Source organism: Nomascus leucogenys, chromosome 6, assembly GCF_006542625.1.
Source record: "Nomascus leucogenys isolate Asia chromosome 6, Asia_NLE_v1, whole genome shotgun sequence".
In the NCBI taxonomy this organism is placed as follows: Eukaryota; Metazoa; Chordata; class Mammalia; order Primates; family Hylobatidae; genus Nomascus; species Nomascus leucogenys.
The window spans coordinates 60,850,369-60,920,689 of NC_044386.1; the positions used below are offsets into that span (position 1 = coordinate 60,850,369).

Below are 70,321 nucleotides of genomic sequence, written 5' to 3' on the forward strand. Positions count from 1 at the left end.
GGAGGTGAACTGGAAACTTGGAAACGACTTCCCTATCCAAGCAGGGACTGGAAGCCTGGATCTGCAAGGTATCAACCCGGCCCTCGGGAGGGGAGGGGCAATGCTCAGGGCACGTGACTCCACAGTTTCCCGGCAACCAGAGCCCCGCCCACCGCTCGCCTCTTGCTGCTCCTCACTTCTTCACCACCCTGAGCTCCTCTCGACCAATCGACGCACAGAACATCGTCGGGTGGGAAGGTAGTTGGAGGACTCCTGGGCTCCGTCACTAGGGGACTCCGCCCCTCCCGATTTCCTCCGGGCTGCAGGCGACAGAGCTGAGCCAAGCGTTTACTGGGCAGCTGTAGCGGTAAGTGAGGAGGGGCTGGGGTGCCCAGCTTTTTGGATCTCCCACTCTGGCCCGGACCCGGAATACCACACAGAGGCCTTGGGACCTGATTCATCCCGTCCAGACAGCCTAGAGACCTGAGCGACTGAGGCCTGGGATCTGGACGCCGGAATTTCCTTCGCGGTTCTGGACGCCCTGCCCTGGGGTAAGGGGCCATGCGGGGCTCTGGTGTGAGCAAAGTTTTGGTTTTGGGTGGCTTCAGACGAATTCGGGTTGGGGGTTCACTGTAGCGCTAGACATCAGTTCACCCAGGACCGCCGTCGCATATCTGTCCCTTTTACTTCCGGCCTTTACGCTGGCTGGGCTCTGTCTCCTGGCATTATTCAGACCTTGCCTCAGGCAGCCTTCCTGATTTGTAAGTCCCCTCTTGAAAGAAGGTGTCAGCCTATCTTATATGCCTAGATAGTGATAAAAGCCTCCAGGCTCTTTGCGTAGCTTTTCCTACCTGCCCGTGCTTGGGCTGCTTTCGTTATATTTTCCAAACCGGCAGGATGGTATTTGATAAAAACATGGATTCTGGAGCAGCACAGATCTGGTTTCCAGTCAAGGATTCCCCACATATCAGTAATGTGCCCTGGAGCAAGTTACCCTTCTGAACTTGTTTTTTCATCTGTAAAATGGTGAAAATATCTACCTTTCAGTGTTTGTATTAAAATAAGAACATGAGACATATGGCTGAACTGCATGCGCTGAGCACATAGCCCTTGCATTGTGACAGTACTCTCCGACAGACACTTTTTACCAAGCAGGATCTTCATGTATATGGAACTGTGGAAGACCTTTAGTCTGTGTTCTGTTGAAAACATAATTTAGGGGCCGGGCGCGGTGGCTCACGCCTGTAATCCCAGCACTTTGGGAGGCCGAGGCGGGCGGATCACGAGGTCAGGAAATCGAGACCACCCTGGCTAACACGGTGAAACCCCGTCTTTACTAAAAAATACAAAAAATTAGCCGGGCGTGGTGGCGAGCGCCTGTAGTCCCAGCTACTCGGGAGGCTGAGGCAGGAGAATGGCGTGAACCTGGGAGGCGGAGGTTGCAGTGAGCCGAGTTAGCGCCACGGCACTCCAGCCTGGGCGACAGAGCGAGAGACTCCGTCTCAAAAAATAAATAAATAAATAAAAGGAAAAAGAAAAAAAAAACAGAATTTAATTGACTGGAGATAGAACTGTTGCATTTTGGAGATCTTTGGAGAAAAGTGCAGGCTGGTTGTCCACCCTGGAAATGCCCTAGAGATTTGTGTGTGTGTGTGTGTTAAAATCTATGTAGCATAAAATTGACCATTTTAACTATTTTTGTGTGTATGATTCAGTGATGTTCACATTGTTGTGCAACCATAACCACCATCCATCTCCAGAACTTTTTCATTTTCCCAAACTGAAACTGTGTACCCATTAAACAGTAACTCCCCATTCTTTCTACCTCCCAGCTCCCACCATCCTATTTTCTGTATCTATGAATTTGACTACTCAGGTGCCTTATATAAGTGGAATCACAGTATCTGCCTTTTGTGTATGGCTTGTAGGAATTCCATTTTTATTTTTATTTTGTTTACTTATTTATGAGACAGGGCCACACAATGTCACCCAGGCGGGAGTGCAGTGGCATGATCACCACTCACTGCAGCCTCTGTCTCCTGGGCTCAGGTGATCCTCCTACCTCAGCCTCCGGAGTAGCTGGGACTACAGGCATGTGCCACCACACCTGTCTAATTTTGGTATTGTTAGTAGAGATGGGATTTTGCCATGTTTCCCAGGCTGGTCTCTAACTGCTGGCCTCAAATGATCTGACTGCGTCGGCTTCCCAAAGTGTTGGGATTACAGGCGTGAGCCACTGTGCCCAACCTTATGCTGTATTCTTAAAGCCAGTTCTTACTCGAGCTTCTGTTTTATAGCTCAGATTCCAAATGAAAATGTTTGAGAGCGCTGACTCTACAGCCACAAGATCTGGCCAGGATCTCTGGGCTGAAATTTGTTCCTGTCTGCCAAATCCTGACCAAGAAGATGGTGCCAACAATGCCTTCTCAGACTCCTTTGTGGATTCTTGCCCTGAAGGTGAAGGCCAGAGGGAGGTGGCTGACTTTGCTGTCCAGCCAGCTGTAAAGCCTTGGGCTCCCTTGCAGGATTCAGAAGTGTATTTAGCATCTCTAGGTAAGTTTGACGGCTCTAGGGAAGCATATTGCAGTTCTGTTACATCAAACTTGGTTTCCTATTCTTTTGTGTTGTTGTTATTCCTGTCACATGTATCTGTCAGATATAATTCTAAGGGATGTTTCAAGCTGGCTGTTGGGAAGCAGCCCCCTTTTCCTTGAACAGTTTTTTTTTTTTTTTTTTTTTTTTTAATTTTTTGAGACTTTCACTCTTGTTGCCCAGGCTGGAGTGCAGTGGCACGATCTTAGCTCATGGCAACCTCCGCCTCCCAGGTTCAAGCGAATTTCCTGCCTCAGCCTCCCGAGTAGCTGGGATTACAGGCGCCTGGCACAACGCCCAGCTAATTTTTTGTATTTTTAGTAGAGATGGGGTTTCATTTCACCATGTTGGCTAGGCTCGTCTCGAATGCCTGACCTCAGGTGATCCACACACCTCGGCCTTCCAAAGTGCTGGGGTTACAGGCGTAAGCCACCATGACTACCCGAACAGCTCTTAAAACAGTTTTTGTCACTTCCTGCCTCTGACCAGTTCATCTAAATTCCGTGTTTGATTTCTTGGCACTCTGTAGAACCCTCTTGCCTACTGTTGGTTGCCCATATATTCAAATAACTCAAAAGTGTTAAACCTTATGCCATCCTGCAAGAAAATGTGATGGCCCCAGGGCTACATGTGGATTTCTGATGCTGGAGTTTGAAAAACTTACATAAATAGATTGATTGTTGAGAATGGGAGCATATTGACATAAGATTCATTCTGCCTCTTGTTAGCCATTTTATTTTAAAAATATTTCCTGAACACATTTTCAGTACCCTGTCCTGTGGCCATAGTATAAGTATCTAGAGAGATTCCAAACACAGGAAAGAGATTCAAATTGTCCCATGCTAGGGGAAAAAGAAATATCAGTCTAGGGCGGTGATGGGCAGTCTTTAGAATTGTAATATCCTTTTATTGTGGAACAACCATGAGATCCATCCATGTTTCACAAGACCAAACCTGGGAAAAAGGCCCACCTTGGCCTCCCAAAGTGCTGGGATTACAGGTGTGAGCCACGGCGCTTGGCCCTAATTTTTTTATTTCAATAGCTTTTGGTGTACAAGCAGTTTTTGGCTACATGGATTAATTGTATAGTGGTGAAGTCTGAGATTTCAGTGCACCCATCACCCAAGTAGTGGACATTGTACCCAATGTGTAGTTTTTTATCCCTCACCCCTCATCAAACCTCCCAACTTCTGAATCTCCAAGGTCCAGTATACCACTTTGTGTTGTTTTTTTTTTTTTGAGACGGAGTCTCATTCTGTTGCCCAGGCTGGAGTGCAGTGGCATGATCTTGGCTCACTGCAACCTCTGCCTCATGGGTACAAGCAATTCTGCTGCCTCAGCCTCCTGAGTAGCTGGGATTACAGTCGCCCGCCACCACGCCTGGCTAATTTTTGTATTTTTAGTAGAGACAGAGTTTCACCATGTTGGTCAGGGTGGTCTCGAACTCCTGACCTCATGATCCACCTGCCTTGGCCTCCCAGAGTGCTGGGATTACAGGTGTGAACCACCATGCCTGGCCAATATACCACTTTGTATACCTTTGTGTACCCATAGCTTAGCTCCCACTTATAAGTGAGAACGTACGGCATTTTGTTTTCCATTCCTGAGTTACTTCACTTAGGGGATAATGGCCTCCAGCTCCATCTAAGTTGCTGCAGAAGACATTATTTTCTTCTTTCTTATGGCTGAGTAGTGTTCTATGGTGTATATATTCCGTATTTTCTTTATCCACTCATTGCTCGATGGGCACTTAGGTTGGTTCCATATCTTTGCAATTATGAATTGTGAAACATGTGTGCAGGTGTCTTTTTGATGTAATGACTTCTTTTCCTTTGGGTAAACACCTCGTAGTGGGATTGCTGGATCAAATGGTAGATTTACTCTTAGTTCTTTGAGAAATCTCCTTATGTTTTCCATAGAGGTTGTACTGATTTACATTCCCATCAGCAGTGTATAAAGGATTCTCTTTTTACCACATCCATGCCAACATCTATTGTTTTTTGACTTTTTAATAGTGGCCATTCTGGCTGGGGTAAGGTGGTATCTCGCCATTTTGACTTGCATTTCCCTGATGATTAGTGATTTTGAGCATTTTTAAATATGTTTGTTAGCCATTTGTATATCTTCTCAAATCCCACTGAGAAATGTCTATTCATGTCATTTGCCCACTTTTTGATGGGATTGTTTTTTTCTTTCTGATTTGTTTGAGCACCTTGTAGATTCTGGATATTAGTCCTTTGTTAGATACATAGTTTGCAAATACTTTCTCCCATTCCGTGGGTTGTCTGTTTACTCTGATTATTTCTTTTGCTATACAGAAGCTTTTTAGTTTAATTAGATCCCATTTATTTATTTTTGTTTTTGTTGCATTTACTTTTGGGATCTTAGTCATAAATTATTTGCCTAGGCCAGGCGTGGTGGCTCACACCTATAATCCCAGCACTTTGGGAGACCAAGGCAGGCAGATCACAAGGTCAAGAGATCAAGACCATCCTGGCCAACATGGTGAAACCCCGTCTCTAATAAAAATACAAAAATTAGCTGGGCGTGGTGGCGCATACCTGTAGTCTCAGCTACTCGGGAGGCTGAGACAGGAGAATCGCTTGAACCCGGGAGGCAGAGGTTTCAGTGAGCCGAGATCGCACCACCGTGCTCCAGCCTGGACGACAGAGCAAGACTCCATCTCAAAATAAAAATTGCCTAGGCCAATGTCTGGAAGAGTTTTTCCTAGGTTTTCTTTTAGAATTTTGAAGATTTCAAGTCTTATATCCATCTTGAGTTGATTTTTGTATAAGGTGACAGATAGGGATCTAGTTTTATTCTTCTACACATGGCTAGCCAGTTTTCCCAGAACCATTTGTTACATAGGGTGTCCTTTCCCCAATTTATGTTGTTGTATGCTTTGTCGAACATCAGCCACAAACCTGGGAATAATTTTTTGAGGAAGGAAAGGCAATTCAGGTAGAAGGAGCTTCTGAGGAAAGACGGAAAGAAGAGTCAGAAGAGAGCTTGCATGATAGGTAAGAAATATCTTGCAAAAACAAAAAGGATTTTGTTAATGATGTACTGGAGGAAAAAGATATGAGAAAAACATAGGTGGAGTGATAGAAAGATAGGGAGTAAGGTGAAATTTGCCAGGAAGCCACCAAAGATAGGATAGCAATGCTTGCAGCCATGGCCTAGGGGATGAAAATTCTGCATGTGGTAGCCAAAGCATCTGTTTAATGATGATAAGGAGAAGAGGCAACAATCGGATAAAGCTACAGAACCAGATCCCTTGGCTTGTTGGTACTTTGTGACAAGGGCTTCTAAGAAACTTTCATGAAAGTCAGGCATGGTGGCTCACACCTATAATCCCAGCGCTCTGAGAGGCCGAGGTGGGAGGGTCACATGTAAGCCAAGAGTTTGAGACCAGCCTGGGCAACACAGTGAGACTGTCTTTACAAAAATATTTTTTAAAATTAGCCTGAAGTGGTAGATGCCTGTAATCTCAGCTACTCGGGGCTGAGGTGGGGGAGGATTGCTTGAGCCTAGCACTTGTTTGAGGTTACAGTGAGCTGTGATCATGCCACTGCACTCCAGCCTGGGTGACAGAGCAAGACCTTGTTGAAAAAGAGAGAGAGGAAGGAAGAGAAAGAGAGAGAGCACTTTGGGAGGCCGAGGCGGGCAGATCACATGAGGTCAAGAGTTCAAGACCATCCTGGCCAACATGACAAAACCCTGTCTCTACTAAAAATACAAAAATTAGCCAGGTGTGATGCTGTGCGCCTGTAATCCCAGCTACTTGGGAGGCTGAGGCAGGAGAATCGCTTGAACCCGGGAGGCGGAGCTTGCAGTGAGCTGAGTGAGATCGTGCCACTGCAATCCAGCCTGGGTGACAGAGCGACACTCCGTCTCAAAAAAAAGAAAGAAAGAAAGAAAAAGTTTAATGAAGACAGTGATGATTTTGATTAGTGAAGACTGGCTTGGAAAGTTAATGATCTTTTCTAAAGTCAGTTAAGAAGTTTTCGTCTCTGAAGAAAATAAGAGTCATTTCTGGTTGCCTATGGCACGGACTGGGAGACAGCGGCAGACAAGGATGTGTTAGTGCCTGTTTCTGCCTGCCCTACTGAAATCACACCTGACCAGGGACTCAGCATACTTAGAGAGAGGAAGACCTTTTCCGGCCCAAAAGAGTACCTTCCACTTTGACAACTGAGGCCAGACAATATGAAGATTGTTTTTATTGCTAAATAACCTATATCAAAGAAAATCCACTGATAACAGCAATAATTAAAAACTTAAATGTATGCTATGGATAACCCTTTTTATATCCTCAAGGAGAAAACAAACCCTGCAAATATTTAACATTTATCAACTGCAGGTTTTTTTTACATGGGTGAGCTTATGGTGGTAATAACAGGAACAAAAGGTATTTGTTTTGATCAGTGGGTGTAGGCTGATGTGACTTTTTTAGAAATGAAAACAGAACTGCAAATCATAGTTTCTATTGGTTCTAAGCTTGATGTTCACCACCCCACCATGCCATCATTTACCTATGTACTTATAGTTGAAGGCAAACTAAATTAAGGCAGACGGTAAATGGTGATGTCCTTTCTTGTATTCTTCGAAAGGGGAAATCTGTTAAACAATTAGAGTTAAAATGCAAACAAGAGTAATTTAACGTCTATCATCAAGAAGCCATATGGAGCCCTGTCATGGGATTAGAAGACGTTTGTTTTTATTAGACTCCAACATCCAGGCCACAAGTTGAGCAACTTTAAAAAATGTTGGGAGATTCTTTTTATTAAGAATTTAATCACACATAGAGATTTTAAAGGTCTCTTATTGAGTTCTCATCAAGTCAATTTTAATATCTAATGAACCGTTGGATCTTTCATCATTTTCTCTAATTCTTTCTCGTGAGATTTGGAAACCACTTCATGTTACTGTAACAAAAAGAAAAAGCCACTTACTCCTCAGAGAGATTATTTTCAAGGAGTTGAAAAAAGACAGTAGTATACACATGTCAAACCAGAGAAAACAAGCATTCCTTAGAGAGATACCTGCTGGGCTTACGTGATTTCAAAGAAAACATGCCATTGATTTATTTATGAGAACCTATGGCTTTTCCCTTTTCTTGGGTTAAACATTTTTTTGATACAATGCAGGGTGAGGACTTTGTGAAGGAAAAAGGAAGAATGTTCAATTCCCTTTTATTTGTTCTTAAAAAATGATCTCTTTGGCAAGGAGTGTGGATGTCCTCATCAGTGAGAGATTTTTTAAGTTGGTATTTTGAGTTTTAGATTTAGTTAAAATTTCATGTTATGCTCATTTTCCTTATTAAGCTCTACTTCTTTCTCTAGAGAAGAAGCTAAGAAGAATCAAAGGTTTAAATCAGGAAGTGACTTCCAAGGACATGCTTCGAACTCTGGCCCAAGCCAAGAAGGAATGCTGGGATCGGTTCCTCCAGGAGAAGTTAGCTTCAGAGTTCTTTGTGGATGGACTTGATTCTGATGAGAGGTAATCGATTCCCCGTCTAGTTCCAGCTGAAATCATCCTTTATATAGTTGTTCTATTTGTTTTTAGCCCAGCAGTAGATTTTTAAGAACAGACTTTTTTGCCAAAAGGCAAATACTGCAGCTACATGTTGGTCACAGATTGAATAGAGTTAAGGATAAACCATTGTGTTCATTTTTAAGTATGCAATGAACTTGAGAAAGTAGTAACTAATCAGTCTCTCTTATGTTCTTGAATTCTTTCTCATGAGGTTTGGAAACCATGTTACTGTAACAAAAGGAAAAACCATTTACTCCTCAGACAGATTATTTTCTGGAACTATCTCTTCATCTCTTCTTACCTCTGAATTTCCACTGCCTTACAGATTTTTTTTTTTTTTTGAGATGGAATCTCGCTCTGTTGCCCAGGCTGGAGTGCAGTGGCACGATCTCGGCTCACTGCAGTCTCTGCCTCCTGGGTTCCAGTGATTCTTGTGCCTCAGCTTCCTGAGTAGCCGGGACTACGGGCATGTGCCACCACATCCGGCTAATTTTTGTATTTTTAGTAGAGATGGGGTTTCACCCTGTTGGCCAGGCTGGTCTCAAACTTCTGACCTCAGGTGATCTGCCTGCCTCGGCCTCACAAAGTGCTGGGATTACAAGCATGAGCCACGGCACCCAGCCTGCCTTACAGAATTTTTGTCAGATTGTAGCCACTCAATGAATTTATGTAGACTAAATTAATGAATTTATTAAGCATCCACTGTGTGATAGCACTGTGCTTGGCGTCACGGAGGGAATGGTATAAGGAAGTTTTAGACCCATTTGTTTTTGTCCTCAAAACTACTTGAGGGCAGATGACAAATATATATAAAGACATACCTAACAATACCAGGCAGTAATAAGAGAAGGGCCAGTTGAGTAGAAGTGACAGAACGTGCTTTGGGAATTGAGAGACCGCTGAGCTCCCTCCTGGCTCTGGTGTTTTGCCATAGAGGGAGGCAGGACTTGTCCAGTACCTGCAAGTAGTTTAGATGCAGAAAGATAGAGAGGGCATGCTGCCCTGCCACAATGAGCAGGAATGGGGCTTGACACTCAGGAAATCGGCTCTGCCACTTACTGGTTGTATGTTCTTGGGTAAGTAACCTGTGTGTTCCTCAGTTTCCTGATCTGTGAAATGGGAGCAATCAGCTCTTAACTCATAAGTTGTTATGAGGGTTAAATGAGTTACTATTTGTAAAGGGTATAGAACAATGCCTAGCGCATGGTAAGCACTATAGAAGTGTTGGCTGTTACTAATATTATCCTTCCTACAGAATTTTAGAGTTTGGTAAGAAATTATTCAAAGTAAAAATCAACGGGGGGATTAAAAAATTGAATTTTAACAACAGTCTTAGGGGAATGTGATTTAACTTGAGTTTGCAGCATATGGACATTGGTGTTGAGAGTCCCATCATGTCAGAAGAAGTACTGCTGCCGAAATCAGGGCAGTATGTGAATAAAACTTCATAGGTACATTTACTTGCAAATGTGTAAAATACTTTCACTTACATTATCTCAAATGCTCAATCAGCATGCCTGTAGATGCTTCAGAAATCAGCGTAGCATCTAAGTTCAGGCCAACTCTCCTCTGAGGGTTCAGGAAATTGTATACATTTTGCTCTTTTCTATCTCTAAAGGTCCAACCTAATTAAGTCTTAAATTGCTCCAAACATAGGAGATTTGAAGATGCAGACTCCTGACCCACTGATAATTTGGTGTTTACTTATATTCTCTCCCCTGAATACCTCTCTTCTCTCCAGCTCTGAGAAGACAAAACTTTCTCCTGTGTCATTTTCAGGTAGAAATCCTCTTTCTCTGAAATCAGATTAGCATGTTCCTATGTATTTATCAATATGTAAAATAATGTGGATTTCCCTTCTCTATGGAAATAATTTGAACAATTTGATGAAAAGTGTGGTAAATGAAGATTAAATGCTGTGTCACACCTGATTCCCCTGAGCTGTGAGGACTAGAGTTAATCAGCTGCTCTCATTGCCCTCTGACATTTAGATTTTTCCCCAAAGCCTACATCTGTGGGAATGTTTCTTTCTATCATTATCCAGAACAAACACCAGGAAACACTAGTTCTTCAAAGTTTATCTTTTAAACAGAGGCCATTTTACAATGGGGTTGTATAGGTCTTCACGTATGTGAGGGCCAGGCAGGTGATCCTCCTTGTGGTATGCTTTTGGCAAGGGAGTAATGGGCTGAGAAATCCAACTATCCAAAACATAAATTCCCCCATACACCAAGAGATGCCTAAAATCTGCTGTTATGGAATTCTTTCTTGGGTTAAGACTTTGTGCTATTGAGGAGCATAGAATAAGGTTTACATTATTTCTAGTCATTTATATTTTACTGTGAATGTCTAATAGCTTTAGGATATAGGGTCCTATAAGGAAGGCGGGTAGGGGACCTTGAGCTTGACAATTACATCTCCCCTCTCCCTACAGATCCAGACAAAGAGCCCTCTGGCATAGTGGTCATTCTCTTGTGGGGAATATTTGCTGCTCAGATGTTTTTATCTTTGGGACTTGCTATAGGATGAAATAAACAAAAAACCCCACAAAAAAAAAAAAATCACTTAGTGCAAGTAAGTGCTATAATTGAGTCCCAGACTGCCTCAGCTATAAGAGGCAAAAGATACTCAGATTTCTGCCTCAGTAATAATTTGGTATTTATTTGAGTGTTTTTTCCCCTTGACAGTTTCTCTCCTCTCCTGTTTTGAGTGAAAAAAGACCTATCTTTAAGTCTTTAGGACTGAGGCATAAACTCTTCAGCGGTTCTCATCAAGCCTTCAGAGGCTCTGCATTTGAAGGGGGCCTGCTGCTGCCTGTAGCCAAAGTGCCCACTATGGGGTAAATTATGCACAGAGCTGCCAGGATGCACAGCTGCCATAGGAGTATCCTTGTACTCCCCAGGTTAGCAGTGAAAAACAATTGTAGGAAGAAATTGCTGGTGGGCGGGAAGATAGTGTTTGAGTAACTGAGATAATCATTAAGTAATTAATCAGTGAGGTCTGACACAGCCACCCTTTTATTCTGCCCTTTCATAGCACTTTGGAACATTTCAAGAGGTGGCTCCAGCCGGATAAAGTAGCCATCAGCACAGAGGAGGTCCAGTATCTGATTCCTCCAGAGTCACAGGTTGAGAAGCCAGTGGCCGAGGACGAGCCAGCAGCCGGGGACAAGCCAGCAGCAGCAGAACAGTAAATTACACACACACACACACACACACCCCGAACCGAGCAGCACACACACACACACAAACACACACACACACACACACGCCAAGCAGCTGTCTCGGGTCCAGAGGGAGCAGCGCGGAGCTCAGTGACAGCAGCAGGGAGAAACCCACTGAAGGAAAAAACCCAAATTTCCACTCCACAAAGAAAACAGCTGCAAGCCCCCAGGGACTTACTTGGGGCTGGCATGTGTGACTGTCTTGGATGAAGTGACTGACCCAGTGCACGCTGGATCAAAATGCTGCTTTCCTCTGTGTCTCACAGCTTGGCTGAGCTCTGTCACTGCAGGTTAGAAGTCTGCTAAGGATCGAATGTGAAAGTACTTGGAGAAACTGAGGCCTCTTTTGTGTAATGTGTAAGTTAAGTGAGCCATATATTTTCTTGCCTCTTCTGGTCATTCATGCTTGTGTCCCAAGCATTCCCTTGGTGAATTGTCACATGAGTGGGGCCAGTAAGAGTGAAGTCTGCTCCTTGAATCCAAGCCCCATCTGGGGCTTCTCTAACAAATCTGTAGTAAGTATACGGACTCCAGGGAGAGAGGCTGGGCTTCTTTCTCTCATTTGTTCCTTGTGGAGAAAATGGGCAAAAGAAGTGTGAAAATGTGGGTGTTTATGTCTGTGTATATATATTTTTTATTTCATGCATGGCTTCTCCTCCAACTTCCTCCTGCACTTAAAAAGGGCCAGGTTCCAAATTAGACTTGTAAATATGGTGTTAGTGTTTGACACTACTCCTGGATAGTTCCAAACGTCTTCCTTGTGGCAGCTTTCCTGGCTGAGCCTGAGCTTCCCTCCCTGTTTATCGTGTTCATGATCAGTATGTGTTTCCATATAAAACTTTTCTCAACAGAATAGCAGTGTCTGTGGTGCTGTTGACTCGATTGCTCCCAGAGGGATGTTCCCAGGCAGCGGGAGGTAAAGACAAATGCATGCAAAGTCACGGGAGCTGGCCACTTTGCCAGCCTCCTGTTATTAGCATGTGCCCTCAGACAGTCCAGACTTTGGTGTTCTGAGGCCTTAGCTTCATGGGCCTTCTTCCTGGGTAATAGTTTACAAATCCCTAATGATCAGTAGGGTGGCTGTAAAAATCTTCTGATCGAGAGAGGAGCTAAAAGAAAAAATAGAATAAATAAATAGTCTTCTGAGAACATTTGCTTTTTTTTTTTTTTTTGAGGCAGGGTCTCACTTTGTTGCCCAGGCTGGAGCGTGGTGGTACAATCGTATAGTTCACTGTAACCTCAAACTCCTGAGCTCAGGTGATCCTCCCACCTCAGCCTCCTGAGTAGTTGGAATTACAGGTGCAAACCACTACACCTGGCTGTTGTTTGCTCATTTCTAAATCAAGTATTTGTCTTGCCCAAAAGAATAGGAACCAATTAGGTGGTTCCATATACTTGCTTAGTGATACGAATATTTTTATTGTAATATTCAAATATCTTTCCTTTTTTTTTTTGAAATGGAGTTTTGCTCTTGTTGCCCATGCTCGAGTGCAATGGCGCGATCTTGGCTCACCGCAACCTCTGCCTCCCAGGTTCAAGCAGTTCTCCTGCCTCAGCCTCCCGAGTAGCTGGGATTACAGGCATGCACCACCATGCCTGGCTAAGTTTGTATTTTTTTTTTTTTAGTAGAGATGGGGTTTCTCCATGTTGAGGCTGGTCTCAAACTCCTGACCTCAGGTGATCTGCCCGCCTCGGCCTCCCAGAGTGCTGGGATTACAGGCATGAGCCACTGCGCCTGGCCACTCCTCTTTTTTCCTTATTTTTTTTTGTTTTTTTGAGACAAGGTCTCCTTACTCTGTCACCCAACCTGGAGTGTAGTGACCATCATTTGCTCACTACAGCCCCCAACCTCCCAGGCTCAATCCATCCTTCTGCCTCAGCTTCCCCTGAGTAGCTGGGACTATAGGCATGTGCCACTATGCCTGGCTAATTTTTAAAAAATATTTTTTTGTAGAGACAGGGCCGCATTATTTTGCCCAGGTTAGTCTTGAACCTTTGGGCTCAAGCTATCCTTCCACCTTGGCCTCTCAAAGTGCTGGGATTACAGGTGCAAACCACTATGCCTGGCCTTTTCCTCTCTTTTCATTGACTAATGGTTAACCTTTTTTTTTTTTGAGACAGTGTCTCACTCTATCACCAGGGCTGGAGGGCAGTGGCACGGTCTCAGCTCACCGCAGTCTTGACCTCCCAGTCTCAGGTGATCCTGCCTCAGGCTCCTGAGTATCGGGGACTACAGGTGCACACCACCATGCCCAGCTAATTTTTTATATTTTTTGTAGAGATGGGATTTCACCGTGTTGTCCAGGCTGAGTTAACACCTTTATTAGTAGATTTAGTCGCTTTATTCCTACTGCATTTTATTGGCAGGATACGTGTGACACAGAGAGTGGCTCTCTGTGGCCCCTGGGCACGTTGAGGAAGCCAGAATATTGACAGTCATCCAGCCCTGGTCCAGGCTTGCAGGCTGCCACCTCCGCCTGGAGTTCAGATGCCAGGCCTCACTCCTCTCCAGGGCCATCTCATGGCTTTCAGGATGGATTTTTTTTTTTTTTTTTTTTTTTGAGACGGAGTCTCGCTCTGTCGCCCAGGCTGGAGTGTAGCAGCGCGATCTCAGCTCACTGCAAGGTTTGCCTCCCGGGTTCAGCCATTCTCCTGCCTCAGCCTCTCCGAGTAGCTGGGACTACAGGCATCCGCCACCATGCCCGGCTAATTTTTTGTATTTTTAGTAGAGACCGGGTTTCACCATGTTAGCTAGGATGGTCTGGATCTCCTGACCTCGTGATCCGCCCGCCTGGCCTCCCAAAGTGCTGGGATTACAGGTGTGAGCCACCGCGCCCTACCAGGATGGATTTTTTTTTTTTTTTTTTTGAGACAGAGTCTCGCTCTGTCCCCCAGGCTGGAGTGCAGTGGCGCGATCTCCGCTCACTGCAAGCTCTGCCCCCTGGGTTCACGCCATTCTCCTGCCTCAGCCTCCCGAGTATCTGGGACTACAGGCACCCACCACAACGCCCGGCTAATTTTTTGTATATTTAGTAGAGACGAGGTTTCACTGTGTTAGCCAGGATGGTCTCGATCTCCTGACCTCGTGATCCACCCGCCTCGGCCTCCCAAAGTGCTGGGATTACAGGCTTGAGCCACCGTGCCTGGCCCAGGATGGATTTTTTAAAGAAAGAAAAACTGAAATTTTTCTTCTCCCTGCATGATAAACAAAAATTATTCTTCCTCAGAAACAACAGTTTAAGAAAAAAAAAAAAGCAATGAAGTCCCAAAACACTCTCCCAAAGTGCAGATCATGGGACAGTAAGAGAATGTTTCTGTACCCGAAAATAGTGTTTCTGTCATTCAGGCAAGATTCTAGCTTTGCCTTTTCCCTACTTCCCATTTTCTACCTCAGAAACAGAAATTGGAATATGAGAGGGTGGAGAATCGCTTTAGAGGAACTGAAACGGAGTTGTAAGTTGAATGGTTTCTAGCCCATGTGTAAACCTGGGTGCGGTGTGAGAGGAGCTCTGCACGACTCCATGGAAGGGAACCCAGTGAGCTGTAGCTATAGTTTCTTAATTGATTTAGAGGTGACAGCGTAAACAATGGCTCTAAAAAAAGGTAAAACTCCATTTACCAAAACCAAATTTGCCACTAGCTCCCAAAGCTAACTTGTTAATATAGATTTATCTTAGGCTAGTGAAGTGGCACTCAATTTGAAACTGAGAGTGTTGGGTGCTGTCTTTTATCTGTCTTTGTGGCTTACTGGATGGTCATAAATAAGTCAAGTGACCACTTCATGTTCCAGTTCCTTTTTAGTAATAGGACTAACCATAGGAAAAAGTATTGGCCTAAAATGCTGATCTGTTTCCTTTGACCCTGAAAACTCCAAGGAACTCCAGTTAGGGCTTCCTCAACCTAGTAAGATTTGTAAGTTGGTAGAGTCTTACTTATCACCCCTGACTTGTTTTCCTTCTTCCTCCTTAGTGAAACAGACAGGAAGTTAGAGCAAATGGAGCAATATTTAGTGCTAAGCCTTAGAGCCAGGGGAGGGTAATCACCAACAGGGGCTAAGCCGTAATGACTTGGTACATCCAGGGAATGCTGGGCTGCCGCCAGGCAGATAACCTAAGGGACTGCCGCTGTTCTCTCCTGGCACACACACATGCTCATCACTCAGTGCCTGGCGAGATCAGGGCTGGAGTGACACAGGCATGAATCCAATACCTGATCCAGAAATAGGCCCTGGCTGTAGGCACAGCAAGTAAACAAATGTCCCGCCAGCTGTGGCCGAGGTGCACCCTTCCAGGCAGACCTGCCCACCAGGACCATTGCTGGAAGACAGAAGCCCTGGAGCCTCTCCCTGGCCCTGTTTTGGAAGGAGTCCTCCAAGGCTGAGAACAGCCCCAACCACATGAAGCAGGCAAGGTTTTCTTGAAAATTCTAAATTATCCCAACCAGCTTGGCCCTACGTCAGTTATAAGACTCAAGATAGGATAGTGCCATTGGGATGTTAGGTTTGTGCGAGGGCTGTTTACTTGAACCCAGAAATAGGTTATTTAAGGCAGAGATTCATTCATCTAACCAATATTTGTTGAGCCCCTGCCATGTTCCAGGCACTGTGCATGGTGTTAAATAAAGCAGAATGGCATCTTTCCACATAGAATGATGCAGGGGGGAATAGAGCCTACCTCATTAATTCTGTGGAAGGTGTAAGCACAAGGTGCTTTGAGAGCACGTGGGAAGGAGATATGAGAGCCCTAGACCAGTTGGGGTGGGGTAGGAGAGAGGCCGTGTTAGGGGAGCTGAGTCCATAGAAATGAATAGGAGTGAGAGGAAATAGAAGAGTAAGAGCACGGCGACCAAGATGAGTCCTAGAAGAGGAAAACAGCATGTGCAAAGGCCTAAAGGCAAAAGGAAACTTGGAGGATGGAAGGTAGTTCAGTGTAGCTGGAGCACAAAGAACAAAGGAGGGATAGACGAGAGGTGAGGGTGGAAATTACTAAAGAAGGCCAGGTGTGAAGGGTTTTATAAACCATGTTAAGGAATTTGGAGTTTATTGTGGGAGAACAGGGAGCTAATGGCTGATTTTAAGAGGGGCAGTGACAAGATAAGATTTACATCTAGAAGGTATGCCATGGGTTTGCCATAATTAAAGTGATTGAGGGTGGACAAGTTATTCACACTTGGCAGCGATACATGTCTATGTGAAATGGTTTTTCTTTGTTTTTATTTTCTACTTCAATTTTTATTGTTATTTTTTCACTATTACAGAACAAGTAGAATCATGTATGGCAGATTATATTTTCCAAAGATGGCCAAATCAGTGTATCCCATCCCACTCATTCATGTTCCAGTGTGATGTGGACACTCCTCCCCTGAGATCTTTGGTCAATATTCCCTCCCTTTGAACCTCGGCAGACCTATGTAACTGCCTTGCTAATAGAGTACAGCACAAATAATGGGACTTCTGAGGCAAAGTCATAAAAGCACTCCACCTGGGGTCTCTCTCTCTCAGCATGCTCCTTGGTAGTTCTGAGCCGGCATGTAAGAAGTCGGCCACAGAGAGGTAGAGAAGCCCAGGGAGTCCCAGCTATTTGAGTCTTCCCACCCCAGGCATCAGACATGTAAGTAAGTAATTCAAATGATTTCATCCCCCAGTTTTTAAGCTGTCCCAGGTGACACCAAGTGGTACAGAGACAAGCTGTCCCTGCAAAGCCCTGCAGATTCAATAAATGTCATGGTTGGCCGGGTGCGGTGGCTCACGCCTGTAATCCCAGCACTTTGGGAGGCTGAGGTGGGTGGATCATGAGGTCAGGAGATTGAAACCATCCTGGCTAACACGGTGAAACCCCGTCTCTACTAAAAATACAAAAAATTAGCTGGGCATGGTGGCAGGCGCCTGTAGTCCCAGCTATTTGGGAGGCTGAGGCAGGAGAATGGTGTGAACCTGGGAGGAGCTTGCAGTGAGCTGAGATCACACCACTGCACTCCAGCCTGGGAGACAGAGCAAGACTCCATCTCAAAAAAATAAAAATAAAAAAATAAATGTCATGGTTTAAACCACTAAATTTTGGGTTGATTTGTTACTCAGCAATAGATAACCAATGCACCATAAGCTAAGCTTCAGGTTTTAAGTAGCTAATTTTTAAGTATTTTATTTTGCAGCCCCCTCTAGTCTGCTATGGTTGCAGAATTTAATACTTATGCTGGCTACAGTAGGGAGAGGGGCAAAATTGGACGCAGGAGACCAGCTGTGAGGTGGTTGCAGTTGTCTAAGAAAGAGATGATCGTACTTGAGGACTTTTTCCACTTAGGATATAGAATACTGCAAGAAAATGTCCCTTCCATCCTAACAATGTGGAAAAGCAGGTACAAAATCGTAACTTTTCTTGAGCCCATCAGAAAGCCAAGGCCACAAGGCAACCAAATAAAGGAGAGATAGTGTTAGGGGAGCTGAGTCCATAGAAATGAATAGGAGTGAGAGGAAATAGAAGGAGAGATAGTGACACATCAACTGTTTCAACTTTGGCAAAGATGTGGCTGTCTTGCAAGTGGGTAAGAAAAAAAAACAATAAAAATGTTAACAAATTTGTAAAGTCCACACGTGGCCTAGCATGTCAGTTTAGAATAGCTGAATAGGATTCCAGACACGAGAGTGCATGCAAAGGCAACCTTTTTTCTACAGGCCTCCCCTGGGGTTCATGGGGAAAAGTGGGAACAGGTCAGGAAAGGGAGGGACTGTTCTTCCTTGGTGATGCATGCATGCAGAGGTTGATCAAGGCGGCTGCTGGTGGAAGGCAAAAAGCCTCAACTTCCACAATCCTCTCCTTTAAGCAAAAGCCTTAAGCCACAGCGGGAGGGGTAACAAACTTTTGCTTCAGTGGGAGGAATAAAAGCAAAACTTATCTGCTGGTGAGGTGTCAAAACCTTCTTGCCCTTCTTGAACAGGCAAAGATCCATTGCTCCTGGGACTAGAAGCAGAAACCCCCTACCCAGGGGCAGAAGCAGGAAACTGTCCTGGGCTGAAGATTCAAGCGAAGGTCCACTCTGTTGTGGGGAGGGCAAGAATTTTGGCTAATCCCAGATGAATCACATATGAGGCAGAGTTTGGCTGCCATAGGGAAGAGGGACAGAAACACTGAGAAAGTCCCACTGCTGAAGCTCAGGTGCCTAGGATCTATTTAAGACTGAAGCTGGGCCAGGGTAACAGAATCAACCCTGCCCTGCCCCGCCTGAGCCTGGCACCAGATCACAAGAAACAGAAGTCTTCTGCCAGCTGAAAAGCTGAGTGTGGGACAGCAGCACTGAGGAAGCCCTGACACCCCAGTCTCCACTCTAAGCAGCCCACCACTAGAGGAATTTGAAACCGGGGGTGCACTGAAGGTAATGAGAGCACAACCAAACCCAAACCCTGTCCAATTCGTAACAAGACTGACTCAACCCCCCAGACCAACAGGCTGACAGAAGAGGCAGCCCCACTCCCAGATACAGATACGATTTACCTCAGTCTCTGCTGTTTTATACGTCATGGGCATTCAGTTAAAAAACTGCAAAACACAGGTCAGGCGCTATGGCTCACACCTGTAATCCTAGCACTTTGGGAGGCCAAGACAGGTGGATCACCTGAGGTCAGGAGTTTGAGACCAGCCTGGTCAACATGGCAAAACCCCGTCTCTACTAAAAATACAAAAATTAGCCAGGTGTTGGTGGTGTGTGCCTGTAGTCCCAGCTACTCCAGAGGCTGAGGCAGGAGAATCACTTGAACCTGGGAGAGTGAGGTTGCAGTGAGCTGAGATGGCCCCACTACACTCCAGCCTGGGCAACAGAGCAAGACTCTGTCTCAAAAAAAAAAAAAAAAATAGCAAAACACATAAAAAGACAAGAAGAAAACAACCCAATCCATTATCAGAAGATGAATCAACAGAACGAGACTCACAGATGACACAGATGAATTATAATTACTATGGGGTCTAGTGGGGAAAGGTGGGCAACTTGCATGAACAGATAGGGAATTTTGGCAGAGACATGGAAACTAAGAGAAAGTGAAATGGGGCTGGGCGTGGTGGCTCATGCCTATAATACCAGCACTTTGGGAGGCCGAGGCAGGAGGAGCACATGAGCACAGGAGTTTGAGACCAGTCTGGGCAACATGAGACCCCATCTCTCCAAAAAATACAGAAATTAGCCAGGCATGGTGGCTCGTGCCTGTGGTCCCAGCTACTTGGGAGGCTGAGGCAAGAGAATCACTTGAACCCAGAAGGCGGAGGTTGCGGTGAGCCAAGATCATGCCACTGCCCTCCAGCCTGGGTGACAGGGTGAGACCCTGTCTCAGAAAAAAAAAAAAAAAAAAAAAGGAAAGAAAAAGAAAAAATAAAGTCAAACGGAAATGCTAGAAATAAACATGATATTAGAGATGAATTGCTTCCACAGGCTTTTCAGTAGGTAGGCATAGGTGAAGAACCAGTGAACTTGAACTGGTCAATAAAAATTCTCTGAACTACAACACAAAGAGAAACTGGGATGGGGGAAAAGCAAAACAAAGCAAAACCTGTAAGAGCTGTGGGACAATAACAGTCTAATATACATGTGATTCCAGTCTCAGAAGGTGAAGAGAGAGAATGAGGCAGAATAAATCTTTGAAGAGATGATAGTTACATGAATGAGGTGTGGCGGCAAGGCTAGAGAGAAGTGGATATGGGAGCATTTGCAAGGGGAACCACTGAGGCTTAGTCACTGAGTGGAGGGAAGTGTGGCACCTGAGTCTGTCTTGGGAGCTGCTGGCTCTCAGCAGGTAGTAGTGGGTGGTTAGCAGGTGGTGGTGCCAGGATGGAGAGCCAAGCCTAGCTCTCCAGCACCTGTGCTCTCTGCTAGTACCCCACACCACCTCCTACAGGCCAAAGTGGAACAGTAGTGGGCCTCTGCTCCTGGATTCCCTAGCCTCCAGCCCCAGCCTTTCCTAAGCCCTCAATGTACTATTCCCATTAGTCAATGTGTGGCAGAGAGATGTTCATCTCCCCCCATTCTCTCCACCTCCTCTGTCCCAAGTGTTGTGTCACACATTGCTCTAAAGTAAAGGTTTTCTTTTCCCAAACAAACTCTCTCCTCCCTTCATGTTGACCTAATCCACTTTTAAAAATTACTTCTTTAGCAGATAAGTAGAGAGGGAGGAGGCAAAGGTGAGAGGGATTGTGTGTGGTGTGTGTGTGTGTGTGTGTGTGTGTGCACAAGAAAGGAGATAGGTTACTGAGAGTTTATGAGCATTTTAAAGAATAGATATCTCCAGGACCAGTTTTGGTTCTTTAATCTTACATCCTTTGGGGATGAGACCATCAAATATTGGCTCAGCAGAATGTCAAGGTGCAGTGTGGTCTTCAGCATGGTGCCTGATCAAGGCAGACAGGATGCGGAGTGTACGTTGGGTAAGAGTATGGTAGAGGAGACTCGCAGTTGTTTGAACAATCATCCCAAAGGTAAACTCTTTTATTGATAAACTGACATGTTGTTGGTTTATTTTTCCTCTGTTCAGCTCAACATTTTTATCAATGATTTGGTTGAGTGAATAGAAGGTCACCTTATCAAAAGTGAGAGGAGTAGGTAATTGAATAAAAGAATAACAATTCTAAAATTTTTCTATAGACTAGAGTGATGGGACAAAGTATGAAACATAATACAGATAAATGTGAAATCTTTCATTTGGGATCAGAAATTAACTACACAACTAGAGGACAGAGAAGAAAAGAGTATTTATTAGTTTGTTCTAGTGACAGAAGCCAAGAAGCCAGACTCTGGAAAGTTTTCCAAGGCTATTGAAAAAAAAAAAATCCCAGCCAGACTCAATTCTAGCCTAAGACATATAGAGCTGGCTTCAGTTAGCTGGACCTCAGGACTCCAGCAGTATCTTTAGCCTCTCTTCCTCCCACTGTTGACTCTCTCTGTGTGTTGGTATAGCACAGAGAGCTCTGGGCTGACATCATTCCAGTTAAGGAACTCCAGAGGAAAGATAACACTTTCCAACCCCATGTAATAGATCCCAGGGGGCTCGGCACAGTGGTTTAGGCTTAACAATCCCAGCACTTTGGGAGGCCAAGGTGGGAGGATCACTTGAGCCCAGGAGTTTGAGACCAGCCTGGGCAACAGAAAGAGATCCCGTCTCTACAAAAAAAATTTAAAAATTAGCCTGGCGTGGTACTGCATGCCTGTAGTCCAGCTACTCAGGATGCTGAGGTGGGAGGATTGCTTGAGCCCAGGAGGTCGAGGCTGCAGTGAGCTATGATTGCCCTACTGCACTCTATCCTGGGCGACACAGCAAGATCCTGTCTCAAATAAATAAATACATTCCAAGGGAGGGACTCAGATTGGCTTGGCCTGGGTCACATGCTCATCATTGGAGCACTGACTATGACAAGGGCAAGATCTATGGTTAGGGGTACAGGATACTGTGGTAAACAGTCCCGCCAGAACCGTATGAGAATGGGAAGTGAAAGAGGATTGCTGTTGGCTGAAGAAAGGGGAAAGTGGTATGGAAAACCCCGAACAGGTATTCAGTGTCTTAACAGTTCAATGGAGTCAGCAGTGTTATGTGCTGCTAAAAAAAAAAAGTTATAATTCTAGGAATCAGTAGTGGGACATAGTAGTGTAAAAATATATTCTGCAGTGGTCATGCCTCTCTGAAAGCATCATCTGGAGACAACATTGTAAGAGGATGTTCTGCAGTGAGCAGGTCTATACAAACCTACCCCTAAAGGTCAAGAGAGCTGAGGGGCCAAAGAAACAGGCTGAGAAGGCTGGGCGCAGTGGCTCATACCTGTAATCCCAGCACTTTGGGAGGCTGAGGTGGGTGGATCACGAGGTCAGGAGTTCAAGACCAGCCTGGCCAATATGGTGAAACTCCGTTTCTACCAAAAATACAAAAATTAGCTGGGCACAGTGGCGTACGCCTGTACTCCCAGCTACTTAGGAGGCTGAGGCAGAAGAATCTCTTGAACCCAGCAGGCAGAGGTTGCAGTGAGCCAAGATCATGCCACTGCACTCCAGCCTGGGCAACAGAGGGAAACTCTGTCTCAAAAAAAAAAAAAAAAAAACAACAGAGAGAGAGGCTGACGAATGTAGTTTCTCAGAAATACTTAATAGAAACTTATGCACAGAAGCCATACCTTGGGTAGTCACGAGATGGTGATTTCCATGCCTGCTCTCCAGAAAGTATCCTTTATATAACAAGCTTTTAGGGGAAAACATGTGCAGCTGGTCACACCTCAGACTTTATTGCAAGTTTCATGACCACTGGGGAGGTTAGATAAGCATCTTTATGAGGGGTTATTTATGCTACAGGCATTCTTTCTTTTCTTTTTTCTCTTTCTTTTCCATTTTATTCTTTTTTTAGACAGAGTCTGGCTCTGTCACCCAGGCTAGAGTGTAGTGGCATTATCATAGCTTACTCTAGCCTCAACCTCCCAGGCTCAAGCTATCCTCCCTCCTCAGCCTCCCTGAGTTTGCTGGGACTACACCCCTGGCTAATTTTTTTTTTTTTTTAAGAAAAGAAATCTCAGTATGTTGCCCAGGCTGGTCTCATACTCCTGGGCTCAAGCAATCCTCCTACCTTGGCCTTCCAAAGTGTTGGGATTACAGGCATGAGCCACCCCACCTGGCCAGGCATCTTTTTTTTTTTTTTTTTTTTTTTGAGATGGAGTCTCGCTCTGTCCCCTAGGCTGGAGTGCAGTGGCAACCTCCGCTCCCGGGTTCATGCCATTCTCCTGCCTCAGCCTCCCGAGTAGCTGGGACTACAGGCGCCCGCCACCACACCCAGCTAATTTTTTGTATTTTTTAGTAGAGACGGGGTTTCACCGTGTTAGCCAGGATGGTCTCCATCTTCTGACCTCGTGATCCTCCCGCCTCAACCTCCCAAAGTGCTGGGATTACAGGCGTGAGCCACCGTGCCCGGCCCAGGCATTGTTTCTTGACCTTGCCACAGGAATGCCTTGGTATGCAGGAGTCAAACATCAGTCATTATGGCAGTTTTGCTTCAAGATGGTGCCATTTTTGCCACGCAACAGGGTCTTTTCCTACAGAGGAACATTGACAAACTGTAATGCTCCCTAGAGGAGGGGTCCAGGGTGAGTAGGCTCAGAAGATCGAGTCATTTGAAGACAGGACAAGACAATAAGATTGTTTTCCATAGAAAAGAGATTTAAGAGAGACCCAGTTGGCTTTAAAATATTTGGAGGAGTATTGGGTAGAAAGCTGAGACACTGAAGTACAAAGGACAAACTAGGACCAATAGCAAGGGAGTTTCAGGAAGACCAATTACCATTCAGTGTTAAGAACTTTCTAATAGCTGTTCAACAATAGGGTGGCCTTGTAGAAGATAGTAATTCCCTGTCACTGGAGGTGTGTAAGCAGATGTCAGAGAGGTTGTAAAGGGGATTCCTGCACTGTGTAGAAAGTTGGATCAGGTCACCCCTAAGGTCCTTTCCAGTTATGAAAATCTGTGGTTGGCCACTGGAGACCTATGGGGGCTTGCTGCTGGTAAGTCAGCCCTGGTCTCCCCAGCATTTGGGTGGGAGAGCTGGTGAATTCTTCTTTCTCCTCCCTAGATAATAATGACAAACACCTGATCACCTACCAATCAGTGGTCAGAGGCAGAGCCCTCCAACAGTTCTTATCTTAGCCCAACCCTGAGGGACAGACTCTTGGGCTGGAAGATCACAAAAGGGTTGCTCTTGTGCTGTTTGATGTTCTCTGAACATGTACCATGAGACAAGGACCTGTATGTAGGTGGCTGATTTTAGGGGGTGAGCAGGAGTGAGGGAGTGAGGAGAATGAGACAGCTCCCTGTGTTGAGTAGGTCCACTGTGGGTAGTTAGGGCTGTCGCCCTGGGATCACTCTGAGGAGACATAAAGATCATGGCTCAGGCTGAACACGGTGACCTGTAATCCCAGCACTTTGGGAGGCTGAGGCAGGTGGATCACCTGAGGTCAGGAGTTTGAGACCAGCCTGGCCAACATGGCAAAACCATGTGTCTACTAAAAATACAAAAATTAGCCGGGTGTGGTGGTGTGTGCCCGTAGTCCCTGCTACTTGGGAGGATGAGACAGGAGAATTGCTTGAACCCGGGAGGCAAAGGTTGCAGTGAGCCGAGATGGAGCCACTGCACTCCAGCCTGGGTGACAGAGCAAGACTCCGTCTCAAAAAAAAAAAAAAAAGATTACAGCTCAGAATTTTGCCACTGACTGATGGGGCACATCTGGGTTGTAGTTCCACCAATGCCCATCCTTCATTGGTTGAGGTTTGCTCTTTGGAGTATTAAGCCCCTGCCACTTTCAGGCAGTCCTGCAGGGGCTGAGAAAAGCCTCATGCAGAGGAGAGAGGTGGGAAACTGGGCATGTACCAGAAGCATCCGCTGCAGCTGCAGCTGGTCACGGAAATGGGCTGGAGGGATGTGAGGCAGCACATGAGCATCTGGCACAGTCCCTTTCCCACTCAGGCCAGGATCCGCCTTCCAGGGCTGTGCGGGACCCTTGGTTTTGACATTTCGGCCTCTGTGGCCCAGTGTGGGAAGTGGTTCTCCCCAGGGGCAAGTTCAGCCCAGCCTACTCTGAATGTCCACCCACTGTTCTCTTGGATTCAGGTCTTTCTTCTTGGCCCAGCTTCTCACTGGGCTCTCTGGACTGAGGGCACCAGGGCAATGGACGCTGCAGGCTGGCACCTGTTCAACACTCATATGTGACCTTGGAACATGGTGACATTAGGGGCACTGACTCTACTGTCCTTCCACACTGTGGTCAAGATTAGGACAGGTGAGAGACTGGCCCGGCCCCAGAGTTTCCTGTGTTGACAGCCTAATCATTTTCTAAGAAGAAAATGCTGGGCTGGGCGTGGTGGCTCACACCTGTAATCCCAGCACTTTGGGAGGCCAAGGCAGGCGGATCACCTGAGGTCAGGAGTTGGAGACCAGCCTGGCCAGCATGGTGAAACCCTGTCTCTACTACAAATACAAAAAAATTAGCCAGGCATGGTGCAGGCGCCTGTAATTCCAGCTACTCGGGAGGCTGAAGGAGAATAGCTTGAACCCGGGAGGTGGAGGTTGCAGTGAGCCGAGATCACGCCATTGCACTCCAGCATGGGCAACAGAGCGAGACGCCACCTCAAAAAAAAAAAAAGAAAAAGAAAGAAAAAGAAAAAAGAAAATGCTAAGAAGAACGACAAAGAATTCAAAGACCCTGAGAAGCCTCCCTCAAAGCCTTGGAGACACTTCAAAGATGGGAAATCATGGCACTGATGTTGGAGGCAGGGTTCCCTGCCAGGCCCTGAAGGCCAGTCCAGTTGGCCCAGCCCTCCTGTTACCGCTCCTCTGGCTTGCCCTGGTCAGAGCGCTGAGCCCGTCTCTCTCTTCCCTGATCCCTTCTCCAACCCTCTTGCCCCCACACTCTTGTCTGGTACTCACTGTTCAGTCTGTCTTTTCCCTCTTCTTGCCCATTCATTACCTCCAGGGGCTTCATCATCTCTGAGATTCACACTTATTCCCTAGATTTTGCTGCAATTTGAAAATCAACCCTGCTCACTGTTCCAATGCCCATTTCACCGCCTGGGCAAAGTGAGGCTGAGTAGATATTTATGATGAGTTTGGGGTAACATGGAATCAAGGGCAAGGAGCAGGGGTGTGTGTGTGTGTGTGTGTGTATGTGTGTGTCAGGGTGGCAACAATTTGATCACTGTTATGGGGGAGGGCCCTCTTAAGGTGGCAAATGTTGTCCAGCCAGAGGAACAGCCTGGCCAGCAAATCAGCTCAGACAGACCCTGCCTGACATCTCAGAGAGGATGAGGCCAAGAGAGACCTATTGGGCAAGGAAATTTCCTGGGATGGGAGCAGGGGCAGCTGAGAGCTGACTGCCCTGGTCTCTGCCTTTCCTCTCTTCCTCTGCCTGGCCTCTTGCTGAGGTGCCACGGGCCCCCATGTCCCCTATGCCTCCCTTTGTCTCTTGTCTCTGTCTCAGGCTCCGCTTTGCTTTATTTTTCCTGCAGTCCTGCGCGGCTGAGGCTGTGTTGCCACCTCACTTCCTCGCACCTTCGCACTCTCCGTGCTCCAATGGTATGCCTGTCTCTCTTTGACTCTGTTAGTGTGTGTGCCTCTGACTGTATCTGTCTATCTTCCTGGTCTCTGTCGGTCTCTCTTATTCCCAAAAGCCCTGTAACTCCAGAACCCCTGGCAGGAGCAGCTTTTCTGAGGATGGAGCGTGGGACAGCCACCAGTGTGCTGAGTAGAGGTGGCGAAGGACATTCCCAGCCCAGCAGTCGTCATGGTAACAGCCAGGGCGGGCCAGGCAGGGATGTGCAGAACCACGTGGGCTTGACCTTTCTGTGGGTGTCAGGTTTGAGCGGGAGCTGGGGAAAAACAGCAACAACTGCTTCCCTCTGGCCCAGCCCTCAGGGCTTCTGGGCTGGGCTGAATGAAGAAAGGGAGAAGCGGAGAAGTGGGACAGTTGGAGACAGAGCCAAGAGAGAGACAGGGCTTTAGTCAGAGCCAGCTAGAGAACCCATGGGAAGAGGGACAGGCTGGTCACCGGCAGGCTCCTGCGGTGAGCTGACCTGTGGCAAGCACTAGACCTCAGGCCCCCAGGCGGCAGCGCTCATGGGTGGGTATTAAAGGTCAGTTCCCTATACTCAGAGCTCCCCCAGACTCCTTCAGATCAAATGTCACCTTTTCTATATTGCAAAAGCCTTTACTGCTCTAAGGAAAATATGCTAAATTAAAAAAGAACCAAATTATTCTTTTAAAAATAGAAATATTATAAATGGAAAAGTTCAAATAAAATAAAACGCATTCCAATCCTCCCTCTGCTTCTCCCAGCTCTAAAATTCCTCCACAGTTGCTTCCCATGCCTGCTAGGTTGGAGGAAAGGGACAGGCCTGGGCCCAGCAGCCTCTTCTCTGACAAGGGCACAGGAAGGGAAGCCGATTGGTCGTTGCCTGAATTTGAGGGGGGCTTGGACTGACAGGCTTCCCCCTAATTCGAACCAGTGAAGGATACTCATTTCCCTCTATGCCCTCTCTTTCTCCTATTGGGGCAGACATACAGGCAACAGAAAGAGGTGCCCACAGGTGCCCTGCGACCCCTTGAGGGAGAGGCGAGGGGTGCAGGGCAGCCTCAGGTGAGCTCCGTGGAGAACACAGCTTACCGGTGGATCCCATTTCCAGACTTTCAAATCATGGCCATGCAAGAGATCTCGAGCTTTCTGGGACACACTGCTATGGAAAACAAGACCACAGCCTCAGAATAAAAAATGTGGTCTTCTTATTTACTGAAAATCCACCTTCAGGAAAGACATGAAGGGGGCACTCACCAGCCAATAGGTGGGTAACTTAACACAGCAGCACCACAGGCTTTCTTTTATACAGGAGTACAATCCCCACATCCCCTTGGAGAACTGCCTCCAGGCCACTCATACAGGGGAAGGGGACACTTGGCAGGAGAGGGGACCGTAGACCTTGTAGTCATAAGTTAGCATGCTGCTAAAAGACTATTTGAAATGAGTGCTGATTACATATATTTGAAAGTGGTCAGCATTACTGAAGCTCCAGCTTTTTTTTTTTTTTTGAGGCGGAGTCTTACTCTATCACCCAGGCTGGAGTGCAGTGGCACTATCTCGGCTCACTGCAACCTCAACCTCCCAGGTTGAAGCAATTCTCCTGCCTCAGCCTCCCCAGTAGCTGACATTACAGGTGCCCACGGCCATGCCTGGCTAATTTTTCTATTTTTAGTAGAGACGGGGTTTCACCATGTTGGCCAGGCTGGTCTCGAACTCCTGACCTCAAGTGATCTGCCCACCTCAGCCTCCCAAAGTGCTGGGATTACAGGCATGAGCCACCGCGCCCGGCCAAGATCCAGCATTTTTGAGACTTGAACCTTTCTTTCTCTGACTGACATGTATTGTAGAGCTCAAAATAAAGGTTCTGTATTTTGGGAGTTGGTCATCACTCTCTAGTTCTGCTCCTATAGAGCTATTACTGAACCTCTGGCCTCTTCTCTGGGTTCTGGAAACCTTCAGGTACCTGTGGCCCCCAGAACAATGGGCAGGAGACAGGAAGGCTGCTGGTGCCCCGATGGCCCCACACAAGGCCGGGACCTCGGGACACAGGCACTGCATCATTCACTGTTTCCCTGCATGGGCTTCAGGAGTGGATGAGAGCCCAGGGCCAAGCCCCTTTTTTGTTCCACCCAAGCCCCTTCCCTCCAGCTGGTTTCCCTCCTTGAGTCCCTTGATTCCTCTGTGATCCCTTCTCCAGCTCAGCACCTGGGGCTGGCACCACTCCCCAGGGATCCTGATAAAGTCACAGAGCATCTGCCCAGCGCCTGAGGTGGTGTAAGTTGGGGAAAGTGGGTCATCCTGTTAGTCGCTCCTGCCAGGCCTGGAGCCCCTGGTGGTCCTTTTGAATTCTAGATTCTCTAGGTTCCTTTCTCCAGAATCCTTCCCTTCTTGCTCCACTCATGCTCTCGGCCAGGCCTACCATGTCTCCTGGCAGCCGACTATCTCATACCACCTGCCTTTGTTCTCTATTCCCTTTGCCAAAACCATATTTTCTGGTGAATCCCTCCTCTGCTTCAAGGTTCAGCTCAAGTGCCACCATATAAGTGAAGCTGTCCTCAGTCTACCCTAGGCGACTCTGTGGCCCCATGGAACTTTTTCTCATCACCATCATAGCAGTCATGACTCTGTTTTGACCTCCACTTCTCCACTGGAGAGTGCGTTCCATGGAATGAACTGGCTTGTAGTGTGACCTGTGAACCTCCAGAGCTTGGCTCTGTGTTGCTCATTGAGTACTTGTTCTTGCAGTGGGCACTCACCAAGAGAGGCCCCTGTTCTGGGATGTGAGCCAGAGAAGGTCCCAGACTCGTAACTGCATGTGTCATACTCGCCCTCCACCCAGCTCCCCCTGGCCAGATCGCAGCCCCCTCCTGCTGCAGGGCCTGTAGTGCCAGGCTGGTTGCAAGACAGGGGGTCCCGGGCCGGTTGCGGTGGCTCACGCTTGTAATCCCAGCACTTTGGGAGGCCGAGACAGGCGGATCACGAGGTCAGGAGATTGAGACCATCCTGGCTAACACGGTGAAACCCCGTCTCTACTAAAAAATACAAAAAATTAGCTGGGTGTGGTGGCAGGCGCCTGTAGTCCCAGCTACTCGGGAGGCTGAGGCAGGAGAATGGAGTGAACCCAGGAGGTGGAGCTTGCAGTGAGCCAAGATTGCGCCACTGCACTCCAGCCTGGGCGACACAGCGAGACTCCGTCTCAAAAAAAAAAAAAAAAAAAAAAAGACGGGGTCCTCACCTCTGAGAAAATCATGGCTTGGCCCATTGGCACCCCATTTGGGATGCAGAATGGAGCAACAACAGCTGGCTGGTGTCTGAACGTTATTTCCCCAGCCCTGGGCAGCCATCTCCTGTAGCTGTTCCCTCATCCCATGGCTTTACCAACCCCCCTTGCTGCACTGGAGAGCCTGGAGAGCAAGTAGGTTCAGAGTGGGAAGACAGGGCTAAAGGCATCTTCCCAGTCTTCTCTCCTTCCCCTTCCTCCCAGCAGTTGTAGCTGTGCTGCGTGATGATGTGGAACAGAGCACAGTCTTAATTAACTGCTCAGCCCTGCTCATTAGTGCCTCTGGAAGCCCAAGAAGCCAGAGTTAGGAAGCCTCAATCACAGTGGAGACCCCGGCTGCAGGCCTCCTGGGTGATCGCTAGTCCTGTGTCTCCTGAATTGTGTCTGTGTGACTTGGGACCCCTTTGGGGGACTCCAGCAGAAGACACTCCCCCCAACCCTGAGGCTGGGGAAGGGCTAAAGCTGGAGGGAGTCCCTGCTGGATTAAGGGAGTCGCTGCTGGATTAACCTACCTCATGGGCAGCTCTGATCAAATACCTATGTTTCTCTTGCTGACAGCATAGAGCCTGGAGTCCTTGGCTTAGCAGTCAAGCTCCTCCACAATCTGGTCCCACAGGACTTTCCCAACCTAATTTCCTCCTTCCATCCTGGCAGACAAGGAGGGAAGGCAAAGGCTAGGCCCCCTCGTGGGCTCTCACTGGTGTGTGCAGAGCATTTCAGGGACAGCATATGGTGGAACATGTGAAACTCCACTGCAATCAGAGAAAGATGAACGAATGATTAAATAAACCACATGTGCTCAAATCTCGCACACTGATGACTTCCCTGCTTTTGGAGGGACTTAGCAAGGAGCCTGGTGTGTTGTTCAGCATGCACTATTTTTTTTTTTTTTTTTTTTTGGTTGTGAAAAGGAATAAAGAACCATGAAGTGCCTGAAGACTGAACGAAAGGAAGCTGAGTGGAGGAGGAGAGAAGGGACGGGCCCTAAAAACTATAAATCTATAGGCCCAATTTCAGTATCTGGAAAAACTCCTTCAAAATATCAATTTGTAAACACCCTAGATCAAATGAGATAATGCTCATGAAAGCACTTCTTGAACTGCAAAGGGTTAGAAATATAAAGCATTATTCTGTAATATTTCTGTTCAGTGCAGACTTTAAAACAGATGCTATGGGGAGGCTGGAGATTTATGATAATGGCTCATCACCTGAGGTGCTCATACAATTTGGGCTGTTTCATTTAATTAGTCATTGCCTCTCATGTAGACTACTGCAGAAGCCTCCTAAGTGGCCTCCCCACCTCCGCATTCTCCCCCATCCCATTCATCTTATATGCCACCGTCACGTTAATCTTCCTGATGCACAGCTCTGATCAAATACCTGTAATGATTCTCCTGCTGACTGCACAGAGCCTGGAGTCACTGGCTTAGTCAAGACCCTCCACAGTCTGGTCCCCCAGGACTTTCCCAAACTGATTTCCTTCCTTCCATCACGGCAGGCATGGGCTTGGGAAGATCAAGTCACTAAACCCAAGACCACACAGATACCAAGTGGCAGATCACACAGCCAAGCCTTCAGACCCCGACATCTGACTCCAAGACCATTCTGAGACCATCACTTCCTCACTTTGATGGTGCAATGGATTGTGTGTTTGTGACCCTCTAAAATATACATGTTGAAACACTGATCCTGATGTGATGGTATATGGAGATGGAACTTTGGGGAGGTAATTAGGTCATGAGAGTGGACCCTTTATCAATGGGATTAGTGCCCTTACAAAAAGGGGCCAGAGACCTAGCTAGTTCTCTTCTGCCATGTGAGGATACAATGATAAGTGGACAGTTGGTGATATGGTTTGGCTATGTCCCAACCCAAGTCTCATCTTGAATTGTAGTTCCCACAATCCCCACGTGTGGTGGGAAGGACCCAGTGGGAGGTAATTGAATCATGGGGGCAGTTTCCCCCATGCTATTCTTGTGATAGTAAGTTCTCACAAGATCTGATGGTTTTAGAAGGGGCTTCCCCCTTCAATCGGCTCTCATTCTTCTCCTTCCTGCCACCCTGTGAAGAACATATTTGCTTCCCCTTCTGCCATGAATGCAAGTTTCCTGAGGCCTCCCCAGCCATGCCAAACCGTGAGCCAATTAAACCTCTTTCCTTTATAAATTACCCAGTCTCCGGTATGTTCTTATAGCAGTGAGAATGGACTAATACAGTTGGAGACCCAGAAGAGGGCTTTCTCCCAGAACTGGACCCTGCTGGCCCCCAAATCTCAGACTCCAACCTTGGAACTGTGAGAAGTAAACCTGACTAAGGTTAGACCTGACTAAGACAAATGGATACTGCTGCAGTGATCTTTCCACATAGAGCTTTTTCTCTTCTTTGCAAAAATTTCCTTAGGACAAATTCCCAGGAGTGGGATTCCCAGGTCAAAAGTCATTAATATTTTAAATGGCTGTGTGAATTGACATAATGCTTCACAAAAGAACTGGGCTGATTTATTTTTTAGCCAATGATGTAGATATACACAAGTTTCACCAGCCCCTGTTGGGATCTTAACCCTTCTAATGCCTGCTTTCTAACGGCGTAGTTAGAATGTATTGTAAAAGTTATTTGATTTGTTCATGTGTTATTCAGGGATTGCTCTCATCTCCTCCAAGTCTTTGCTCAAATATTCTTGGTGTGGTCTACCCCAACTACTCTATTTCAAATGAAAACACTCCCTCCTCCTACACCCCTTACTCTCCTTACTCTGCTGTTTTTCCACATTATTTGGCATCTTATAATACATACTTTTCTTATTTATTATGTATATCCTTTTTTAAAAAACATGCTGAAAACTCTTTATAACAATGCAGGACAATGGCCAGGCACAGTGGCTCACGCCTGTAATCCCAGCACTTTGGGAGGCTGAGGTGGGTGGATTACAAGGTCAGCAGTTTGAGACCAGCCTGGCCAATATGGCGAAACCCCGTCTCTACTAAAAATACAAAAATTAGCCGGGCATGGTGGTGCGCGCCTGTAGTCCCAGCTACTCCTACTGAGGCAGGAGAATCGCGTGAACCCAGGAGGCAAAGGTTGCAGTGAGCTGAGATCACACCACTGCACTCCAGCCTGGGCAACAGAGGGAAACTCCATCTCAAAATAAGTAAATAAATAAAATAATAATAATGCAGGACAATTATGTATAGCAAACACTTTCAAAATTTAAACTCCTTCAACATTTAATTCTTCAGCATTATGTAGACTTTTAATTGTACATCTCCCCCCGACCCTGACCCCAACTAGAATGTAAGTTCCATTTTGTCTATTTAATTTGCTGATGTGTTCCCAATACTAAAACAGAGCCTGGGGCATAGCAGGATCATGAGGGTCAAACAAGATAATGCCTGTACGTAGCCTGCGGTGGGCAGCACCTGGTACAGAGCTCATGATGAACCAGTATCCTCTTCCTCTTACATGTCCACCAACAGGAGAATAGAAATTATGATATATAATATTATAAATTGGCCAGGTGGATTGGCTCATGCCTGTAATCCCAACACTTTGAGAGGCTGAGGCAGGAGGAATGCTTGAGCACAGGAGTTTGAGACCAGCCTGGGCAACATGGTGAAACCCCCCCATAAAAAATACAAAAAAATTAGCCAGGCCTGGTGGCACGCGCCAGCCTGAGGTGGGAGGATCAACTGAACCCGGGAGGTCGAGGCTGCAGTGAGCTGTGATCACGCCACTGCATTCCAGCCTGGGTGACACAGTAAGACTCTCAAAAAAAAAAAAACAAATTCAAGTAAAACAATTAAATTATAAATCATTAAAATGATAATTACAAAGAATATGCAGCAGTATGGAAAACCGTTTATAACTAATGTTAAGTGAAAAAAAGCAGACTACAAATTTGTCCATGATTACAACTGGGTAAAAATAATTTAACATCTATACAAAAATAAGGAGACAAGATGATGGGCTCATGGTGAGCAGCTGTTATGCACGGATGAAAATTGATGTACCCAGAAGCAGATTCTAAAAGCAGATTCTCTTTGAAGCATCTTTTTTCATACTACCTGATAAGCATCTTGCTACATGGCAGTAGCAGCAGTAAGATGGGTGATATCAAAGAGAACTATCTGGAAATATTTATCTTCAATCCAAAATGGAGCCTTATGTTTGTCATAAATCTACATACTCTTCTTTTCCAGGTGACTACAATTGCAAAGTAGACTTTGCTTTGACATCTGATGCCAGGACAATAGTATGTTACCATCCTTCTGTAGACATTCCATATGAACGCACAAAACCTATCCCTTGACCAGATCCTGTGTATAATAATGAAGAAACACATGTTCAAGTGCTGAAAACTAGAGAAGAAAAAAGTGAACACCTTGAGTGAGAACCCATAATAGAACAACTTAGCAAAATGTTCTTTATACTAAGTACGGTTGGCATCTTCGTGGACATTAGCACAGATGTCAGAAGAAACTGGATCCTCCAGAAGACAGATGATATTGAGGTTCTTGGGGAATTAAAGAGAAATATTACCCTCTGCCTCATTTGCCATTGGAGAAAGTGCAATCTGGTGTATGCACTAATAATAATAATAACATGTCTTTTCATATTTAAAAAAGAAACCACAAAATCTTTAGGAGGCTGAGGTGGGTGGATTGCTTGAGTCAGGAGTTTGAGAGCAGCTTGAGCAACATAGACCCCATCTCTAAAAAAATTAGCCAAGTGTGGTGACGTGTGTCTGTGGTGCAACTACTTGGAAGGCTGAGGTAGGAGGATTGCTTGAGCTCAGGAGGTTGAGGCTGCAGTGAGCAGTGATCATGCCTCTGCATTCCAGCCTTGGTGACAGAGCAAGACCCTGTCTCAACAACAACAAAAATCAAAATCTATGCAAAATTTAAACCCAATCTTGCGCTAGTCTTGTGGGAATGAAGATTAATTTACCTAAAAATGCTCCTCTGGTTTTTGTAATTCTTTTTGTTACTTTTTAAAAATATAAATTTGGCCAGGCACGGTGGCTCATGCCTGTAATATCAGCTACTCGGGAAGCTGAGGCAGGAGAATCGCTTGAACCTGGGAGGCGGAGGTTGCAGTGAGCAGAGATCCTGCCACTGCACTCCAGCCTGGGTGACAGGGCGAGACTCTGTCTCAAAAAATAAATAAATAAATAAATAAATAAATAAATAAATAAATAAATAAAAATTTAAGGGGTACAGGTGAAGTTTTGTTACATAGATATATTACACAGTGGTGAAGTCTGGGCTTTTAGTGTAACAATCATCTAAATAATGCACATTGTACCTCCTGATTTCCCATCCTTCACCCACCTCCCACCCTCCTACCCTCCCAAGTCTCCAGTGTCTACTATTCCACACTCTGTGTTCACGTGTACACATTTAGCTCCACTTATAAATGAGAACATGCCGTAAAAAATATGGAACACTTCACAAATTTGCATGTCATCTGTATCAGTCCACTTTGCATTGCTCTAAAGGAATATCTGAGGTGCGGTGGCCCATGCCTGTAAACCCAGCACTTTTGAAGGCTGAGATGGGTGGATTGCTTGAGCTCAGGAGTTCAAGACCAGCCTGGGCAACATGGCAAAACCCTGTCTCTACAAAAAATACAAAAAATTAGCCAGGTGGTGGCGCACGCCTGTAATCCCACCTACCCAGGAAGCTAAGGTGGGAGTATCACTTGAGCCCGGGAGTCAGTTCCAAGATTGTACCACTGCACGCCAGCCTGGGTGACAGAGTGAGATCCTGTCTCAAAAAAAAAAGGAATATCTGAGACTGGGTAATTTATAAAGAAAAGTGGTTTATTTGGCTTACGGTTCTACAGGCTGTATGAGAAGCATGACACCAGCATCTGCTGCTGGTGAGGCCTCAGGAAGCTTACAATCATGGTGGAAGGCAAAGTGGACCCAGTGTGTCACATGGCAAGAGAGGGACCAAGCGAGAGAGAGAGAGAGAGAGAGAGAGAGAGAGAGAGGAAGTGCCAGGCTCTTTTAAACAACCAGAGAAAGAGAGAAAGAAAGAGAGAGAGGAGGTGCCAGGCTCTTTTAAACAACCAGATCTCACGTGAACTCAGAGTGAGAGCTCACTCACCACCATAAGGACAGCACCAAGCCATTCATGAGGCATCTGCTGCCATGACCCAAACATCTCCCATTAGGCCCACCTCCAACATTGGAGGTCACTTTTTTTTTTTTTTTGAGATGGAGTTTCGCTCTTGTTGCAAAGGCTGGAGTGCAATGGCATAATCTTGGCTCACTGCGACCTCCACCTCCCAGGTTCAAGTAATTCTCCTGCCTCAGCCTCCTGAGTAGCTGGGATTACAGGCATGTGCCACCACACCTGGCTCACTTTTTGTATTTTTAGTAGAGATGGGGGTTTCACCATGTTGGCCAGGCTAGTCTCGAACTCCTGACCTCAGGTGATCCACCCACCTTGGTCTCTCAAAGCATTGGGATTTCAGGAGTGAGCCACCATGCCCAGCCTGAGGTCACATTTTAACATGAGATTTGGAAGGGACAAACTATCCAAACCGGCCGGGCACGGTGGCTCACACCTGTAATCCCAGGACTTTGGGAGGGCGAGGCAGGCAGATCACGAGGTCAGGAGATCGAGACCATCCTGGCTAACACAGTGAAACCCTGTCTCTACTAAAAATACAAAAAATTAGCCAGGCGCGGTGGCAGGTGCCTGTAGTCCCAGCTACTCGGGAGGCTGAGGCAGGAGAATGGCGTGAACCCGGGAGGCGGAGTTTGCAGTGAGCCGAGATCACGCCACTGCACTCCAGCCTGGGCGATAGAGCGAGACTCCGTCTCAAAAAAAAAAAAAAAAACATCCAAACCATCAGATCAATGCTTGCGCAGGGGCCATGCTAATCTCTGTATGTCCCAATTTTAGTATATGCACTGTGGAAGAGAGTACTCACTTTTTATTTTGATACAATTTCAAACTTACAGAAAAGTTGAATGTACAAGAAATTTCCAAATACCTTTTCCCCAGATTCACTGATGTTACCACAATTTGCATGTGCTTGCTCTCTCTCCCTCTGCTTTTTCTCTCTGCATATAAATGCATTTCCTAAGAATAAACACATAACCAACCAAATAATAGAGTTTCTATTATTTGTACTATTTTCACAAATAAAAAGGCCGAGGAAACGTGTGTTTTTTTCCTGTGATCCTGGGCCACAATTTCACCAGGTTCAGGATGCAAGGCCCTTTTCTGTATTCTTCGGACCTCTGTCATCTGAAAACACTGGCAAACCACCACTCCAGTGATGCTACCATGTGTTAAGCTTCCCCTTAAGACTCCTGGCAGAGAGTAGCATATTGTGCACCAAGGTTGTGTGGGAAAAGGGGCTGAGATTAAGCCACCCCTGCAGAGCGGCTGCTTCTCGTGTACGTGTGGGTCCACAGAGGTTTCTGTGACCCTGGAAGCCTGTCCAGCTGAGCTGACCTTCACCGGGGAACAGAATCTCCAGAGAAAGGCACTTAGCTGCCTACTGGGTCCCCACCCAAAGACTGCTGAAAATATTTCTTCAGAATGCTGAGCGCTGAATACCACTCAGCATGTGCTGGAGCCAGAGGTGGTTAGACACGAGTCTGTCCTTGGAACTCCCAGGCTCAGACCCACCATTATGCAAAGAGGACTGTTGAGGGGTTTTCTTTTTCTTTTCTTTTCTTTTTCTTTTTTTTTTAATAGTTTTTTGAGAAATGGGATCTGTGCTAAGGGCTTTGGGCAGGCCGGCTAGGAGGATGGAAGAAGTTTCCCATTTGCTTGTGGACAAGGCCTGCACCCATATAATCAACTCCAACCCACCTCCGACACCACCAGGGTAACATCCCTGCCCACTCTCTCCTCAAGCCGTCTGCATTACCAGACCTGGGGTCTTCCCCTCCCTGGATTTGAGGGCCCTGGACTCTTTGCAGCCTCTACCTCATGCCCAACCAGGACAAGCCTCGAGCACAGGCAAAACAGATTCCACAGTCTGCAGCCCATGGCAAAGAATTTCATGTCATTCCCTCTTCCACTCCTCCCTTGGTCTGGCCTTGCCTTGAGACCCAGCCCTGGCTCCATGCAAGCTCCAGGGTTAATGATGGCCTTGCCTCTGCTACTCTTCCCTTCACTCTCAGACTCCCCCACCCCCTGGGCTGTTACTTCTTAACTTTTTGATTTAGAGAAGTTAGTCTCTCTGGGCCTGTTTCCTTATCTGAAAAAATGAGATAATAATATTTACCTTAGAGGGTGGTGGTGAGGGAGAAAGAAGACCAAGTGTGTGAATGTACATGACTGATCGTGCAAGTGTTAGCCAAGTCCCAATCTTCCCCATGAGAGTGGCCAGAGCTTCACCTCTCTCAGTTTACACTCTAGAAGTGCCCTGTGCTGAAGGTTGTAAACTGCTCAGTCAGTATCGACTGCTGAGGCTGATTTCTGTTGAAAAGATTATTGCCTATTTTTATCTATCAAATTGACAAAATTACCGAAGTTAGGCCACAGGGAGTAGGGGAAAGGGCCTTCTTGTACACTAGTAGTAGCGGAATGAATGGGTACAATCTTGATACCTGATATCTTAGTCTGTTTTCTGTTGCTTATAACAGAATATCTAAAACCAAGCAATTTATAAAGAAAAGAAGTATATTTCTTACTCTTATGGAGGCTGAGAAGTCCAAGGTCAAGGGGCTGTATCTGGTGAGAGCCTTCTTGCTGGTGGGAACTCTCTGCAGCGTCCCAAGGCACCACATGGTGAGGCGGCTGAACATGCTAATGTGCTAGCTCAGGTCTCTCTTCCTCTTCTTATAAAGCCACCAGCTCCCCTCCCATAGTAACCCATTAATCCACGAATTTATGAATGAAAGAACCCATCTGTGAGAGAGCAGAGCCCTCATTATCCAATCACCTCTTAAAGGCCCCACCTCCCAATACTGCCACACTGGGGATTAAGTTTCAACAAGAGTTTGGAGGGTACAAATATTCAAACCATAGCACCTATGTACAACATTAAGAACATTCGGTGGGGTGCAGTGGCTCTCGCCTGTAATCCCAGCACCTTGGGAGGCCAAGGCGGGTGGATCGCTTGAGATCAGGAGTTCGAGATCAGCCTGGGCAACATGGTGAAACCCTGTCTCTACTAAAAATACAAAAATTAGATAGGCATGGTGGCCCACATCTGTAGTCTCAGCTATTCGGGAGGCTGAGGCAGGAGAAATGCTTGAACCTGGGAGGCGGACGTTGCAGTGAGCTGAGATCGTGCCACTGCACTCTAGCCTAGGTGACAAGAGCGAGACTATGTCGCAAAAAAAAAAAAAAAAAAAAAAAAGCAGTTCGAGACCAGCCTTGGCAACACAGTGAAAGCCTGTCTCTACTAAAAATACAAAAATTAGCCGAGCATGGTGGCCTGCGCCTATAATCCCAGCTACTTGGAAGGCTGAGACGGGAGGATCATTTGAACCTGGGAGGCAGAGGTCGCAGTGAGCTGAGATCACATCACTGTACTGCTGTCTCAGTGTACTGCTGCTCTGGCAAGACCCTGTCTCTAAAAATAAAGTAAAATAAAAAATTCAGTATATTTACTTTATTATTATTATTTTTATGAGTCAGAGTCTCGCTTTATCGCCCAGGCTGGAGTGCAGTGGCGCTCATTGCAACCTCTGCCTCCCAGGTTCAAGTGATTCTCCTGCCTCAGCATCCTGAGAAGCCAAGACTACAGGCACATGCCACCATGCCCAGCTAATTTTTGTATCTTTAGTAGAGATGGGTTTTTGCCATGTTAGCCAGGCTGGTCTTGAACTCCTGACCTTAGGTGATCTGCCCGCCTCAGCCTCCGAAAATGCTGGGATTACAGGTGTGAGCCACTGCGCCCAGCCAGTACGTTTGCTCTAATTAAGCAGTTTCCCTTATAGGAGTCTATCAGAAATATTTACAAATGTGTACAAGGTCATATGACAAAGGCATTCACTGCAGCATTATTTGTAATGGAAAAGTATATGGAGACAATCTGAATGTCTGAAATTAGTTAAATTCTGGAGTTGTGAAACTGCCATGCTATGGAATACCATGTGACTGTCAATAATAATGATGGAGATCATTATGTACTGATGTGGAAAGATTTTATGCTTTTAAGAAAAAACAGGCCGGGCGCGGTGGCTCACGCTTGTAATCCTAGCACTTTGGGAGGCCGAGGCGGGCGGATCACAAGGTCAGGAGATCGAGACCACGGTGAAACCCCGTCTCTACTAAAACTACAAAAAATTAGCCGGGCGTGGTGGCGGGCGCCTGTAGTCCCAGCTACTCGGAGAGGCTGAGGCAGGAGAATGGCATGAACCCGGGAGGCGGAGCTTGCAGTGAGCCGAGATTGTGCCACTGCACTCCAGCCTGGGCGACAGAGCGAGACTCCATCTCAAAAAAAAAAGAAGAAAAAAAGAAAAAAAAAAAGAAAAACAGCAAGTTACAGTATTATTTTCAGTTATATAAAACAGTACCTGGCATACAGTAGCTAATCAATAAATATTTATTGAGCTGAAAGAACATGAGCCCAGCCTGTTAAATGACCCCCCAACACACACTTATAAACAAGCCCACATATTTTCATGAAAAAAATGTTCTGGAAGGACAGTGACCACTGTCAATTGTGTTTATCCCTAGTGCATGAGCAGCTTTAACTTTCTCTGGCTCTGGTCTACACAGCCCGCATTGTGTGAGGTGAGGCCGCAGTGGGCCCATGCAGGCACCGGGCAGTTCACAGGTGTTGTTGCAGAGGTCTTTCGTCCGCACTCTCAGTGGGAAAGAATAGTAAAGCCCAACCACCCCAGCCACCATCCACGGTGACCTGCAGGTCATGGAGAGAAAAAAAAAAAAGGCCAAGGACAAAGATATGTAATTATTGACACTATTTTATTTATACCTAAGGAGAGACACCGAAGTATGAGCTCCCAAGGGCCAGGGCGTTGGGTGGACCAGACATTGTGGGCGGGTGGCTTTTAAGTCTTGGAGAACCCAGGCCAGAGGCCACCCAGTATTCCCTGAGCACCTATGGCTGAATCCTGAATGTCCTGGGTCTCTGCACTCAAAGCTTAAGGGAGAAACAAGGGGTGTCAGGGAGGGTCAGCTCTGAGGAGCAGGCGAGGTCCCAGTGGCCTGCCAGGGTGAGGTCAAAGGAGATGAGGTCTGGGTAAGAGGACACTTCAGGTCGGTTACAGTGGCCTGAGAAGAACTGGCAGGCCTCCCTGAGGTCTTGGAAATAAGTCTAAAGGAGTGTGGCTTTAGAATATTTAGAAGGACTTTTTCAAAATTTAGGAGATATAACATAGTTTGGGGAGACTAGAAAAAGAGGGCTCGGCTGTACATGGTGGCTCATGCCTGTAATCCCACCACTTTGGGAGGCTGAGGCGGGCGGATTACCTAAGGTCAGGAGTTTGAGACTAGCCTGGCCAACATAGTGAAACCCCGTCTCTACTAAAAATACAAAAATTGGCCAGGCGCAGTGGCTCACGCCTGTAATCCCACCAATTTGGGAGTCGAAGGTGAGTGGATCACAAGGTCAGGAGTTCGAGACCAGCCCGGCCAAGACGGTAAAACCCCGTCTCAACTAAAAATACAACAAAATTAGCCGGGCACAGTGGCAGGTGCCTGTAATCCGAGCTACTCGGGAGGCTGAGGCAGAAGAATTGCTTGAACCTGGGCGGCAGAGGTTGCAGTGAGTTGAGATCGTGCCACTGCACTCCAGCCTGGGCGACAGAGTGAGACTCCATCTCAGAAAAAAAAAAAAAGAACAGCTTGGCTGGGCATGGCAGCTCACGCCTGTAATCCCAGCATCTTGGGAGGCTGAGTGAGGGGAATGCTTGAGCCCGAGACCAGCCTGGGCAACATGGTGAGACTCTGCCTCTACAAAAAATTAAAAAATTAGCTGGGCATAGTGGCATAGGCCTGTAATCATAGCTACACAGGAGGCTGAGGCAGGAGGATTACTTGAGCCCAGGAGGTCGAGGCTGTAGAAAACCTGGGCAACAGAACAAGATCCAGTCTCCAAAAAAAAAAAAAAAAAAAAGAACAGCTTGATGAATTTTTCCAAAGGTATACACTCATGTAACCACCACCCCAATGAAGACAGAGCCTTTCCATCATTCCAGAAAGTTCTCTCATGCCTCTTTGCAGCCAACTGCCCCAACCCCCATAAGCCCCAGGCAACCACTGATCTGCTGTCCCTATAGCTTAGTTTTGTCCATTCTAGAATTTTACATAAATCCAGTTATACAGTACATACTCTTTTGTATCTGGCTTCTTTCACTCAACATAATATTTTTAAGATTATGCATGTTGTGGCCGGGCACGGTGGCCCATGCCTGTAATCCCAGCACTTTGGGAGGCCGAGGCGGGTGGATCACGAGGTCAGGGGATCGAGACCATCCTGGCTAACACAGTGAAACCCCATCTCTACTAAAAATATAAAAAATTAGCTGGGCGTGGTGGCAGGCACCTGTAGTCCCAGCTACTCAGGAGGCTGAGGCAGGAGAATGGCATGAACCTGGGAGGCGGAGCTGGCAGTGAGCTGCGATTGCGCCACTGTACTCTAGCTTGGACAACAGAGCGAAACTCAGTCTCAAAAAAAAAAAAAAAAAAAAATTAGCTGGGTGTGGTGGCGGGCGCCTGTAGTCCCAGCTACTCGGGAGGCTGAGGCAGGAGAATGGCATGAACCCGGGAGGCTGGAGCTTGCAGAGCCGAGATTGCGCCATTGCACTCCAGCCTGGGCAACAGAGTGAGACTCCCATCTCAAAAAAAAAAAAAAAAGATTATACATGTTGTATGTATCAATAATTTGTTCTTTTAAATTACTGACTTGTCTTTAATTGTTCTGGATATACCACAATTTACTTATCCATTCTCCCGTCAACTGATATTTGTCTCCAGTTTTTGGCTATTGTGAATAAAACAGCTATGAACATTCATGTACAGCTTTTCTGTGAATATACGTTTTCATTTATCTTGGGTAAATACCACAAAATGGAACTACTGTTATGTCTGTTAGTTTTATTTTTAAAAACTGCCAATATGTTTTCTAAAGTGGTTGTCCCATTTAACACTCCCACCAGCAATGAATGAGAGTTCTAATTGTTCCATGTGTTCAACAGGACTTGGTAGTATCAGTCTTTTTAATTTTAGCCATTCTGGTGGGTGTGTATTTCACTGTGGCTTTAATTTGCATTTCTCAGTTGGCTATTGATATTGAGAATATTTTCATTTGTTTATTGACCCTTTTTATATCCTATTTAATAAACTATCTTTTACCTATTTATTTTTATAATTCAAAAAATTTTTTCAACATAATTTTACTGAAGTAGTTGAGGTAATTATGGTTGTTTCTTTTTTACAGGTAAGGAAAATAAATCCAGAGAGACTTATCCACCTTTTCCTTTTTTTTTTTTTTTTTTTTTGAGATGGAGTTTCGCTCTTGTTGCCCAGGCTAGAGTGCAATGGCAGGATTTTGGCTCACCACAACCTCCACCTCCCAGGTTCAGGCAATTCTCCTGCCTCAGCCTCCTGAGTAGCTGGGATTACAGGCATGCACCACTATGCCTGGCTAGCTTTGTATTTTTAATGGAGACAGGGATTCTCCATGTTGGTCAGGCTGGTCTTGAACTTCTGACCTCAGGTGATCCGCCCGCCTCAGCCTCCCAAAGTGCTGGGATTACAGGCATGAGCCACCGCGCCCAGCCCTTATCCACCTTTTCTTGTAACAGATAACCAGCAGCTGGCCAGGTACAGTGGCTCACTCCTGTAATCCCAGCACTTTGGGAGGCCGAGGTGGGTGGATCACCTAAGTGAGGTCAGGAGTTCAAGACCAGCCTGACTAACATGGCGAAAACTCTATCCCTACTAAAAATACAAAAATTAGCCAGGCGTGGTGGCATACGCCTATAGTCCCCACTACTCAGGAGGCTGAGGCGGAAGAACTGACTGAACCCTGGAGACAGAAGTTGCAGTGAGTGAGACTGCGCCACTGCCCTTCAGTCTGGGCAACAAGAGTGAAACTGTTTCAAGAAAAAAAAAAAAAAAGAAAGAAAAGAAAACCAGCAGCTTGTGGCAGCAACTCTTGAGTTATGCTGAGCAACTGTCTGTACTGCACAGGTAGGGATTGTCCTCCTCAGGCTTTGCTGAGTGACATCTACATGCTTAACAGGCTTTACTTAAGGTACCCAAGTGTTTGAGAATAAACTAGAACCATCTGATATTTTAGCTACCTGTCCAGTAACATTTAAAAAGCAGATGTACACCTAAATTAATGGAAAGACGTTCTATGTTCATTGATCAGAAGACTTAACAAGGTTAAGATGCCAGTTTTCCCCAAAATGATCTACAGATTCATTGCAATCTACAGCAAAATCACAGCTGGATTTTTTGGTAGAAATTGACAAGCTGATTCTAAAATTCATATAGAAATTCCAGGAATCCAGAATAGCCAAAACAGTCTTGAAAAAGAAGAACAAAGTTGGAGGGCTCACACTTCCTAATTTCAAAACTTCCTATAAAACCGTGGTAATCAAGACAGTGTGGTACTGCCATAAGGATAGACATAAAGCAATAGAATAGAATCGTGAGTCCAGAAATATACCCTTACATTTATGATTAATTGATTTTCAACAAGAGTGCCAAGACAATTGAACGGAGAAAAAAGTAGTATTTTTAAAAAATGGTGCTGGGACAACTGGATATCCAATTGCAAAGGAATGAAATCGGACCCCTATCTGACACCCTTCATGCCATATATTTCTTTTTTTCTCTTTTTTTAATAATCTGCATTACTTTGGAGAAACCATATATTTCTTAGAAGAAATACAGGAAGAAAATATAGGAATAATATTTGTGACCTTGGGATGGGCCAAAGCACAAGTGACAAAAGAAAAAAATAGATAAACTGGACTTTATCACAATTATAAATTTTGGTGCTTCAAAGAACACCACCAGGAAGGTGAAAAGACAATTCACAGAATGGCATAAAATATCTGCAAATCAGATACCTGATAAGGGACTTCTATCTGGAATTTATGAAGAACTTTAACAACTCAATCATAAAATGACAAATAACCCAATTAAACAATGGTCAAAGGATCCGAATAGACATAGCTCCAAAGAAGATATGGAAATGGCCACTAGCCATTATGGAAAGGCAAATCAAAACTACAATAAGATACCACTTAACACTCATTAGGATGGCTATTATCAAAAAGATAGACAATAACAAGAGTCTGCGAGGATGTAGAGAAACTGGAACCCTCATACATTGTTAGTGGGAACGTACAATGGTGCATCCACTTTGGAAAACAGTCATATGATGCAGCAATTTCACTCCTAGGTGTATCCCACACCAAAACTTGTATGTGAATATTCATAGCAGCATTATTCATAGTAGCCCAAAGTGGAAATAACCCAAATATCCATCCATTGATGGATGGATAAATAAAATTCCATACAATGGAATATTATTTGGCACTACAAAGGAATGAAGTACTGATACGTGCTACAACATGGATGAACCTTGAAAACATTATGCCGAGTGAGAAAAGTGTCACAAAAGACACACGTTGTATAATACCATCTATATGCAATGTCTAGAATAGGCAAATATACAGGGGAAAATGAGGAGTGACTGCTAATGGATATAGGGTTTCTTTTTCGGGGGTGATGAAAATACAGTTGACTCTTGAACAACACAGGTTTGAACTGCACTGGTCCACTGATAGACAAAGTTTCTTCTGACTGTACCGCCCCAAGACAGCAAGACCAACCCCTTTTCCTCCTTCTCCTCAGCCTACTCAACGTGAAGATGACAAGGATGAAGATCTTTATGATGATCCACTTCCACTTAATGAATAGTAAACATAGGTTTTTCTTTCTTATGATTTTCCTGATAGCATTTCTTTTCTCTAGGTTTATTGTAAGAGTATAATACATATAGCATACAAAATATGTGTTAACCAACTGTTTATGTTATCAGTAAGGCTTCTGGTAAACAGAAGGCTATTAGTAGTTAAGCTCTAGGGGAGTCAAAAGTTATACATGGATTTTTAGCTGCAGGGAGGCTGGTACCCCTAACATCCACGTTGTTCAAGATTCAATTATATTCTAAAATCGATTGTGGTGATGTTGCAGAATTCTGTGAATATACTAAAAAATACTGAATTTTACACTTTAAATAATTTCACGAATTATGAAAAAGATTGTGCAAATGTCCACTTTTATAAACCATTGAAAATTTTCTTAACTGGAAAATGATTTTATAAATAAAGTTGCATTATTGCTTTGTAGACGAAGTACTTTTATTATAAGCCTACAGAGCAGAATGCAAAATGATGCCATTTATGAATTCATGTCAGTAGTTATTTGCTGAAATTATGTCAGTATAGTGCATTGATCCTGCTTCAAAGCAGGTATAGAAAGGATTTCCAATATGATGAACAATGTGTGGACTGAAAAGCAGAAGGAAATATGCATAGAATTGGGTACAAAGTAAATGTATTTTCTTCAACATTGTGTTCTGTTCATATTGTCCTGAAATAAAAGAACAAGTTCCAAACATTAAAACAAATACACAACATCCAAGAAAAATGATACAATAAGCAAAACATGCAGAACACACACACACACACACACACACAGAGTCTGGCAGCTGGAACCACATCTAGAGACAATGGTTGTTGGGGGAAGCCTCCCAGTTTCCTCCAAGGAAAGGACATTCTTGATTTGTCGTTTCCGCCTCCCAGTTTCCTCCAAGGAAAGGACATTCTCGATTTGTCATCTCCGCTCCCCTGTCACCCTGGACTTAGGTGCAAAGAGGGGCAGAACAGCTGTGCACACCAAATTGTCTCTTCTTTCAGGGGGTGCCCATGTGTGTTGGGGTAAAAGGGAAGCTGGGGGAGGGGGCACTCTCGGGGGTGTGGCCCAAGAGTGCTCAGCCCCCAGGGCAGCCTCAGCGAACAGCACTGCCACCTTGCGGCTCGGGTTGGTCTCAGCTCTGATTAAGGGTCCAGGGACCCACAAGGGGGCTCCCTCATGTTCTTCAGAAGAAAATGGCAATTCAGTAGCCTTCCTTCAAATATCATTTTTATGTTTTTTTCTTAATTTAAAAATAATTCATGTTCACTTTATAACATTTTTAAAGTAGATATAAGGAAAAATAAAATAATAAAAATTATCTGTAAATCCAACCTCCAGAGATAACCAAGATTAGGCACTTGAGTGTATATTCTTCCAGTCTTTTTTCTAAGTTTTTTTTTCTTTTTCAACAAAAACAGGATTATACAGTACATACTGTTGTTTCATAAACTAAATATATTGTACGAGTATCTTTCCACTTGTTAAATACATTGTACGAGTATCTTTCACTTGTTGTTCTGCAATATCTTTTATTTTATTTTATTATTTGGAGACACGGTCTCGCTTTATTACCTAGGCTGGAGTGCAGTGGTGCAGTCTCTGGTCACTGCAGCCTTAGCCTTCTGGGCTCAAGCAATCCTCCCACCTCAGCCTCCTGAGTTAGCTGGGATTACAGACATGTACCACCACACCTGGTTGATTTTTGTATTTTTTGTAGAGACGGGGTTTCGAATGTTGCTCAGGCTGGTCTCAAACTCCTGGCCTCAAATGATCCACTCACCTCAGCCTCCCAAAATGCTGGGATTACAGGAATGAGCCACCACGCCCGGCCCACAACATCATTTTTGATGGCTGTATTGTATTCCTTTCTTTGGGTGACTGGGCCATAGTTTATTTAACCAACTATTGTTGGAACATTTAAATTATACCCATTTTTTTTTCACTGAAGTAAATAATGCTGGGATGAACTTCCTTGTTGCTGAATCTTTACAGAAATTCACAGTTATTTTCTTAGTTAAATTCCCAAGATAAAGTGGATATGAAGTTTGTAAGGTGTTTCATATAATACAGTATATTAGTTAAGACTTTCCAGAAAGGCTGAATTAGGAGGCTTTCTATCTTATTTATTTATTTTTAATTTTTTTGAGACAGGGTCTCACTTTGTGCAGTAGTGTGATCATAGCTCACTACAGCTTCAAATTCCTGGGCTCAAGCGATCCTCCTGCCTCAGCCTCCCAAAGTGCTGGGAGTTCGAGGCTACAGTGAGCTATGATCGTGGCACTGCACTTCAGCCTGGTTGACAGACTGAGACCCTGTCTCTAAAAAAATTAAGATAAAATAAAATAAAAATTAAGGGCTTTCTCCTCATATGTTAGTGGAGATTAAACCAATAAAGAAAAGTATAATGATTTAATAAATACTATAAGTTCAGAAACATTTTATTCTTTTTTAAAATAATTTTTCTTTTTCTCCTCATGTTACTTTAAGATAAATTCAGAAAGGTTTTAAAGTAAGCTTTATTTATTTATTTATTTTTTGAGACCAAGTCTCGCTCTGTTGCCCAGGCTGGAGTGCAATGGTGCAATCTCGGCTCACTGCAACCTCCGCCTCCCGGGTTCAAGGGATTCTCCTGCCTCAGCCTCTTGAGTAGTGGGATTAATGGCGCCCACCACCATGACCGGCCAATTTTTCTAATTTTAATAGAGACGGGGTTTCACCATGTTGGTCAGGCTGGTATTACACTCCTGACCTCGTGATCCACCCGCCTCGGACTCCCAAACTGCTGGGATTACAGGTGTGAGGCCACTGCACTCAGCTGCTTTATTTTTATTAATCACAACTACACCTATATACTTCTCCTATTTTTTTATTTTTACGAATTTCAAAAACAGTAAATTTGAAAGAATAGTATTAACACCCCTCCACTCTCCACCAAGCTTCAACATTTTAAGCATTATACAACTTTACTCTCTCTCTTAATATATATGAATATATATATATATATTTTTTGAGACGGAGTTTCTCTCGCTGCCCAGGCTGGAGTGCAATGGCACAATCTCAGCTCACCGCAACCTCCGCCTCCTGGGTTCAAACGATTCTCCTGCCTCAGCCTCCCGAGGAGCTGGGATTTCAGGCATGAGCCACCACACCCAGCTGATTTTGTATTTTTAGTAGAGACAGGTTTTCTCCATGTTGGTCAGGCTGGTCTTGAACTCCTGACCTCAGGTGATCTGCCCGCCTCGGCCTCTCAAATTGCTGGGATTATAGGCATGAGCCACCATGCCCAGCCATGAATACTTTTTTGCTTAACCTTTTGAAAGTAAATTGCAAATGTTATGTCACTTCACCTCTGAATACATTTGCATGTATCTCCTAAAAGAGGGACATTCTTCTACATAACTACAAAACCATTATCATGCCTAAAAAGTTAACAATAATTCTCTAATATCATCTAATATTTAGTTTATATAACATTTTACCCAATTGTCCCTAATTACAGATTTTTAAAAATCAGATTCGATCCAAGCTTATGAATTGTTGTATCCTTTAAGCTGGAAGAGTCACTTCTTTCTTTTTCTATAACATTGTCTTTTTGAAGACTCCAGGCCGGCTTTCTTACAGAATGTTCCACATTTTTGATTGAGTAAGTGTTTCTTCATGGTGTTGTTTAACTTGTTCCTCTGGCCCTCTTTGTTTTCTGTAAATTGGAAGGTTGGTGCAGAGAACCTGTATAAAATAATTCTACCGGCTGGGTGCGGTGGCTCACGCCTGTTATCCCAGCACTTTGGGATGCCGAGGCGGGTGGATCACCTGAGGTCAGGAGTTCAAGACCAGCATGGCCAACATGGTGAAACCCCGTTTCTACTAAAAATACAAAAAATTAGCTGGGCGTGGTGGCAGGCGCCTGTAATCCCAGCTACTCAGAAGGCTAAGGCAGGGGAATTGCTTGAACCTGGGAGGCGGAGGTTGCAGTGAGCCGAGATCGTACCACTGCACTTCAGCCTGGACAACAAGAGTGAAACTCTGTTTCAATTAAAAAAAAAAGAATTCTACCATAGTTGGTTGCATTATTGGTTCTGATTTATTCTATCCTTTCCTGTGAAGTGATTATACGTCCTCTCCTTTTGCTATGTGACTTGCGGCACTCCTTTTTAGGAGGAATACACTTCACTGTCCCATTAATGGCGGGCACGGTCACACGACTTGCGTTGGCCAATAAATGTAAGTGGAAATGACTATGCTTTTTCCTGCAGAAGGTTTAAGAACTATGGCAGACTTCTATCATTTTCCTTTTCCCTCTGCCATGAGGATGACATATTTCAAACAGAGGCTACATCTTCTGCCCAGATCCCAGAATGGAGAGGACAACACAGAGCAGAACCACCAATGACCACAGCCGACATAAAATGTGCATAAGAAATAAACCCTTCTTACTGTAAGCCACTGAGAGTTTTGGGTTATTTGTTACTACAGTGTAACTCAGAGAAAGCTAATTAAAATATAAACATATATGTCAGCAATATTATTTCTTTCATCACAGAAGAGCCTTGCTGTATCCACAGAGTTGACAGCAGGTCTCCTTGTTACACTCTGGGTACCCTAGATTCCAGAACCACTATGTACTGTGTCTCTGTATCAGCTCCTGCCTTCAAGTGGCTCAAGAAATGGCTTTGGGGACCCAAGCCTGGGGCCAGTCTATCCAGGATGACTAAAAAGGGAGTTAGATGGAGAAGGCAGGGTCTGGAGCAGTACCTGGCACGTGCAGTACTCAAGGATTTGATAGATAAATGAGTAATTTGCTTGCATCCTTGTGCCAGGGTTTTTAAGAGTCAGTCCAAAATAAGGATTATGTTATGAATTTTTCAAAAAGCCTTTTTTCCTTTAAACGACTTATTGGCCGGGTGTGGTGGCTCACGCCTGTAATTCAAACACTTTGGGAGGCTGAGGCAGGCAGATCACAAGGTCAGGAGTTCGAGACCAGTCTTGCCAACCGAGTGAAACCTCATCTCTACTAAAAGTACAAAAAATTAGTCGGGTGTGGTGGAGTGCACCTGTAATCCCAGCTACTCGGGAGGCTGAGGCAGGAGAATCACATGAACCCAGGAAGCAGAGGTTGCAGTGAGCCGAGATCACGCCATCGCACTCTAGCCCGGGCAACAGTGGGAGACTCCATCTCAAAAAAAAAAAAAAAAAAAAAAACTCACTTAGGAAGATGTAAAATGAAGATTTTATTTCCTTTAAAAGACTTATTAATCCACTAACAAATTATTTACTAATTACGAAAGGGAAAATAGTAATGTGACAGTGGAGAAATCTGGTGGCCAACCTTTTAACTAAGAGAGCAAAGTTAACATCTCTTAAATAGGACAAACCAATGTCATATGCCTTGTGACGTCATGCACTGAGAAAGGACGTATCATTTCTGTAGCATTTTGGCAAAAATGCATTACTTGAGTGTAACCATGAGCAAACATCAGACAAACTCCAACTGAGGGACCTTCTACTCAATAACAGGCCTGTACTTTTTATACACACAAATGTCAATGTCATGAAAGACAAAAGAAAGCCTGAGGAAACTGTCAACAGATTGAAGGAAACTGAAGAGACATGACAACCAAAAGCAACGTGTGATCCTAGAGTGGATCCTGGGCCAGAGAAAGAAATGCCTAGAAGAGGAAAAAGAAAAGAAAAAGAGGAGGAAGAGGGTGTAGAGAAGGAGGAAGAAAAGGAGGGTGGGGAGGAAGAGAAGGGGAGAAGAGAGAGAAGTAGCAGCAGGGGGAGGGAGAGGGGACATTATTAGAATAATTAGCAAAATTTTAATCAATTATGTAGATTATAATATTATTTCAATGATGTTAAGTTTCCTGGTTTTGGTGATAGTACGTAAGTATTTCAGGGTAAAGAGGTGCAATGTCTATAATTTACTCTCAAATAATTCAGTAAAGAAATTTATATAAACAGAGAGTATTCTGTCTTGTGCATGTGTTCTCTTTCTCTGTGTGTATGAATGTAGAGAGAGAGAGAATCGTAAACCAAGGCTGTGCACAGTAGCTTATGCCTGTAATCCCTGCACTTTTGGAGGCCCAGGCAGTGGATCATTTGAGGTCAGGAGTTCCAGAACAGCTTGGCCAACATGGTGAAACCATGTTTCTACTCAAAATACAAAAATTAGCTGGGCATGGTGGTGTACACCTGTAATCCCAGCTACTTCGGAGGCTGAAGCAGGAGAATTGTTTGAACTCAGGAGACAGAGGTTGCAGTGAGCCGAGATTGAGCCACTGCACTCCAGCCTGGGTGACAGAGTGAGACTCTGTCTTAAAAAAATTTTTTTTAAAAAAGAAACTCATAAACCTAATATAGCAAAACATTAGCAATTGGTGAATCTGGGTGAAGAGTATACAGGAATTCATCATACTACTGTAGCAAATTTTATGTGTGAAATTATTGTAAAACAAAAAGTTAAACAAATGGATATTAATCTAAAATGATGTCACTTCCATATTTTGGGAATTAGAAAGTCTTTATTTATGAACTGATGGGATAGTAGATGGTGGTTTTTTGTTTTGTTGTTGTTTTTTTTTTTTTTTTTTTTTTGAGATGGAGTCTCGCTCTGTTGCCCAGGCTGGAGTGCAGTGGCAGGATCTCAGCTCACTGCAACCTCTGCCTCCCCAGTTCAAATGATTCTTGGTGCCTCAGCCTCCCAAGTAGCTGGGATTTCAGGCACATGCCACCACGCCTAGCTAATTTTTGTATTTTTAGTAGAGACGGGGTTTCACCATGTTGCCCAGGCTGGTCTCAAACTCCTGACCTCAAGTGATCCGCCCACCTTGGCCTCTCAAAGTGCTGGGATTATAGGCGTGAGCCACTGCACCCAGCCAATAGTAATTATTTTGAATGAACTTGCTTGGCAAAGTAAAAAGTTAGCCATCCCCTGTTGGCCCCTCCCCACAAAGTCTTTCATGGTGCAAGAAATCCTCAAATGTGGGGAGCAGTATTTTAGTGTGAATCCCCAAAAGGATGGACTCCTGCTCTCATCCAGAATCCAGAGGCAGGACACAGCATGTCCTCAGTGATGGGCCAAGAACAACTCCACAGAGACCTCCTGGGGCAGGAGAGACCCATGAGCACACACCTTCTTGGGCACACATCCACAGCACACACCCTGAGAGCCCCTGGAAGGGGAAGCCCAGCCTCCCTTGGCATGTGATTGGCTGTCCAGCTTAAGATGTGGCGGATGCTCCAGAGCTCACCAGAGGGACACAGTTGACATCACTGTCTCTTTCTAGAAACAGCAATGACAGAGAAGACCACAGCGAGTGATAAAGGCAGGCTCTAATTAAGCCCTTAGCTGTGTAGGACTTGGGCCTTGATGGAAGGGGTAGGATTTAGTTAAGCCAGGAGACAGGACGATGCTTTCCCCTTCTGGGAGTCCCTTACTATACTCAGTAGGTACTCAGAGAGTAACGATGTAGTCACTATCAATTTTAGGAAACAGGAGCAGCCAAGACTCTGAAGATCAAACCAGCCTTTGTTTCCTTTACCAATTCTTGGTGGTAATGTTTGGCTGACCCAATAGCATCTCTGGGTGTGCCGGGAGGAAGGATGAGGCTAAGCGCTGCTCCTCCTTCACCAGGAAGGCTAGTATAACTTCTGTCCTAGGAGGACCCAGGAGGATGCAGGACCTTTAATGGCAGATGAGATTAAGAAATGGGGTTCCAGCTAGCACGGTGGCTCACGCCTGTAATCCTAGCACTTTGGGGAACTGAGGTGGGCTGATTAGTTGAGGCTAGGAGTTTGAGACCAGCCTATCCAACATGGTGAAACCTCATCTCTACTAAAAATACAAAAAAATTTAGCTGGGCATGGTGGCACCCGCCTGTAATTCCAGCTACTCGGGAGGCTGAGGCATGAGAATTGCTTGAATGCAGCAGGCAGAGGTTGCAGTGAGCCTAGATGATACCACTGCACTCCAGCCTGGGTGTCAGAGCAAGACTCTGTCTCAAAAACAACAACAACAACAAACAAACACAGAAGAAAAAGAAAAAGAAATGGGATTCCAATTCCTTCAGCAGAAGCACCAGGAGCTGGAATTTGTTCTGTGGACTGTGGCAGGCCTGCTGGACAGAAGAGGGTCCTGCCAAGCCTCTGGACTCCACTGACAGGTTTGGGAGCACACATGAGGATGCAGGCTGGGGTTAGGGCCTGGAGCAGGGCAGCAGCTGGAGTCTCAACATGCGGACACCAGCTGGACACACAAACTCCATCAGGCCAACACCAGGAGAAGATTCTGTGCTGGGCTGGGCCAGTGATCCCAGATTCAAGGGAGGCCCCACTCAGGAGGGAAGGTCTGAGTCAGGGACTATGAAGACAAAAAAGCTGGAGGGCAGCATGTGGGGGCATGTTAAGGATGGAGATTAGTTAGCATGGGGAATAGAGAGCCAGAAATAACCACAGAATTGTGAAGTCTAAGAAATGAAGGCGAGGATAGCTATGAGAGTTGAATTCTGGAGTTACAGCTGAAGGAGCTGAGTGATCCTGGGCTGATGGTGGATGGTAGTCACTTTTAATGAAGTTGCTCAGGCATCAGGATTGGGGTTGATGAAGGGACGGGGGTGCTGGAAGGAGACTGGGTCATAGGGAAAACAGGGTGATGGTGAGGCGGGGGAGAAAGCAGGACAAAGACCAAGGTCTATGGCTAAAGCCAGAGGCCCAAAAAAAGAGGGCCTAAACACGTGTAGGGCAACCCCAGATCCTTGCAGAGGGACATTCATCATGTGGGATGTCAGAGCCAGGAGAGTTAATACCCCCAAAGTAGAGGTTTGGGGAGCAGAGAGGAGGGCAGAGGCGGGTGGGGTGCAGACATGGGGAGGGGTCGCGCTCCTCTGTGGGTTTGGAGGGCTGCCTGTCTGGCGTTGCCTGCCGGAGCGATTGGCGCTTAGCCACAGTTGCATCACCACTGAATGCACTGAGCCTGTGACCCTGTTTTTACACACGCCTGTACCCAGTTCAAGCGGCATCGGGAGAGTCGTCTTAAAACTCCAATCTAAAACGTTCTTTTCCATCCGATCGGGCAGAGCGCAGGCCCCACGGGCCGTCGTGGGAGGCACATACAGCCCGCACCGCGCGGCTGCCCAGCCCGCGGCCTCCGCTCCGCCCCGCCCCGCCGCCAGGTCCAAGCGGGCAGCCAGTCTCCGCCCTGGCGGTGGCGGCGGAACCGGCTGCGCGACGTCGGCGCTGGGGTGGCCTGCACGTTCCCGCGGGCTCTGCGCCAAGGGGCGGTGCTGCGTACGGGCAGAGCCGAGACCTTGACCCTGACCCGGGCCCTGGGGAGGGAGCGTCCGGCCAGGGAACCTGCCCCTGCGCGCTCCTCGGCTCTTATGCGGCGGCTAGAGGCGTGAGCCCAGAGCCATGATCAGAGGGCGCGCAGTGAGGACGCCCCCAGCCCGCCTCGGAGCTTGAGGCCGCGCTGGGGTCAAGCGGAGCGCACAGAGGCCTGTTATCTGCCCGGGTTAGGAGCCACCGTGGCCAGGTCCCTTGGAGCGAGCCCTGGACCTGCGCGGTAGCTGCGGGACAGAAGAGCGGAGACGCGGTTCACTGCCCGGCACCTACGACCAGCGTGAAGCTAAGTGGCGAGTGGAAGAGAATAATTTGCCAAAGAGGGAGGATTTGCTGGTCTACTGGCGGAACTGGAACCCACTATACCCACATTCCCATTCACGAGCGCCCACCTTGAAGGCGCAGAGACGCCATGGTTGTCATAGAAACACTCGTGCTGGGCCGCTGACACAAGCCTGCGGCGTGGAGTGAGGCAAGTTTTTACCAGAATGTGTGCACACATATAACACGACGTAAAATGTCTGTCACTTATTACACACATACCCTGAACCTAGGACTGTGCAAGGCACATTACAGAAGTAACTCAGATGTGGGTGTTTTGCAACCTACCTTTCCTCCCTAAGGAATCCTCGAAGCAGGGTTTACCAATTCTCCCACCCCTCCCAAAAGAAGCCACCTACACAGGTGGATTTACTGAAGGCTTATAGAGGAGACCAAGGAAAGAGGAGATTTTTCGTACATACAATAGGGTGAAGCATTTCTTTCCATTAAACATCTCTTCCCTTGTTTTCCTTTTTGGCTGTTTCTCATGGACCCTTTCTCTGAGCAGTCTCTCTGAATCTTGCCCAGCCCAAAGTGCTCCCTCCAGGATCTTCCTCTGGACTCTCCATCTCTCCCCTTTCCCTAGGAAGATCACCCGGGTCCTGCCTCTCCAAGACTGCTCGTGGGAATACACACTGTCACCCACACGGGACAGCCTGCTCAACGAGTACTTGCATCGCCAGCATCCACAGTCTGCAGAGGTCAGCAACAGTTTTTATTTCTGAAACACATAGCTTTTCTCATCCAACTTGCCCAGAAATCCAGGAAGTAGGTATCATTCCCATTTTACAGACGAGGAAACAGAAGCCTGGGGAGGTTAAGTAACTCCTCCAGTATCACATGTAATAAGTGACAGAACCAGCATTCAAACCCAGGCAGTCAAGCTCTTTCCCCTCCCCAAGGAGTCTCACAGAGCAGCAGTTTAAAGAACCACGTCTGGGTGATATCTTCTGGTGCATCTATGAGCATTCATGGAATTGTTGCATATGTGATATGCAGGTCATGAGAATGTGTGATGTTCTTGCATCATTTTATGCTGCTTTGGACTTGAGGCAGCATTTCTCAGATACAGAAATTATGTTGGCAAGTTAAGTTGGATGACAACTATCTACACCCGTATTTTCTTTTATTAATCAAATACAAATGTAGCTGAGGTATATGGCCTCATCTGATCCTCACAACCCCTTATAAGACTGAAACAGTGGTAAAGTGATCCCTCCTTCCACATTGTGAATTTCCTTCATGGAAAATTCTGAACATACAGTACTTCAAAACGTAAATCTTTTCCACAGTGTCATAGATTTCAGACTATAAATACTACATATAAATGCTGTGTAAATACTATATATATATATACACACACACTATAAATGCTATATATTTATATGATAACATCTAAATGCCAGGTACTGCTCTAAACACTTTCCATAGTAACTCATTCAATAATTACAACCACCCTATGAAGTACAAACTTATTTTTTTCAGATATTTTAAAATTATTTTATTAATTGCTATGGCTGCACAGGTGTATCTATTTAGGGGTACATAAGATATTTTGATACAGGCATATAATGCATAATAATCACATCAGGGACTGGGCGTGGTGGCTCATGCCTGTAATCTCAGTACTTTGGGAGGCCGAGGAGGGCAGATCACGAGGTCAAGAGATCAAGACCATCCTGGCCAACATGATGAAACCCCATCTCTACTAAAAATACAAAAATTAGCTGGGCATGGTGGCGTGCACCTGTAGTCCCAGCTACTCAGGAGGCTGAGGCAGGAGAATCGCTTGAACCTGGGAGGCAGAGGTTGCAGTGAGCCAAGATTGTGCCACTGCACTCCAGCCTGGTGACAGACTGAGACTCTGTCTCAAAAAAAATAAAAATAAAAATGACATCAGGGTGTGTTATCTACCACCTCGAGCATTTATCATTTATTTGTGTTAAAAACATTCCAATTATACTCTTTTAGCTTTTTATTTTTTAAATGGAGTTTCGCTATGTTGCCCAGGCTGAAGTACAGTGGCACGATCTCGGCTCACTGCAACCTCTGTCTCCCAGGTTCAAGCAATTCTCCTGCCTCAGCCTCCAAGTAGCTGGGATTATAGGCATGTGCCACCACACCGGGCTAATTTTTGTATTTTTGTATTATTGTTTTTTTGAGATGGAGTCTCGCTCTGTTGCCCAGGCTGGAGTGCAATGGCACAATCTTGGCTCACTGCAACCTCTACCTCCCAGGTTCAAGCGATTCTCCTGCCTCAGCCTTCTGAGTAGCTGGGACTACAGGCGCACGCCACCACACTCAGCTAATTTTTTTTGTATTTTTAGTAGAGACAGGGTTTCACCATGTTAGCCAGGATGGTCTTGATCTCCTGACCTCCTGTTCCGTCCACCTCGGCCTCCCAAAGTGCTGGGAGGTGTGAGCCACCGCGCCCAGCCTAATTTTTGTATTTTTTGTAGAGATGGGGTTTCACCATGTTGGCCAGGCTGGTCTCGAACTCCTGACCTCAGGTGATCCACCCGCCTCGGTCTCCCAAATTGCCAGGATTACAGGCGTGAGCCACTGCGCCCGGCCTCTTTTAGCTATTTTTAAATGTACGATAAATTATTGTTGACTGTAGTTACCCTGTTGTACTATCAAATGCTAGATCTTATCCATTCTATCCAAGTATATTGTTACACTCATTAACCCCACTACCCTCCCCAACCTCTAATACCATGGTTCTACTCTCTAGCTCCATGAGTTGTTCAATTGTTTTAATTTTTAGCTCCCACAAATGAGAACATGCAAAGTATGTGTTTTTGTGCCTGGCTTATAAAGGTATTTTAAGCAAGACCTTATCTCTACAACAAAATGAAAAAATTAGCTGGGTGTGGTGACACATACCTGTAGTCCCAGCTACTCTCAGGAGGCTGAAGCAGGAAGATTGCTTGAGCCTAGGAGGTAGAGGCTGCAGTGAGCCATGATTACACCACTGCATTCCTGTCTGGGCAACAGAGCAAGACTCTGAAATAAATAAATAAATAAATAAATAAATAAATAAATAAATAAATAAATGTACTTTAAATTTGAGGCTTAATTTACATACAGTAAAATGTACAAATTTTAAAGTACAATTCTGAGTTTTGACAAATGTATGTACTCATGTAACCATCACCTCAGTCAAGATATAGAACATTTCCATCACTCCAGAAAGTTCCCTGTGCCCTTCTCAGTCTGTACTATGCAAAGAAGCCACTGTTCTGATTTCTAATACGACAGATTAGCTTAGTGTTTTCAGACCTTCATACAGAATTGTAGAGCGGTTTATTTAATCCAGTGCTTTTGAGATTCGTTCATGCTGTAGTATGTATCAGTAGTTTGTTCCTCTTATGCTTAGTATTCCATCATATGAATACATCACAACGTATTATGACTTTACTTGTTTATGGACGTTTGGTTGTTTGTAGTCTTTGGCTATTATGAATAAACCTGCTATGAACATTTGTGGGCAAGTGTTTCGGTGGACATAGATTTTAATTTCTTTCTTTTTCTCTCTCTCTCTCTGGTCTCCAACTCCTGGGCTCAAGCGATTCTCCTGCCTCGGCCTCCCAAAGTGCTGGGATTACAGGCGTGAGCTACTGCACCCAGCCTAACTTTATAAGAAACTACCAAATAGTTTTCTAAAGGGATTGTCAATTTGGTATTATTACACAAAAAAGGGAAACAGACCCAGCCACGTTAATTGCCTCAGAATAATTCGCCCAAGCCTATGTGTTCTCGAGTCTCTCTAGCTGGGGCTGGGAAAAGAAAAGGTTGTGAGGTGGGAGTGAAGAGATGCTAACCCGGGAGAGCCAGCCTCGAACCGTCCGTCCTGTGTGCTGGGGGAGGAGCCCCGGGTACAGGCAGGAGACAGGGCTGTCCCGGCTGAGCTCTGGGGTCCTGCCTGGGGGTTGGCCGGCAACATCACTCCTTGCCAGCTTCTCGGGCCCCCTGGCTTGCCATTGCTAACCCAAACTCCCCCACTGGGAAGCAGCAGGAGGGCGGGCACAGCACTAAGCTGCCTTCACACCGAGGCGCCGGGAAACGCGAGGCCCGAACAGAAAGCCTAGGAGGCGTCTCTGCAGATCCTGCAGGGGGAGCCGCTCCCACCGCCAGAGGATGGCGGAGGGCGGGTTTCCACCGCTTGGAGGGGAGGCGGGAGCCCCCTTGGCCTTGGCGGGAGTGTTCCAGAGCCTGCTCCCCTGACACAGCCCCCACGGTCTACACAGCGCGCTGGACTGTTAGGTCTTTTCTCTATTCTCCAGTAAGTGATTTTGTTGGAAGCTGCTTACATGGAGAAGTGAGATCACATCGAATCGTAAAATCAAACATCTCATCTCAGCTGAATATTCCTTTGGTTCCAAAGATACCAACTCGCAGATTCTAACAATAGAGTTGTCGACATTGAAACAGGAGTGGAGGAAATAGATTTTAAATGTTGGCATTTTATACAGACAGCCATTTGAACCACGAAATACCATCTAACATACAATGGGTAATTGAATAGAAAGCAAATACTTTTTCATCAATAAGATGGAAACTGCCTTTTGTTAAAAACCTGAAGATACACTCTGAGGAGGCCCAATTTACCTGGCAACTATGTGCCTTTCTGTCTGACTTGTCCTTGTACGTTAATATTTTGATTTACTTGAAAGGAAAAGTTGTAAATATATGAGAAGTGTTCATGATGAAATGGAATGAAAGTCTGAGAGGCCTAATCAACCAGTTGTCTGTCCTCAGATATTCACTGGGTTCCCAGGTTAAACACTGCAGGGGGTCCAAAAGAGGTGAGGAGGGCCAGCGGTTGATTTCACTGGGAAGACAAGACTTAGGCACAAGAAGCAATTAGCTATACAGGATGGTCTGTACCATGTAATTATGTCACTAGTCATGAAGATTCAAATTTTCCTAAGACCACCATCATCCTACCAAAGTAGAATTAAAAGTTCACTGAGCTGGGCACAGTGGCTCATGCCTGTAATCCCAGCATTTTGGGAGGCCAAGGTAGGCGGATCACGAGGTCAAGAGATCGAGATCATGCTGGCCAACATGGTAAAACCCCATCTCTACTAAAAACACAAAAATTAGCTGGACGCGGTGGCGCATGCCTGTAATCCCAGCTACTCAAGAGGCTGACGCAGGAGGATGACTTGAACCCAGGAGGCAGAGGTTGCAGTGAGCCGAGATTGCACCACTGCACTCCAACCTGGTGACAAGAGTGAGACTCCATCTCAAAAAAAAAAAAAAAAGTTCACTGAAATCATGCGAATTTTTTTACATTTAACTTTTTGCATAGGCAATATGTTAAGATTCAACCGTAAGGAGATATTTAAAACATTTTCACAAAGTCTCCCTCCTATGGCATCTCTTAGCCACCCTTCCCATCTGTTTTCCTTCTACTTTATTAATCTGATCCCAGAGTTGCTTTATGCACCAACACACACATAGGAATAAGCTCCCCTCCTTTTTACACAAAATATAGCATACTCTTCACACTGCTCTATATCTTGCTTTTTCCCCTTAATATATTTTGAAGATCTTTTCATTTTTTTTTTTTTTTTTAAATTTATTTAGAGACAAGGTCTCATTCTGTTGCCCAGGCTGGAGTGCAGTGGCGCAATCATAGCTCACCTAAACCTTAAACTCCTGGACTCCAGAAATCCTCTCACCTCATCCTCCTGAGTAGCTGAGACTACAGGAATGTGCCACCACGTCCAGCTATTTTTATTTTTTCGTAGAGATGGGGCTCACTTTGTTGCCCAGGCTGGTCTCAAACTCCTGGCTTCAAGCAGTCTTCTCACCTCGGCCTCCCAAAGTGCTGAGATTATAGGTGATAGCCACCTTGCCCAGCTGAAAATCTTTACATATCAGCTTACAGAGAACTTTCTCATTAAAAAATATTTTTCAAATAATACGGTATTATCTCACTGTATGAATGCACCATAAATTAATTATCCAGTCCTTTTATCTGTGGGCATTTAGGTTGTTTCCAATGTTTTGCCATTACAAACAATAATGCAGTGAATAACCTATTATACATGTCATTTTACACATAAGTTTATCTTTAAGGTAAATTTCTAAAGTGGCGTCTGCTGGATGGAAGGAAGTGCATTTGCAGTTTTGAGATATATTGTCGAATTGCTCTCTGCAGAGGCTGCCCCACATCACCCTCCTATGCCCTCACCCACAGAGTGTGTTATCAAAGGTTTGGATGTTTCCCAAACTTTTCGTGAAGAAGGTTTTCAGTGTAGTTTTAATTTACATATATCTTACGAATGAGGTTGAACATCTTTTCATATATTTAAAGCTCATTGTGTTTTTTTCCTGTGTATAGACTCATACCCTTTGCTCACTTTTTATTGGGTTATTAGTTTCAGGTTTTTATTTCTAAGAATTCCCACGTAACAGAGAAATTAAGTTTTTTGTTTGTTTGTTTTGAGACAGAGTCTCACTCTGTTGCCCAGGTTGGAGTGCAGTGGCGCGATCTTGGCTCACTGTAACCTCTGCCTCCCAGGTTCAAGTGATTCTCCTGCCTCAGCCTCCCAAGTAGCAGGGACTGCAGGCATGCACCACCACACCTGGCTAATTTTTGTATTTTTAGTAGGGACAGGGTTTCACCATATTAGCCAGGCTGGTCTCGAACTCCTCACCTTGCGCCCGCCTCAGCCTCCCAAAGTGCTGGGATTACAGGCGTGAGCCACTGTGCCCGATCAAGAAATCAAGTTTCTGTGATGCAAGTTGCAAATATTTCCCCAAATTTTACATTGTCTTTTGACTTTGCTTACAGCATTTTTTCCATGCAGGAGAGTTTTTCTTTTTAGTGTGTTAAAATATGTCCATCTTTTCTTTTTGTGGCTGCTGGAGTTTCGTCACAGACAGAAAGGTTTCCCCATTTTAAGAGAGGAGTTAAAAGAGCAGAATGTATTTTATATATATATGTGTGTATGTACATATATTTTATATGTATATGTGTATATATATACACATATACATATATACATATATACATATACATATATACATATACACACACATATATACATATACATATATATACACACACACATATATATGTGTGTATATTTTTTTGAGATGGAGTCTTGCTCTGTTGCCCAGGCTGGAGTGCAGTGGCATGATTTCGGCTCACTGCAACCTCTGCCTTCCAGGTTCAAGCGATTCTCCTGCCTCAGCCTCCCAAGTAGCTGTGATTACAGGTACCCGCCACCACACCTGGCTAATTTTTGTATTTTTAGTACAGACAGGGTTTCACCATGTTGGCTAGGCTGGTTTTGAAGTCTTGACCTCAGGTGATCCGCCAGCCTCAGCCTCATGCTGGGATTACAGGCATGACCCACCACCAGGCCAACATATTGTATTTGTATAAGACTATTTGAAACAAAGCATTTATTGCATAATGTTGATCCCTACTCCTGCCCTACATTAGTACATACAATAAATAAGCATATGATATGATAATATGATCCAAGGTGACTTTTTTTTTGAGACAGGGTCTTACTCTGTCCAATTCTGAGACCCCCTCCAAAGAGCCCCCTCGTGACTTTGGGGATTGCAGGAATACGTACCACTCAATGCTCAAACTGCCTGCATCCCTTCTTCAAGCCCTCTGCAATCTGCAAAACTGAAGGGGGGGAAGCAGTATCCCTAAGCAGGGGCTGGGCATCCTCATAGCCTCCTTCCTGCCTGGCACTGGTATCCTCACCTATCTGCAGTGTGGTAACATGACCCTTTTCCCCCAGAGCCAGGTTACCCGCAAGCCAGTAATGAAGTGTTTTTTACAACCCTGAAAGAAATATTTTAATAAAGCATGTGGTTGGATTATCAAACCCACAAGTATAAAAATATTGTGGTGCTCACACATGCAATGCATGCTGGTTAGTGACTGCCTCCAAAAATGTTTTACTTGCCATCACAGAGAAACGGGTTTATTGAAGATAAACATTTTTAAAAGACTGACACATAATGAAGTGAATCATAGTTCATTCACTCCTTCAACGAATACTAAGCCCTACCATGGACCAGATGAGCAGCATGCTGGAGATGCAGTGGTAGGCAAGAAAGACAGAACTGCTGCCTTTGATGACCTCACCTTATAGAGGGGGATATAGACATGCATCAAATATAGAATTACAAACTGTGGTAAGAGCTACAGAGGAGAGGGACACAGTGATCAGGGAGCAAACCACGGAGATCTGATCTGGTCTGCAGGTCAAAGGAGGCTGCCCAGAAAAGTAATGACTGAGATGAGGGGGCATAGACTATGTAATAGAATGGGGGTCTAGGGGAGAAGCCTCAGCATAGGGGAGAGTGTCCAGGGATTATGCTAGGGTCACCTCGGGCTCTGGGATAACAGAACTCTCTATCAAAAACGTCTTTTATCCAGAGGCCCACTGGGTGTCTTGGGAAATGGCAGAGAGGATGCTGGGATTCAAAGCTGGGCTCTGGGGACCGGGCACGGTGGCTCACGCCTGTAATCCCAGCACTCTGGGAGGACGAGGCGGGTGGATCACCTGAGGTCAGGAGTTTGAGACCAGCCTGGCCAACATGGTGAAACCCCGTCTCTACTGAAAATACAAAAATTAGCCAGGTGTGGTAGCACACTCCTGGAGTCCCAGCTACTTGTGAGGCTGAGGCAGGAGAATCACTTCAACCTGGGTTCCAGTGAGCCGAGATCACGCCACTGCACTCCAGACAGAGCGAGACTGTCTCAAAAAACAGATTGGGCTCCTAAATGAGAAAGGTAGAAAAATGCTGCCCCAAACTTCTGAGAGAAGCAAGCTGGGTGGGCAGGAACTCGTCCTAAGGTAGAAGAGCGCTGGGCCACATGAACACCATCTTGAAGAACTAGCTGGTATCTCGTTCACAAGCCAGACTATTCAAGGTCTGGCCCAGACTCAAGAGAGCTGGACTTGATGACAGTGGAGAAACCATCCCTCCCCTCGTGTTAGCAGAGATGGTAGCTGCAGCTGAATGTCACGAGGGCCAGGGTAGTGACCCTGTCTCTTTTTGGCAGCCAGTGGCCAGAGCAGTAAGAAAAGGGCAGCTATACAGAGTGGTAGACATGGCAGAGGCAGGAGCAGCAAGGGCAGCTTCAGCTGAGAGTGAGCTGGCAGAGTCAGCCCAGTGGAGAGGAGGGGCCCATGGTGCTGAGGTCTCATCCAGTGACTTCAACGTGCTGGGGGCTTGCTTAGAGATCACGGAATTGTTTTATGTCATTAACTGAGCTGCAGGTTGTCAGATTATGAAAACATGATGACACAGCTTAGAAAATGTCCAGAATTGGGAGGTACCAAGGCTCATAGTCCCTCGAAACAAGTGGCAGTCTCTTGGGGGACATTTTCAGCAGCACTGAGTCAGAAGTGCAATAACACCTGTGACATTCAGGATTTTTTTTTTTTTTTTTTTTTTTTTTTTTTGCGACAGAGTCTTGCTCTGTCACCCAGGCTGGAGTGCAGTGGCGCGATCTTGGCTCACTGCAAGCTCTGCCTCCCGGGTTCACGCCATTCTCCTGCCTCAGCCTCCCGAGTAGCTGGGACTATAGGCACCCACCACCATGCCTGGCTAATTTTTTTTTGTATTTTTAGTAGAGACGGGGTTTCACTGTGTTAGCCAGGATGGTCTCGATCTCCTGACCTCGTGATCCATCCGCCTTGGCCTCCCAAAGTGCTGGGATTACAAGTATGAGCCACGGTGCCCGGCCGACATTCAGGATTTAAATAAGACCTAGGACATCAAAAACCTCATTTACTGCAGGCTCTGGCTCTTTGGGTGCCTACCACTTCCTCCCTTTTTGTAGATCCATTCATGATTGAGAAATATATCAAAAGAGGCAAGTAGAAAACCTTTATATTTATAGTTATTTAAGGAAATGCATATACAAACCCACTAAAACTTTTTTTTTTTTTTTTTTTTTTTTTAGAGATAAGGTCTTGCTCTGTCACCCAGGCTGGAGTGCAGTGGTACAATCATAGCTCACTGCAGCCTCTAACTCCTGGGCTCAAGCCATCCTCCCTCCTCAGCCTTCTGAGTAGCCAGAACTACAGGTACATGCCATCACACCTGGCTAATTTTTTAATTTTTTTTGTAGAGAGAAGGGCTCACTATGTTGCCCAGGCTGGTCTTGAACTCCTGGACTCAAGCAATCCTCCTACCTTGCTCCCAAAGTGCTGAGATTACAAGCATGAGTCACCTTGCACAGCCACTAAAATACTTTAAAACAAAACTGAAAAACCACTTTTATTGTTCAACAGTTTAACATTCTTAGTATTTGCAATAGCTAAGCTGAAGGCACAAAGGTAAGCAGAAGTAGATATATGGTGTCTATCTGCTTGAAATTCATTGGCTAATTGGGAGCCAGCCATTAATTAAATAATTGCCCTAGGAGATATATAATCACACATAGACAGGAGGGCCATAAAGATGAGGTGCATCTCACTGTGAAAGCTTATAGAAGGCCAACTTATCTACTGGAGGGGGTCGAGGAGGCTCCCCTGAGGAAGTGACATCTGGGAAGGTCTGAAGGATGACAGGCATTGCAAGGTAGAGGCAGAGGAGGGAAAGCATTTCAGAGGGAACAGCATGTGCAGAGGCTCTGTGGTAGGCAGAGAAGCAGGTGTAACTGACACCTGAAAGGCCTATGTGGCTAGTAAAACTGTTCTAGGAAGTGGAGGTCAGAAAGGAAGACAGGGTGGACCATGCAGGGTCTATGGCTGTGCTGAGTGTATAGGTCTTTATTCTATGGCTGTGCTGAGTATATGGGTCTTTATCCTAAGAGTGGAGGGAAGCTACTGAAGGATGTAAGCGGAATTGGGCTGGAATGGGACAATGGAGATTTGGGAAGCTAGAAAGGAGGCTATTGCAATAGTTCAGACACAAGACGGTATTAGTCATCACCTTAATTGTGGCACTAGAGAAGGAGTAGAGATACAGAGAAGTGGAGGCATCTTGAAGGTAAAACAAGATTGACAACTGACTGGAACATGGGGAGAAAAAGCGGTTAAGCAAGATTCTCAGGTGCGTGGCCTGTGGAACTGCATGAATAGACGTCTTGTTCATCATGACAGGAATAGAGTACAAAAGCAAGGCTTGGGCCGTGTGCAGTGGCTCATGCCTATCATCCCAGCACTTTGGGAGGCCGAGGCAGGTGGATCACGAGGTCAGGAGGTCGAGACCATCCTGGCCAACGTGGGGAAATTCCGTCTCTACTAAAATACAAAAATTAGCCAGGCGTGGTGGCGCATGCCTGTAGTCCCAGCTACTCAGGAGGCTAAAGCAGGGGAATTGCATGAACACAGGAGGTAGAGGTTGCAGTGAGCCAAGATCGCGCACTACTGTACTCCAGCCTGGTGACAGAGCAAGATTCCGTCTCAAAAAAAAAAAAAAAAGAATCTGGCACCTCCTCCTCTCTCCCTTGCTCCCTTCTCACCATGTGACATGCATGTTCCCCCTCCACCTTCTACTCTGAGTAAAACCTTCCTGAGACCTCACCAGAAGCTGAGCAGATTCTGGTGCCACCCTTGTAGAGCCTGCAGAACTGTGACCCAAATAAACCTCCTTTCGTTGTAAATTACCCAGTCTCGGGTATTCCTTTATAAGCAATGCAAAACAGACTAACACACTTCTTCCTCTCCTCCTTTTTCTTGGGGAGAAAAACATGAATTTTGAACATGTATAATTGTTAAGTACCTTTGAGATGCCTAAATGGTGGTGCTAATTAGCATCTGGATACATGACTCTGTAACAGAGGGTGAGCCCTGGGCTAGGGATCTGTATTTGAGATCGTTGGCATATATGGTACTTGAAACACCAGGCATTTGGCCAGGCATGGTGGCTCACACTTGTAATTCCAACACTTTGTGGGAGGCTGAGGCAGGAGGATTGGTTGAAGCCAGCAGTTTGACACCAGCCTGGGAAACAAAGCAAGACCCCATTTCTAAAAAAAAAAAGAAAAAGAAAATTAGCCGGGTGTGGTGATGCACACCTGTGGTCCCAGTACTCAGGAGGCTGAGGAAGGACTGCTTGAGGCCAGGAGTTGGAGACTCCAGTGAGCTATTATTGTACCTCTACACTCCAGCCTGGGTGGCAAAGTGAGACCCCATCTCTAAAAAAGAGAAGAAAAAGGAAATATTGGGCAAGAATGAGAGAGTTGGGAGAAAACATACAGTAAGAGAAAGAGGACTGGGGAGGACCTTGACAAGCCTCAACATTCAGTAACTGAATGTAGGAAATAACCCACAAAAGAGCCAGATGAGTAGGCAGCGGTCAGAGAGCAAAGAGTAACACTAGCAGAAGGGGCTGTCCAGAAAGCTAAGGGAGGAGGGTGTTTCAGCAGAGAGAGTGAGATTCTCAGGACTGAATCCTGCTGGGAGGTCAAGAAAGAAGCCTGAGGATGCCCACTGAATCTAGTGAGACAGAGGTCACTGGTGACCATGGGGAAAATGATTCTATACAGTGATGGGGGCTGGAGTGGAGGAATGAATAGGAAGTTCAGAAATGGAGACAATGCATATAAACAACTCTTTCTAGAAGCTTGGGTATTCTATTAGCACATGCAATTGTGACGCTGAAACCACTGTATTAGGATTCACTGAGGCGAATAACATATTTCAATGGAAAGAGAGCCACTGTTTGTCAATAGAAACGCACATGCTAAAATAGAATTGGTGCCCCTCTTGATGAATCTGTGGAGCATTGATTCTGGTAGGACTGCTACATATATCCTGACAACAACAAGACAAATGTTCTTCATTTTGGGTACGTACCTGTAAACCTAAACAGCATGATCTGTATGTACAGATGGTTTGGTAGACAATTACTGATACAGGAGCATTTTTAGCCCTTTGATCTACTAGGAACAGGAAGTGGCAGAAAAAGAGACTAATCACAGTGACGGATGTTTCCTCAGAACTACTGACTTGCAGCATGTATCAGCACCCAGTTCTCACCACCATTGCCTGTGGCACTTCAAACAGCACAGAGACCACTTCAAAACCACGAGGCAAGGTCTGCTATGGAAACACAAGCATGCGACATTCATTCAATCCACAAATGAGAACTACAAGGGAATGGGAGACTTGGGGACTGAAACACACACTAAAACCCACACTTTGATACCTGATCACGTCAGAAGCAGGAGATTATTTCAGTCATTCTGGATCTCAATACTTGAGACATTTTGACCCATTTGAAGACACTGACAACATTCACTTGGTACCGAATAGGCATCAGCACACTTTTCCGATCTGTGTGCATATACCAAAAATCTCTTAACCCTAATTTCTGATATCTGAAGTTTCTGTTTTGGCGGCAGGCACCCCTCCTTTTATTTTATCCTTTTTACCTAGAAAGCAGATCCTGAAAAGTTGAAATACATGTCAAGAGAATAGAGAATGTTTAAATCTTTCAAATTGGTGTTCATTAAGGCAAGTATCTCACTGGCACATCATATTGACAGCAGCAATGCCTTCCATTAAGAGCGTTGGTACTTAAAAATGGCTTTGGGCATGCTTGAAATATATTTACTCATAGGCTGAGCATATATTAAAAGGAAGAGTTTTCAGAGACAATTATTTGACAGTGACAGTTATCTATATTCATACATCAGGTATTTGCTTCTCCCCATCTGTAAGCTCCTCTTTGGGTTTAAGAAACACACCAGGGGTGGCTCACACATGTAATCTCAACTTTGGGAGGCCGAGGTGGGAGGATACTTGAACGCAGGAGTTCAAGACCCACCCAAGCAACATAGCAAGACCTTTTCTCTACAAAAAAAAATTTTTTTGAGCAAAGGTCTTCTCACTGTCGCCCAGGCTGGAGTACAATGGTGATCTTGGCTCACTGGAACCTCTACCTCTCAGGCTCAAATCCTCCCACCTCAGTCTCCTGAATAGCTATCTATTCACATATACAAGCCAACATGTCTGAATATATATATATATATATATATATATACACACACTTTTTTTTTTTTTTTTGGTAGAGACTGGGTTTTGCCATATTTCCTAGGCTGGTCTCGAACTCCTGGACTCAAGTGATCCGCCTGCCTCAGCCTCCCAAAGTGCTGGGATTACAGGCATGAGCCACCGTGCCTGGCCCCAAATTAAAAAAAAATAATAATAATAATAATAAGCCAGGCATGGTGGCATGTACCTGTGATCCCAGCTACTTGGGAGGATGAGGTGGGAGGATTGCTTGAACCTAAGAGGTCAGGGATACAGTGAGTTGCGACTGTGTCACTGCACTCCAGCCTGGGTGACAGAGTGGGACCCAGTTTGTTTTAGTCAGGGTTCTTCAGAGAAACAGGACAAATGGGATATATATATAACATAGAAAGATTTATCCTAATGAGAAGTCCCAAGATCTGTATTGGCAAGCTGGGGACCCAGGCGTATCAAAGGTATAACTCCAGCTGGAGTCCAAAAGCCTGAGAAGCAGGAGAGGCAATAGTGTAAATTCTAGTCTGAAAGCTGGCAGGCTTTGAGAAACATAAGAGCTTATGTTTCAGTTGAACTCTGAGGCAGGAAAAGACCAGATCCCACTCAAGGCAGTCGGGCTGAAGGAGTTATCCCTTTACTCTGGAAGGAAGGTTAGCATTTTGGTTTTATTGAGGCTCTAAACTGATTCAATGAAATCCACTCACGTTAGGAAAGACAAGCTGCTTTACTCAGTCTACTCATTCAAATGTTAGTCTCTTCGCAAAACATTCTCAAAGACACACCCAGAATAATGTTTGGCCAAATATTTGGGCATCTCGTGGCCCAGCCAAGTGGACATGCAAAATTAACCATTACAAAAGTAGAGCACAGGAAGACCTGCTCCTGCACCTAAAACCAACAGTCACTCATTCTACCTGCTAGTTCACAAGATTACATCCAACAATAGTGCTGGTAAGTACTTTATACAAATGGCTGCAATTCATACAGTATTACATGCATTATCCCAATCTAAGTCTCCAAACCCCGTCCTACACATCCAGAAACCAAGGCTGCAAGAAGTGACGCAATTTACCCAGTGCCATACAGACAAGTCATGAACTGTGAATCTGAATACAAGTCGGCCTGATTT

At 45.5% G+C, this 70,321-nt stretch overlaps 1 protein-coding gene, 1 non-coding gene and 1 pseudogene across 7 annotated transcripts; 2 read left to right on the top strand and 1 right to left on the bottom strand.

Moving 5' to 3' along the window:
* Positions 1-264: 264 nt before the first annotated feature.
* On the top strand, positions 265-34,296 carry CCDC32 (coiled-coil domain containing 32). Of its 6 annotated transcripts, XM_030814289.1 has the most exons (5): positions 271-346; positions 2,277-2,532; positions 7,917-8,073; positions 11,146-11,327; positions 11,361-12,181. In XM_030814289.1, the coding sequence occupies exons 2-4, from the start codon at positions 2,289-2,291 to the stop codon at positions 11,300-11,302; spliced, it is 558 nt and encodes a 185-aa protein (XP_030670149.1). In that variant the 5' UTR covers positions 271-346; positions 2,277-2,288; the 3' UTR covers positions 11,303-11,327; positions 11,361-12,181. The 6 variants fall into 6 exon arrangements, with proteins under 6 accessions (XP_030670152.1, XP_003266782.1, XP_030670149.1 ...); XM_030814292.1 differs by lacking the exons at positions 11,146-11,327; positions 11,361-12,181 and adding an exon at positions 33,878-34,296 and having other exon boundaries at positions 265-530; XM_003266734.3 differs by having other exon boundaries at positions 270-530; positions 11,146-12,181.
* Positions 33,466-34,181, top strand: LOC100584052 (annotated as a pseudogene).
* A 2,217-nt stretch (positions 34,297-36,513) lies between the features above and the next one.
* Positions 36,514-36,616, bottom strand: LOC115835621. The gene has a single exon (XR_004030656.1). It is a non-coding gene; the product is annotated as a U6 spliceosomal RNA (small nuclear RNA).
* Positions 36,617-70,321: the final 33,705 nt, after the last annotated feature.

What these genes read in the sequence shown, in the direction of transcription:
- CCDC32 (XM_003266734.3), top strand. Translation starts at nt 2,289, where the DNA reads ATGAAAATGTTTGAGAGCGCTGACTCTACAGCCACAAGATCTGGCCAG. An exon ending in AGTGTATTTAGCATCTCTAG is followed by an intron (nt 2,533 to 7,916) that starts GTAAGTTTGACG and finishes TTCTTTCTCTAG; the next exon opens with AGAAGAAGCTAAGAAGAATC. An exon ending in GGACTTGATTCTGATGAGAG is followed by an intron (nt 8,074 to 11,145) that starts GTAATCGATTCC and finishes GCCCTTTCATAG; the next exon opens with CACTTTGGAACATTTCAAGA.